This window comes from Haemorhous mexicanus, chromosome 3 (genome assembly GCF_027477595.1).
Source record: "Haemorhous mexicanus isolate bHaeMex1 chromosome 3, bHaeMex1.pri, whole genome shotgun sequence".
Taxonomy (NCBI): Eukaryota; Metazoa; Chordata; class Aves; order Passeriformes; family Fringillidae; genus Haemorhous; species Haemorhous mexicanus.
The window spans coordinates 61832941-61893888 of NC_082343.1; the positions used below are offsets into that span (position 1 = coordinate 61832941).

Consider the following 60948-nt stretch of genomic DNA (forward strand, 5'->3'; position numbering starts at 1 on the left):
TGAGCCTTTTCTTATAGATCGTTGTCCCTTCTGTCGCCAAGGATGTGACCTGTATTCCTCCTTGATTTACCAAGACTCATCATTAGATCTTCATGACTTACAAACATTTGCAAGTAGAGGGGAGAGTTGCAAACAAGAACAAAATAGACTACTGAGGGTAAAAAAGGGAGGGAGGAGAAGAGAGAGAGATGCTTTCTCTTCACCAGTCCTCACCTGCATGAACAAAAATGTACGCAAGATGGTGGAGGAACATTTAAACAGCTGAACCTCCTGTTGCCATCTGTTCCCTCTAAGTGTCTTGTGTATTGGCAGGAGCTAGCTAGTTGGTAAGAACTTGATAACAACTCATAAATTGAGTTCAAATTGACTTCAGTACACCCTTACCTCTTCTTCAGTGTCCTGGTATTCAACTGATATACAGCACCTACTCTAAATAAAGCACAAGATAAATAAAGCTTTTCTGGTGAAAAAAATGGGCTGCCCAGGCATATGTTCCTGAGCAAAGGTTCAGCAAGAAAGGGTACAGCCTCTGGCACTGGTAATTTCTGCGCTAGTTTTGTTGCTGTTTCTGCAGTGCCATGATGCCGCTGATGTTCATGCACAGCATCACTGCTTCCTGCAGCAAGAAATGGCTGCAGAAGGGAAAGGTGGCCCTGGCACGTTGCCCTCTTAAAAATGGCCCACAGTGCATTAGCACTGGCACCTGCAGCCTGTTGGGCTTGCAAATGGACTACTAGAAACAGTCAGATGCAATATTTCTGGGAAAATAGCGTGTGTCTACTGCAGTCAAATCCAGCATTTCTGAAAGGAACAGAGAACAGTCCATGAGAAGGCAATCATTTATTGACATACAAGACTTAATTAGCAATTTTAGCTCTCAGAGGCTTCCAGTAAAGTAGTCACACTTCCAGACCAGAATGTGACATTTCAAGACTTTCATTTCACCATCTGTTGTCCTTCTTGTTCAGCCTTACGTCCTTTGTGCCCCCTTGCCAGTACCATACTTCCCTAAGTCCCAAGCTTATTCCAAACCCAAATATCCAGGGGAGAAGTTGCAGCCTGAGCCCCACAGGTCCTGCTACAGGCACAGAGAATCCTCTGGGGAGCAGGAGCTGAAAGGCCTGGCTCTCCACCAATCCAGCCCACCAACTGACACACACAAACTGACCCAAAGTGGGTCTGTTCTTTTCTGTGGGGTTACTTTTTTTCCTGGAAGGATGCTCCTTCTTGGGTCCCACAGCAATACTAAAACTACTGTTTGAGGATGAGGGATGCTGTCACCGAGCTGCAGATATAGTACTCTGGTATGGTGAAGGTATATGAATAGGAAAGCAACAGCTCTTAAGTCTCTGCTACAAAGCATATCATATAAACACCTGAGCATCATAAATAAACAGCTAGCAAAATTTTTCATTAGAAGGAAACAATATCTTTTAATCAGTCTTGTTGTCAGACACTGTCAAAGTACTGTGCTTAGAGCTTTCAGGAAATATCCTCTCTGGGGTAGGCAAATCAAATTTTTAAAGACAACTGAAATTGTTGAAGGTTGTCAACATTACACAAAACTGAAAGGAGTAAGTGAAATATTGCACAATCTTAAAAACCATTCAGTGCTATTAGCTCCATCTGTTCCTTGACCACAATAAACATTTCCTTCACTTTGCATGTTTCTTTTCATGAAAGAAGCCTGGCTTTAGCTTACTTCAAAGTGATTCATCTTTGCATATGCTTGTGGCACAAGCCACTATTACATGCTTATCTTTTCTGGATATTTAAGATTTACGTCATCCTGTTGATGAGATTTTCCCAGCAGGCTGTGAACCAGTCAGACCAAGCATGCAGCCACTTAGTTGGGAGAATTGGCATGGGATGAGTCAGTTCCATGCTGTATCTGCCGCCCTCGCTGGTTGGTGATGAGGAAGCGACTCCTGTGCCATATCATCTCCGAGGAATGCAGTCCGGAATGCGGTGAGCTGCTGATTTGCTAGTCCGGGATGTAATTTTCTTTCAAAGATGAATCTCCTATGGTTAGCGCTGAAGATAATGGTTGTTATTCTGCACAGTTCTTTCTGTAGTCAACAGCAATAGCACCAACAGCAGAAAGCATTATTTAAGGTATGATTAAAAAAGCCGCTCATTCCAATGGCTGAAAGAAAAACATAGCTGGGGGCAAAGCTAATTTCACACACAGCTATGAATTCAGAGTAAGGCTCTTTCCTTTCTGTGAAGTTATTAGAGGGCCGTAAGAATGCAGAATGGGATTGTACCTTTTCACTGTTCAGTGCCTACCTCCTCTGTGTTTGCCTTGTTCTTGGAGGTGGTGTTCAAAGGCCAGCAAATACCAGCAAAGCAGTTACAGTCAGTAACTGCAGTTTGTTCCTGTTGGATTGATGGGTGCAGAGAAGCACTGGCAAGGCACAAGGGACCTGCCCCACTGGGCTTCTGCTCTGTGCAGCAGCTTCAAGGATTCATTTGCCCTGCTGGAGTGAGAGGCAAGGGGCTGCTCCTGCCCTCAGGAGCCCTGAGAGAAGCTTTTGCTGCAAAGTGAAGGCAATGGACTGCGTTATGGCATTACTTACTGAGACTACCAGATATGCAGAATCCCTCACCCTGTGCACAGATAGTTTCTTGGCTTTGGATGGATGTGTTTTGCTTTGCTATTAAAACATTATTTTCTTGGAATCTCTTACTCCTCTGTGCATTTCAGAGATTTGCATTTATGTTGGAGTTTGGATTTATAGTCCTTAGCCTAAGCACTATATTTGCAGAAAGAACACAAACATTGCATTGCTCTGTGTAAACAGCTGGCTTTACTTGGCAAGAAAAAATGATGTTTTCTACTGAAAACTAGGAATAGGAACCATGGGAAAATGTTTACACCTCAATCACCTCATTTATTGTCCAAATTCCTCTGGTACAAATCTGGGCTAATTTCAGACTGTCTTCAGTGGAACTGCACCAGGTTTTCAGAAGAAGCATGCAGATTAGTAGTTGCAAGATCTTCTTGTTTAACCCCTATAAAGAAATAATTATTTTGTACTGCTAGCTTATTGGGAATTTGAGAATTTCCCCTAGATTTCAAGCATATAAATGGAAACTTTGGAAGTTTTTTTTTTTTTTAAATATTATGCTCCTTTGGCTTTTTTTTTTTTATTCCCTCAGAAATGCGTACAAGATGAGTGGAGTCATACACTTTCAAAACTCCTCTTCAGACATAGGGTCATCTTACAGCCTCCATGGTTCCCCTAACAGAGAAACAGTTTTTAGAACAGAACTGTGTGAAAATGAGAAACTTTCTGTTGATTAACCTAACAGTACCTAGAGAAATGCAAGCTGAATGAATCACAGTAGAAACCAGTGCTTTCCTGACATTTTTTTCACAGTAGCAGTTCTCATTCTCAAGTCCTTTTCTGTTCTTTCTCACTTCCAGTGTCCCTTCCACAGTTTTGTGTAAGAAGGACAAGATAACTTTTCAACACATTTTTCAAATAGTTTTAGTGACTAAAAAAAGTGCTATTTCCATTCCCTTCTGTGCTGTTTTCCATTTTAATTACTTTATGTTTTAAAGACAAACAAACAGGGAGAGTAGATGACCCACAGTATTGTATATATTGTGACATCTCACTTTCTTGGTTTTCCAGAATTCTGAAAGCTACTTATTGTAGAAATATAACTTTTCTTAAGAAAAAAGAAGCCACAGCAACAATTTTGTAGAAAAAGTTTTACTTTGAATTTTTATGTATAAGTGCTTTACTATACTGCAGATTCAAAAGACTGCTAAACACTGGCAACTTGTAAGTGCTTTGAGTATTCACAAAAACAGAGTTTGGCATGTTTGTCTTTGATATTTTAAGGAACAAGCCTGAGAATATTTTCTTGACATAAATATTTTGAATGTTTTTTCCACATCAGCATTAAGGCACAAGAAAATGCCTGTTTGAAGTGTATGCACCAACAGAGTGAAAGCTTGTTACTACAGTGTTCCTCCTCACTCTAAATTAGTTGACAATTTGGCCTGTGTAGTTATTTAATTATCTTGATATATCAAAACCTCCTGCTTTTCATTCATTTCAACCAACACACCGTTAAATATCACCGTTCCCATGCTCACAGCTCCCCCTAGATCTGTGGCTCACTCCTTTCCGATGCGTGTAGGTCTCTCAGTGCAATTTTATTGCAAGCCAGGAGATGGAGGGAAGGGCTCCCTGACCAGACACACAGCCTGGGCACAGGAGGAGGCAAAGCAAAACCCACCCTCCATGGCTGGCTGCTGCCGACCCCTCTGCAGCAGGGCACGCCTGCTCAGGGCAGGGGAAGGCTCCCCAGCCCCAAGGGTCCCCCAAAGGTCCCTCTGGAACAAGCACTTGAAGCAGAGCTGCCATTCCAGAAAATGCCCTTGAGTTTTGGCCCTGTGTTACTCAAGGGACAGAGCGTGGAGCGTGGTGGGAGAGCCCTGTGTGCATGCATGAATGGCCTTGGACTGGGGGCCCGTAATGAGCTGGCTGCCAGAGTTCTTTATAACAGCCAGTTGTACAGAGACATGTAACATGGGTTTGTTCCCCTAAATTTTACCCTCCTATAAAATGCATATGTGTCAAGACAGTAGTTACCAGGGTCTAAACCTTCACTCCTCAAAGAGAAGTGCCTGGCTCCACACACAGCAGCACACAGCATCCCAGCAGGGTGAAAGCCTCTCTCACAGACCAGTATTTGGGACCTAATATGTCTTTTTTACTTTTCCCCCAGCTCTGAAGAATTGGACCTGACTCTTCTCCTCAACAAATCCTCTCAACACTCTCCAGTGATTTCTCTCTCTGCCTGATCATTGTTTCTGCACTTTTTTAGTTGTCAAACTCTCTTTTTATAGCAAAGAGAACCTTGTAGTGTAGTGCAAAACCTCAGTCTGTATATGAGATCAGCCTCAAAAAAAAAAAAAAAAAAAAAGAAAGAAAGAAACTGAGTTGTATGCACCCATTTTGATTTTTGTGCACATAACATAATAAAGCAGCTAAGCCAGGTCATCAAAAAGAATTTGCAAGGAGTAGTATCTTAACCCACTTTGTTGCATATGCCCTTGAGGCACCCAGCTTAGCTGGGCTTTGGCTGATGGTCATCACAATAACACTTTTTTACATTCAGCAGTATCACTGTTTTAAAAGGCTGCATGGTCCTTTGTGGAGCAAAAAATTTATGCTCCTCATCCGTGACTCTAGTACAGCCAGTAGAAGGTGTTTACTTAAAACACTTTTTCAATAGTTGTATCTTGCAAATAGCTGTTAGCTGGTGAGCTGACAGATTAAACCTGTTTGCTCAGTAATCATAACTAGGCTGGTAGATACACAATATGTCACTGTCTACATTATACCTTTTCAAGGAAATCTCTTACATGCTGCTGTAACAACCTATACTTATGTATTTTGCTATATTTTAAAAGCTTACAGGAGGTAGACTGCATGGTGTCTTTTGTTCTTTGCTAAGATAATACTGGGCCACTCAAAATATGACTGTAACATTTAATCAAACAAGTAAATGTACTTCAAATCAATTCAATTTACCTATAAATAAGGCCCATTAAATAAGTTACAGCCATGATTTTGTTCTCTATGTGGGTGATGAAATAAACAGTTTGAGCTACTATTCACATCAACAGCTGCTACTGAGTCAAACGGCCCAGAATGCTGCTCATCACACCAGCATGGCCCAGTAACACACAGGGGTTTCTGGAGGCTCCTCCAGGTATGGATTAAAAGCCTGTTCTCTCAAAATTTGTGTTACCCAGGACTGTAATGGTGCTGAAGAGGATCAGCTGCTGTCTGAGATGGTCTTTAAAAGGAAGAAGTGCCACTCAACCAGCAGAAAGCAAATGAGTGTCAAGAGCAGACTTCTACCCAGCACGAAGTGACAAAGGTAAGAGAAGAGGTTTTTAAGAGCATACTTCTTCATATTTCCATTTTATTCCATTTAAACCTTTGTGACTATATATGGAAGGAAAGCATTCTGCTTTCTTCTTGAAAACTTCCTCAGAGTTCAGCTCACTTGAACAGTTTGCCACATGTGTTTTAATTTATTTAGTTTCCATGTAATGCAAAGCCACACACTTGATTTCAGTTTTCTCCATCCTTTGGCTGGAGTTTCTACTTTCTTTTATTAAAAAAAGAAATTAAAAAAAATTCCTGTTTTTTTTTTGTTTTGTTTAAGAAAACCTGTTTTCAGGGCAGATCATATTTCTTTAGGCTAAAAAGTTTATCAGAAAACACAGAGAAGTTATCAATCTTGCAAATCTTAAAGGAAAACTAGAGAAAGCGTGGTAATTATTTTTGATTGGCTTCATAGAGTGTTTTACAGCAGTCATTTAATTTAATTTATTTATACTTTTATATAGAACAAACAAAGTTCAAAATCTATGTGACACATTTACAATCTTATTTGGCTTAAAACCTTTATAATGATGCCCAGTAGATACAGTTAAATTGGTGTTTAATTCTTTCTACTGTGAAAATGGAAAATTTGTGTTAATAAATATTCATCTGGCCTCAGCTGTAAATGTGCTGAAAGAAGGAAAACAGGCAGGAAAAGAAACATGACGAGACTGACAAAAATGGAAGGAAAAGGTATATGAAGTGATAATTAAAATGAGGTGAAAAAGAGCAGAGATGGTGTTAAATATTAGTAAGCAGAAAAAAGGGGAAGTGAAAAGCACCCCAAACAGTACATAAATATACGCACACTCCGTATGTTCCCCACTCCTGAGAGTGACTTTGGCTAAACCTTGTCCCTGGCACTTGGGTACCATTGCCAGGCCCTACTTGCAAAATCCCTCTATATAACACAGGCTGTTTTCTAGCTGTAGCTGTCAAGGTTTTGCTAGCTATAGTTTTTTGTCTATGTTCATTCATTTTCCAGTGCCATGTGCTTATAATATCATTTGGTTTAGTATGGGAAAGAAATTATTTTTTTAATTGTGTTCTATCCAGAATAAGCAGAGGCAACTAAATCCCAAAGCAAGTGGGTTAAATCCGTACTGGCTGAATTGCCATGTCAGTATTTTTCTGACAACCATTTTATACCATAATGATAGTGCTACTGAACAACACATGCTAATGATCTTTATCTTTTCACAATAACACTATCTTTCTGTTATTTAAAAGAAAGACAGATTTTTCAAAACTAAATATTGCTTGCCAGGTGCTGAAGTACTTTCATTAAAAGTTTTCATACAAAGAGCAATTTGCAATAGAGGCATGCTACTACCTACAGAAGAGGACAGCAATATTTGTGTCCTTAGATGCAAACTATGCCTGTGTTCTGAAAATGCTTCTCTCCATGTTTGTGCCTTAGCTAAAAAATAGAATAATATAATAAATATTCATAGCAGTGCTAAACTCCTAGCACTGAAAAAAACTAAAAAAAAACTAGAGCTCAACAGAAAAAACCATTTGCTTATACAGCAGATAATGTTTTAGATTAGTCAGATTCTTCCATTTTATTTTGTCAGCAAAAGGGCAGAAAAGTTTTTTCTTCTCTTAGATCTTTTCCTTGCATCTCTATTTACAGCTAGAGTCTGCAAGGATTTTCCAGTAAAACTTGATCTGTCCAGTCATCACTATCAGGGCAAGGCTGGAGGAGAGGTCATGCATGGTTTCCTCAGCTTTAGCCTTCTGTTTTAGACTTGTAGGTTTTAGACTTCTGTATCCAAAAATAAGTTGAGGGAGCTACAGAATTTAAAATTACTGATTTTCAAGAGCAAAGTGGAGATACAGTACTCCAGCTAATGCTGATGAAGAAGACTAGGACTGAAAACAGAAACAGGAAATATTGAAAAGGGCTTCTCATCTGCCCAGGGGACAAGGCATTGCCCAGTGCAGGCCTCTCAGAGTCACTGCTGTCTTGGTGTGAGGACAAGTCATTATGCAGTTCAGTTAATCAAGGGAGATTCCCATTTCCAGGGAAGTCAGATGATAAAAGTGTTGTTCTGCTAAATGTAATTACAAAATACTTTTATCCTTCGTAACTAATGAAATGTGAATTTCCTACACATCCAACCAAATGAAGGTGTTTACAATGCCCTTTTTTTTCCCCTCTCTGCAGCTCTTCCCCTCTAGAAAGTGGAAAATCAATTGTAAACGTACCATAGAATTGGGAAAAACAGTACCTGTGCTACATAGATACGTGGATTTGAGACCCCAGTAAGGATGCAATTGTGCTGTGAATCCGTAAATGGCTCTTGCATAAGGAGCAGCTGGTCAAACAGCATCCGTATTTCCATGTACATCTTCATGGTTTGCATTATTTTGGCCACAGTGGCTGGAAATCTGACAGTTATCATCTCAATATCACATTTCAAGCAGCTCCACATGCCTACAAATTTCCTGATACTTTCAATGGCTACGGTAGACTTCCTGCTGGGATTCTTTGTCATGCCTTGCAGCATGGTGCGCTCTGTTGAGCACTGCTGGTATTTTGGGGACATCTTCTGCAAGATCCACTCGAGCATGGACATTATGCTGAGCACAGCTTCTATCTTCCATCTTTCCTTCATATCCATCGACCGCTACTATGCTGTGTGTGACCCTTTAAGATACAAATCAAAGATAAATACTTTTGTCATCCTGGTCATGGTGTGTATAAGCTGGATGGTGCCTGCTGCTTTTGCTTTTGGGATGATCTTTCTAGACCTAAACTTGAGAGGGGCAGAAAAGATTTATAATCATGTCCACTGTGCAGGAGGGTGCTTTCTCATTTTTAGTGAAACTTCAGGTATCGTGGCCTCCATAGTGTCTTTTTACATCCCTGGATTTGTTATGCTATGCATCTATAGGAAAATATACTCTGTAGCCAAGAAGCAGGCAAGATCCATTGATGCAATTAGCAGAAAAAAAATTCAATTTGAAATGAAGCATCACATTTTATTCTGCAGAGAAAGGAAAGCTGCTAAGACTTTAGGCATCATAATGGGAGTGTTTCTCATCTGCTGGTCTCCATTCTTCTTCTTTACAGCTACCAATCCATTTATGAATTATGTGATACCTCCTGTTCTCATTGATGCTTTGGTTTGGTTTGGCTATTTAAATTCTACACTTAACCCAATTGTTTATGCATTTTTTTACATGTGGTTTCGCAGGGCATTGAAGATTATTCTGTTAGGGAAAGTTTTTCAACAGGACTCTTCCAGGACTCATTTGTTCTCAGACTAACATGCTTTAAATGGTTGGATTCATGGCTTTGAACTTTTGCCTGGAGGTTGAACTCCCAGATGTAAGAGCTGTGAAGGAAGGAAATTCCTTCCAAAATTTGTTTGCCTATTTACCAAACGTAATTCAAGCAGATAAGCAACCATTGTGCTTTACGTATTCTTTTATTACAGATTGGATTTTGTATGTGGTGTTTTGATTATATTTATTTATTTGCAATGCACAGAAGACCAAGAGCTCCATTTAAAAAAAACTTTTAGCAGTTTATATCCCTGATCTTCATAATTAAAAAAATATTCTGACACAACAAATTAATTTCTTGAACAAGGTATATTTATATTACAATATTTGTGGTATTCTCTTGAAAGAGCAGAGAAACCATTTCCTCTGGATTTCTTGGCATCTTTGGCTAATAACCCAAAGCTACCCAAGTTTTATCCTTCCCCTTCCATATGTGTGTAGAGCTCAAAACAGACCAATACCAGCTTTACCCGCACACTCCGTGGAGGGAAGGTGAGACAGAGAAAGGTTGTGCTGCTCTTTCTGTTTTCATTTCAACTGGTACTTGTCACTTATGAGTTTGCCACTTAAAGGCTTTGCTGCTTAATGAGATCAAAGCATGTTTAACATGATCAAAGACAAGAAAAAATATGAAGTTTGAAGTGAAAAACAATTGCAAAAAAATTGCCTTTTTTTTTTTTTTTTGCGCACAAGAATGCCAGAAAATGATGTCTATCTAATGAATGTTTAGATGTAAAACATTATTTGCTAAGTTGCATCTTACAGAACTTTTTTTTATCTTGGACATGTTGTTATTTTGTCTCATGACAATGCTGTTAGAGCTTTCCAGGAAAGCATATAGAGAATTGTGAAGAAATCCTGTGGTTGAACTCAGCTGAATCATGAAGGAACAGCACTGGGAGTGGGAAGGAAATGATCAGTAGCTGAGAAAAGACTATGGAGAGAAATTGATGACTGTACTAAAGTAAGAGCTGTAATCAGCAGTATGTCCTCCTTTCGTGTTCCTTGTAAAAGTGCATCATATCTGTATCTTGTCCTTGTTTTGTGTACTTTATGGAGTGCTGAAGCACTCTATGCTGAAAAGATTAAAAGTTGAATGATGATATATTTCAGCAGGGCAAAGTAAAAGGATCTGAAATTGTGTATATTACTGTTTCATTGCCATCTTGTAAAGTTTGTCCTCTTAAAAATGACATAAAAAAAACAATGAAATATACACCACATCAGCACTTCTACTATGGATCCTTGTTAATGACAATATGACTACTTGAATACTTAATCTCACAAAAATAAAGCAAGATAAAATTTTTGAAAATCTCTTTCTGATAAATAATGGGTAATTATTTTCTTCCTTCATCTCCAGTGAGTCTGGCCCTGCTGCAGTTAACATTCTCACGTCACAGTGTTACTTTCTGAAATAAAATGTGTGATCACTTGGACACTTTGATCTCCCTTGAAGTAACAATTTCAGAAGGCTGCCAGGTGATACCTCCTTTTGTCTGGTCATAATTTAGATTGAAAGAAAGATAGATCCTCTATGGCAAATGCAATCTAAGGCATTTTAAAGTATATTTAGTAAGATCAGCACAAGTTAATGTAGTCCCTTCAGGAAGTTAACAAAGCCGTTTCTTTCCCTTTCTTCCTTATAACCCTATCTCCCTGAAAATCTGGAAATATTACTGCATTTCCAGACAATTCCAGCTATACCAGAGCTTACAGTTGGTAATTTTCTTCTCATAACTTGTTGTGGTATCTCTCAGACATTGTTTTCTGGTTGCAGGAGGAGTTTATGAATGAGCAGGATCCCAACTTGCTTGCAGGACAGACTGTAGTTCAAATAGAGCATGTCCCTGCAGACAGTGCCTGGACCCTACTGCAAAACTAATTCTTGTAAACCCATAGAAACCAGAGCCACATTCCTGAAGTGAGAAAAACTGCTGATAAAGACAGTCTAATAGGTAGAGCAAAAGCCATGCATGCAAGTAAAGCAAATGAAGGAATTTATCACTACTTCCCATGCACAAAGCATACCTTCAGCTATTTCAAGGAAAGCAGGGCTCCACCTCATGTAATGGTTATTTGGGAAAAAAACCACTGTAACTCCCAACACCCCAGTTCCTCCTTCTTTCCCCAAGGTTTTTATTGCTGAGCACATCATATGGTTTGGAATATCTCTCTGGTCAGCTGGGTTCAGATGTCCCCTCCCAAACTGTTGTGCACCCCCAGGCTACTCAAAGAGAAAGCCTTAATATTGTGTAAGCACTGCTCAGTCTTAGCTTAAATGGGGATTATGTGTGTGTTATCAACACTGCCTTCATCACAAATCCAAACCACAACACCACACAAACTACTAAGAAGAAAATTAATCCTTTTCCAGTCAAAACCAGTAGAGAGGGCGTCCAACTATTGTGGCTGCATAAGACCACCATAATCTGTTTAGTGTAAGGGGGAATAGTAAAAGAAATTTTCAGTGTACAGATGAAAAACTCTCTGGGCAAGCCAGTCTACCCAAGGTGTCACCAATATTTATTCTCTGCAGAAGAAGGTGTTTCCACATACAAATTGCTGATGTGCTTCACCTACCCCTAGAAGGCTGTCTTCTTTGTTCTTAATAAACTAAAATATAAGCCATGGTTTTTCTTAAATCATTAACTCATCTAGGCAGTGCACACTGTGCACTCTGTCCTCTACAATGCATTAATATCCATTCAACGAGGGAGAAAATACTGGATGCAGTCAAACATTAGGCACAATATTCTATAAAATTCTATTTCTGCAGATTTTCTGATCATCTTCATTATCTATTATGCTACTGCCACACATTGCACTTGAAAACTTAATTCAGAAAAAGACTATGTCTACTTGTAAGCACTTTTTGACTACTCTGTTTTCATTAGACAAAGACTGAAGTTTATTAACTTCCATGATGAAATGACTGGCCTGGTCAAAGGAAGAGCTGTTGTTATTATCTACCTAGTCTTCAGGAGGGCTTTCAACACTGTCTCTCACAAGATTTTCGCAAAGAAAATAACGAAGTATGGGCTGGATGAGAAGCCAGTGAAGCAGATTGGAAAGTGGCCAGGCCCAGAGGGTGCTGATCATTGGCATGAAGTCTAGTTGAAGGCCAGCAACTAGTGATCTACCCTAAGGGTTAGGCTAGGTCCAATCCTGTTCAACTTCTTCATTAATGATCTGGATGATGGGGCAGAATGTACTCTTTCAACACCAACAATTCTGTGATACTGTGAAATTCAATTCCCATAATATTTACTGAGTCTTGCACAATGTTACATGGTTTTGCATAACCAGGTACATTTAATTTCCTACTTTGTAGGTTTTTTAATATGGTCTTTCCACCTTCATGCTGCCACTTCAAATCCAACTAGCTGCATGGGTAATTGAAAATGTTTCTGTGAAATGATTACACAGCAGCCTTTGTAAAACAAATTAATTTCTCAGGAGACTGAATCCACAGGCAGTTTAGACAGTGGGAAATTCTACAGTCTGCTCCTAGATGTCTTGACTTCTTATTTCCCATAGGTATAAGAAAAGTCTATTTCCTTAAACACTGGGTGACCTAGCATACAGACTAAAAGCTATCTGTCAGTTAGAGAAGGAACACTGAAAAGAGAGTGCATCCCATATCCTTTGGACTTCCTCAGTTACCAACAGGAGAAAACACTTCTTTGAGAGAGCTTGAGCTTGTCTTTTGCTCTTGTTGCTTTAGTGAAGTTAGCACAGAGGAATAAAAGCAGTTGGTAACAAATAATCAAATAGTTCTCTTCCATCAGTATTTAAGCCCAACATGGAAATAATGAGGCACAACATGACTTGTGTCTACCTTAAGTCACCAAAAGAGCTCCCCTAAACACGAGGGTAAAGGAATTAATACAGCAAACAAAAATAATGGTGTTGGGAGTACAGACACTTGGCTTTCTTTATCTCCTGTTGGTGTAAACTCCTAAATTGAGTACATATGTTTAGCACAAAGTCTATTGGGAATGAGTGTCATAAAAGAAAAACAAATCCCCATCTTTCATTAATCTGAGTCAGGTTACAAAAGGGATCTGTCTGTTACTCACATTGCAGTTTTGCAGGACAATAGCAAAACAGAAAAATGCCTAATTAGAGAATTTATTTATGGTATTATTAAGAGATGCACACAGGATTAGCCTATAAAAGTGGTTGCCCATACCTGTTTTTAATATTTTTATACAAAATTTCTGTATTTTCTTAATTCCCGGATGATACCTATTGGAAAAAAGATCAATGGTCTGAGCTGCTTTCCATGTTCATTTTAAGTGGGTTAAACTGCTGTGGAGAAGAGTATCCCTTTCTGTTTCTGTTTCTAAATTTCCTCTTTGCCCAAAACGAGTTATCAGGAAAAGTGGCAGAAGAAATGGGTCCGGTTCTCCCCAGAAAATTGAAAGAAATTTTTTCCCCTTGAAGCCATTCACTAGTGTATTTATTTATAACTACTGCAGCTGGACCACAGGCTATTACAGGAGATAAACCTCAACCTGTCTTCACACTCTTTTAGTTAGTGGGATTATAATGATAGAAAACAGGTGCATATGTAGGGAAAGGAAAGAATATTGCTTATCATACCAATTTTATGACCGATTTCTGTCAGATGCGTTCATTGCTGGTACTTTGTGATGCACAGGAGGTGAGTTTAGTAGCATAAATAATTTGGTAAATGGGTGTTTGGCAACTAATTTGTTACTCTTAAGATGAGCATCTGAGTGAGTAGCTCATTAACTGAAACCTTTAAGAAAGCTGAGGTACACCAGCTTGCATAATTTTTCTCCCATAGAAAAAATATCGATATTCTAAGAGACATTTAAATCCTATATAATATTTATGGACTGAAGTGACTTGAGAGGTTTCTTTGTCTTTGTTTTTTCTTTTTCTTTGTTTTTTCTTCTATCACTTTAAATTTACTATAATTATGATATATAAAAAATAAAAGAACCATATTTTACAAATTGCTCCTGTAGTGCATTCCTGGGGGCCAGCTCTCTGGAGAAGCAGAGAGCAACCTTTTCATACAACACCTTTAACACAACACCTTAGAGGCCAGGATGACTTCTGAGATGTCACCAGGAACTTTCTAGTTCTCGTGTTGGGGCTGAGCCACGTGAGATACACAGCGTTTGGGGGTGATACATAGGGCCTGTAGTGTGTCAGCAATGGCAGGGAGAGGTGAACTCTCTGCAACAGAGATGGCATTGCAGCCAGCTGTTCCAGAATTGTCTGCATGCAGCTCAGGCTGGCTTCTTCAGAGAAATTTGCATGCCTGAGATTTGTCTTTGTGTTAAAACTAGTCCGTGATGGGTTTTTATTGAAAGTAACAAATTATACATGGTCTCTGATATTCTCCCAGCAGTGAGACCATGAGTCAAATGATGGAGCAAAAAAAATTATAACCCCATATCAGAGACACCTACAAATCTTTTTAAAGTGTCTTCAAAATGTTTGCTGACAGCAGTATTTTTCACAGTACTCAACTATTTTGCAGAGTTTAAATCCCTTCTGTTAGTTGCATGTGCTACATAAATGTTCTGTTAGTTGAATGTGCTACATAAATGTTAGGTGTCTAAGTCTCTAAAGAAACATTTAGGTATTTCTGAAAGCTCTTGTAAGTATTAAATGTCAAGCTGGTGACACACAATGCAATTGGAGAAATTTAAGTAATGATAAAATTACTTCTTTAACAAACAGCATAAATAATTTAGGGTAAACCCTGTACATTACATTTCCTACAGTGACAGCTTTTGTCCTAGACAGTACATCTTCAGGGAACAATATTGACCTGTCTGTGAGGTTTCAGTGGGTCATGTCCTTCTGTGTGTTCAATGTATGCCCTTGGATGTTAAATAAGTATCTTCTTAGCTAGTTTTGCTAAACAACTTGCAACCTGTCAGTAGGTCTTTAGTACTTCTTCTGGCCAAGGGCTCTTACAGATCTGTCAGATGGTGTAATTTGGCTCTTGAGTGACTTTTGTGGCATGCCATGTTGTTCTTCCTGCTGTTAAGCTTAATGTTTAGCTGGTGCTAAACTAGCTGCTAAAAAATACCCCACTGCTTGCCACAAAACCTAGTGCATCAGAATAAAAGTTTGTTTTGGTTTTTTTTTCCCTGCAGACCACACATGCTGGTACACAGGGGAGCAAAAGTGTCTATGTCAATTTGTTTTTGCTTTGTTTTGGTGGGTTTTTTGGGGGGATTGGTTTTTTTTTTTTTTCCCTGAGAAACATTATCATACATTAATCTATTTTTTCTACACTACACCACGGTGGACTGTTTTAGCATGAATTCTGGTCTATATCAAATACAGAGAGTGTTCTTATTCCTCAGGGAATCAGCCAGAATGGTTAGGATGTCTTGATTCCATCAAGAGTTGATGTTGTCCTCAGAGGAAGGACAATTCTGGTTTCAGGAGGAGGTTCAAGCTTCCGCATCCCGGCGAAGGCCTCAGTCTAGGAGCACTTCCATGGTCTTTTTGGTACATCCAAGTTTGATCATACAGGACAGCTAGATGTGGTTGAAAGTATCCTGCCCAGGAAATCTGCACTCAGCCTCCCTGTTGCAATGCCTTAACAGCAACATTCCAAGTTCTCTTCAAAGACAGTGATTTTTATTCAGAAAAGTGCTATATTTTTACCCTCAAATGATTTGCAGATCAGGAACTTGCAGGTGTTTCTGCAGTGCCTGCTTGTGGTTAGAATAGTTAGACTCTATTTTTTTCTTTTAATCTTTTCTGTCATAGCCTAAACATTGAGGAAGGATTTCCTACCCTCTTGTGGAGTCCTCAGGCAAAAACAGCTTTAACAAAAAGTGTCAGCAACACATTATATGAAGGCAGGGGTAAAAAAAAAAAAAGAAAGCTAAATCCTTAAGTTGCAAAAACACCATCTAAAAACTTCGAAAAATAGATTGGTTTCATTTTTGCAAGCTCTGTGTTGATATTTTAGCATTAAGTTTCAGAATTAATTCTTCAGGATTTAAATGAAAAATTTTGGTTTACAGGCATTAATTTTTCTACTCAAAACTAAAACATGCCAAAGAAGTCAGATAAGTTCAGGTAAATAGCATCCATTTTTCAGCTACAATGTTTTTTAACAAAAAAACCCTTACAACATTTTAATCAGCTTTAGTGAAAATTAGGTAAGTGAAAGTATCTGTTCCAAGAAATTCCTGACAAAAGGCCATATACAGCTCTAACAGTAATATATTATAATAATTTATTTGTTGTTCTGTTTACAGAACCTAATCAAATTTTCTTCCTTCCAGATCATTTGTGTGTCTGCCTTAATGGCTGCAGCAGCAACAGAGCTGAAGCATTACAACAAACACTGACATTAGAAAGGATGTGCAGTTTCTCAAAAGACAGCAATGAATCTTTTTAGCTGTATATAAACCAAGAACTTTCCAGTTTTTCCTGTAAGAAAGGAGGAATGTTTTCACTTTTATTTTTAATTACCCATTTTATTTTTAATTACTTATTTCCACCAAAATGCAGGATGGAGAAAAAAGACTCAAAGAAAGGATTGTGTACTAAAGGACATCTTTTTCCCTAGAACACATTCCCCAACAGATATTTTTCTTCAATGTGTTAAGTATTTTTTTTATCTGTTTTTCTTCTTCAGGACTAACTGTGTTGCAATACTTTGTTGAATACCTCAAGTTGCCAAATCATGACTTCATCCAGGCTCTGGAGCTCACAGCTGGTGTAGTATTGGTCTGACTTTATTAAGATTTAAGGCCTAGAAATGCAAAGTGTGGGCTTTGCCCTGTGCTACATGCATGTACAGGTGTGGAACCATCCTGTCCAAAATGGTGGGAAATATATCTGTGAGTGCTTCCATCCATCATCTCTAGAAATTCACTCTCCCAGCAAGAGAGTGGATTCTGGTCTGCTCCATGGTCAAAACTGACATTTCCCCAGTGTCATGCCGGGGCCCACAGTACAGCCAGCTCCCTGAAATCATGCCAGTACCTTGGGGCTTCCTCCTACAAACTCTGCACATCTTGTGATGCAGCTGTGTGTAGCACCTCACTTTCCTCTTGGATTTCTCTCTCTTGACTCTAATTATACCATCTTCCACCCATTTCCTTAGATCACCAGAATCACCATCCCTGTGAAAGAAGCGATTTTCTTAGATAGCTTTTCAATTTTATTCTTGTTCACCTTTATCTTGGTTTTCTCAGGATTTAATACTAGCTGGCTTGTACAATTTTGGTTTGGTTTTTTTTTGCTGTTGTTGTTGGTTCATTGGTTGTTTTTTTTTTGTTGTTGTTCTTGACTACTTTTCTCCAATAGCTGATATTTTTGCTAGCTTCTCAGCACCTAAGGACTTGTGCAATGACACCTTCTGGATGGATTATTTCAGCTCTGCCCGCAGGTCTGTAATTTATGGTTTATCATTTGATTTAAAAAAACACTTTGAAAATAGTCACTGCAGTTGCAATACTCAGACTATTATTTTCAGTGTACTCTACTGCCTTCCTGTCCTATTCTTTATAAATTATTAGCAACTCCTGGAATTCCTTTCAGAAAACTTTGCAGATATTTATCTAGGTTCCTTTATCTTTTCAGTATTTGCATTTACTGTCACATATAGTAACAGGTAACCTATGAGTGGAGTTAGATCCAGCAAGACAATACAATAACCTAAGAAAAGTTGTGCCAGATTCTGGGAAATGACCCAGCACACTGAAACATTACAGGATACAGTAACCAGATTCTCTACACTGTCACAAGTTACATGGCCAAGACACTGGAGAGCCATTGTATCCATGAGCCAGTGGAAGCACTCATGCTTAAGTCACAGGAGGTAGTTATTTAGATATCATTGTCTGAAAATTAGCACCCTAGTTATACCAATCTTTCCAAATGAGCTAGGGGATGAGAACAGAGCTAAAACTTTTTCCAACTGAAAACACTCCCATCATTTTTACCTACTCACAGGTCTGCAGACATGGTAAACCAATCTCAGCCTGATTCTATAAAATTTTTCATTCTGTAGATGAAAAATATTTCAAATGTGGGTTGATTTACAGTATGATGGCCTACTTTTGGAAAAACTGCCTACCTTTCCATGTGCTACACTGCATTCCTTATGAAAATAAGTTATCATTTAGGAAGGTGGGTACATTCCCTCAGGGAAATTAAAGGTTAGATTTTTCAGCAATGGAATAAATGAAATATAAATAAAACCCCTATAATATTTGTCAAAGATTGCATGGGCAAAGCTTCAGCTATGTCTCCCCAGTGGTTACTGCACTTCACTCCTTTCCCACAGATAGGACACCACAGTGATGGCTGGGTGCTGCTATGCAGCTGTTTTAGTGTGTGAGTACAGATGGAAGATGACACTATTTGGTGATGCAAAACACTCTGGTGCATCTGGCTTTTCTAGTTTTATGGGCTGGTAATTTTTTTTTATCAGCCCATAGTAATAGTGATAGTGATTTTTATTTCTCACTGTGACAATTTAGCAGAAAGCAATATCTCATTCAAGCAACTTGAGTTGCAACAGTGCAACATGGTCCACTCAGAAAGGAAGAAAATGTGTTTCTACAGAGTTTGAAAATTATGTTTAAAATCTATAGAGCAGTCCTGGATCAGAATATCACCTCTAATCCTGCAGATTCATCACTGGACAAGCAAGGAAGGAATTGCAGGCAATTATATTGGCCATTTCTGCTTCCTTTGGTGGAAATTGCAGGTAGTGAGTGGTATCTGCACAGCCTGGGACCAGCAGTCTGGGTGCAGGTCAGGGCTGTGCTGTGCCTGGAACCGGCAGAATATGGGGGTTGTGGGGGTCTGCTTCGACCTGCCTTGCTCTCTCCTACCCCTTGTCCAGGCCAGTTCAGTCACCTCAGCCATTTTTCTACCACTAAAATATTGCTCATTGTGAAAAGGCAGCTTTGGATGGGTCATATCCAGGTGGCTGAAGGCCATTTGTGGTGGTCCACAGGCTGGACTAATTGGTGGCTTGTATTTCAGTGTATTAATTCTTCATTTATTTTGTTCAGCCTGTGCTGTGAAGCACACCACCTTACCTTCCCCTCTCCCTTCCTTTTCTATCAGCTTAAAATACCCTAAGTTTCTAATTTTTCTTCTGAAATGTGAATTTACAAGTCCTGGTAACACCTTGCTTGTTTTGGTTAGATTATTCCCCGATGACTTGTGTTTTGCTCACTGCAAACAACAGCAAAGGGAATTGGAAACTCTGGAGAAGGGCTTTATTGGTTGTACCTGCAGAACTCTTGTGCAGTTTAGGGATTACTTTTAACACTTGTTAATAATTAATTCTTCTGCAGGGAACTGCAGAAGGTCTTCTGCGTTGACCCAAAGACTGTCACATTCAAGTATTCATCTCCTTTCTATGTGTATTTTGACATTTACTGTCAATATTTTGCAATTCCTCTACTTCATCAATAATCACTAAAAACTGTACTTTGGGATCAAAATCAAAAAAAAAATTGTTTGGACAGAAAAAAAACCCTTATGAAATAAAATTTTTTGAATATGATGAGCTATTGGTATTTTTCACTTTATTGTGAGATTAATATCTGCAAATTTGTCATAAGTGAAAAAAAGAGACAAAGGATAACAAGATCAATAAATTGAAAGAAATAACATTTTCTTTTGTATTAAGACAATCTTAGGGTGAAGTAAATATATGAGTTAATATCAAAGATAAGAGAAAAAATATCTTCTTTTTATTGACTTTCTGAACTAAATTATCTTATTTTTAAATCCTTCTCTACAACTGACTGATTTGGACAAAGATGCTACAGTTGGAGAAGACAGTGTCTTCTTTTCTCTCCATATTCACTTTTAACATGGTTTAAGTTGCTTATAGAGGTATTGCTTCTAAAGCTGGTCGTAAAGGTGTGTCCTACATGAGCAGTTTAATAGATAGAAAACAGATCAATATAACTAAAAGCAGTGAAACATAAAAGCAAAAGTTACATAGAAATAGGATGCAGCAGGTGGAGGAATTTATTGCAAGTCCTTTAGACTAGAATTTTCCAGCTACAAAGCTTAAGGTCAAACCTTTACATTTGTACAAGAAATATTAAATTACACACCATATCCTATGGAGACCCTCCTGTCTGGGAGATGGGGTGTGCTACACCTAGCAGGATCTTAAAAGGAACTGAGGGAGTATTTACTCTACACACATTCCCACCACTCTGCACTAATGATAAAACACTCAACCAACTACTTCACAGGTGGTCACTACTCACTACTAAAGGAGAGCAAAAGCCAGCACTATGGGCTGTAATACACGTGATGGAAGATTTGAGATTTGAGTGTTCTAGCTCTGTGTAGGTCATTTTAGTAAGCCCATAGCTTTCTCAAACTGTTACATTCTATTTAAAGATCCCAGATTGGCTCTTTTGGTAGCTGTTAGGAAAAACTTTCACAGTACAGGGGCATCCATGATGGCCCTTTTAGAAAATCAATAATCCTCTGAAATTGTCTTCTATTTTAAGGAACTGAGATTCAGATTACTTGGAGGTATTTAGATCTTAGAAGTTATGTGCAGCAGTTTCAATAAAGAAAAAGACATTGCCTTGCATGACTGCAGATTGAACCATATCAGACAGCTCACTCATCTTATTTTTTTTGGGTTTTCGTGTGGATTGCTGGGCTGCATAGCACATTCAACAAAAGTTCAGTCTGAAACTGTACCCAGCAATTTTGTCTGAAGAATGAAGAGAAAGAACAGTATGATGGGCATTTAAATTTTTTTTAATTTTAAATTTTGTGATAGCATTCCTAACATTGTAAGTTAATATGTGATAAAAAAATCTCTACTTGTTCCAAATTAGAAAGATGTGAATTGTCATTATTTGACCCTTCTCTTAATTGTGAACTGGTCTCTTTTTCCATAATCAGATGAGAAGAGAGGGGGAAAAGTACAAACACTAGAAGAAAAAAACAGCTGTAGGAAGCTTGCAGCTAACAGCAAGAGACCAGCAGATGCCTGACAGCCTGTTGAAAAGTGAGTTTCACAACAGTAAGTTTTTCACAACATGTGGCAGGCAATTGAATCAGGCCCTACATCTATAAGAACTAGAAAAAGGAATGGCACAGTAGATATTCCGTAGGACATCAGTGCAATACAGTGATTGTTGTAGCTGCTACATTTTTTAATATGTTCAATAAAATAAATGGTAAAGCTATTTTCCCTCTGTTTTATCTAATCATTACTATTTTTTTATTTGTCAAGAACAGTTTCCTTTCTTACTAGAAGTTAGTTACAACTTTGAGATGATGTAATCTGTTCTGACATCTGTTTATTTCAAATACTTCTTTGTTTTGTCCATACGGTTAAGACTCTGGCCAGATAAAAAATATTGGTATTCAAAACATCTGAAATTAGAGCAAATACCTGGAGGAAGGAGATGAGAAAGAGGGCCTATGTGATATTTTTGGGATTTCCTGAATGGAGAGTAATCATAAAATTTTCATGGTTTTAAACTGCAACTTACAGGAGGCCTTGTGCTTGGAGATGGAGTGTAATTCAATATTACTTCATTCTCCCAGTGTCTGATGTCCCCCCATTTTGCCAGATTAATATTCATTGTTTCTTGGAACAGAAGCCAAAGCGGCTTCTACTATTCCTCTGTCTATTCGTGCTGTAGCAGAAGGTAAAAACCTCTCCCATGCTGCCTGTTGTTGCAGATTTTATATAGTAAGGTTACCAAACCCACAGGATCAGGCTGAAGAGTGAAGGGCACAATAGAATTCTTATAAAAGTTCTGGTGCCAAATTGCCACAGAAATACACAGGAAAGCTGTGGTGCACACTGGAAGACCTAGACTGTGGGATGAGTTTTGAGACTCTTAAATTTATAAGTAGGTGTTTATAATTATGGTAAGTGTTTAAAGTCCTGATTATAGCTACAGTTGGAATGGCTGTTTAAGTTCCAGTTCTAGTGGTCAGTGGCTATTCAGAAAATATTAATAATTTGCCAAATGTCATATAAGGAGTAATAGGGAACCTGAGAAGCCTACACAGTAGCTGACAGCTAGGTGAGACACATCTGGGCATCTGAAATGGCACAAGATGCTTCTCTGTGGGGTATTAGGCTTAAGCAAAGCACATAACAGAAGTTTTGACATTCAGCTGTGCAGAAATCTGCAAGCCTCAAACTGAGTCATGTCCTATGGGCAACTTAACAACATTGACACCTTTAATAACTTACATGGACATCTTTTGTTCTGAACTCACTGCTGCCAAGGCTAAAGAGAAAGAGAATGTTAACAAAGTTGCTAAGCAGTTTTTGAGATATTTTCTACCAGTCCTCAACAGATTACAGAGTGTATATGCCATAAATGCAGTCAAGTAGTCACTCGTTTTTTTGGGGTTTGTTTTGAGTCGCTTTGCATAATTTGCTTTTATAATTTTCTTCTGTGGAAGTGGACGAGATTTAGTCCCTTGGTGGGTGACCACCATCTATGCTGCTATGTGAGAATTGTGCCATAATATCTTGTGATTGTTGCTAGATCTACTTTTTGGCTAAACTGCAGGCTGGAATGATGGAGAAAGGGAAAAGCAGAACCCAGAGTACTGATGCATATAGTAGCAATGGCAGAGCAGGTAAGTGAGGAGAAAATACTGCTAAAATTCTGGGAGTAGCCAAGATTTCTTAGTTTTCTGACACTACATTTTGGAAATATCAAGAAACAACATTTTCCTTACCTTTATAGCTCTGCCTTGTGTACCCTTATCTTTGATATCTGTTTGGTTTACCTAGACAAATTCTGTCAGGATTCCTTTGTGTATGTTTCTTTTATTTTGCGTGGTTCCTGAAAGCAATTAAGGTAATTATGAATTGAAAATTAAGAGGAGGACAAAGATGATGATGAGCTGTAAAATAATGAATGTTTCTTGCTTAACAATGACTTCATTTTCCAAATGAAGACCTATCAGATGCTATCAGAGGTAGTTGCTGAACTTGCAGTCCATAGATTCTTTCATTTTTAATATTTTTTTTCTTCTGTAGGGTTGTATTTCTATATCTGAACAAAGCAATGCTGTTTCATTTTACACCTTTTATAAATGTTAATTGTTTCAAAATAGTCTGTCTGAAGTTAGAGAAATTATGTATTTTCAGGTACTAAATTAAACATTGGGCTTTGAAATATTAATGCAGCTCATTTCACTACTGCAGATGAAAGTATAACGTCTTTGAAAATTAAACTGTTAGGCAAAGAAATATTTGAAAATAAGTTGATAGTGATTTTTCTTCTTTTTTAAAGGAAACGTTATCAATATTGGGAATAGAATTCTCTGTTTATTCAAAACATAAGCTACTATGTTAATTACTGTTGCTGGAGAGAAAGTGCCAGCCTAAATAACATGCAAATAGTCAATGCTTTTCTTTTCTTTTCTTTTCTTTTCTTTTCCTTTCCTTTCCTTTCCTTTTCTTTTCTTTTCTTTTCTTTTCTTTTCTTTTCTTTTCTTTTCTTTTCTTTTCTTTTCTTTTCTTTTCTTTTCTTTTCTTTTCTTTTCTTTTCTTTTCTTTTCTTTTCTTTTCTTTTCTTTTCTTTTCTTTTCTTTTCTTTTCTTGTTTTACAGGTCATTCTGCAGTAAAATTAGCCCATAAATCTGCTCAAGCTGGAAATTTTCATCCATCATAATTATGTACAGGCCTGGGTATAATAGGAACTTAATCTCATTTCAGGTTCTGGAGTGGATATTTTGATTAAATTAGCAAACAGAGATGACAACGATAATAACAGGAATTCTTGCTGATGGTGGAATGCATCAGTAATAACTGTCTGGGAAGCTCTGCCAGACTCTTTGCCAAATACTGAAAACATTACTCTTTTTATGCAAAGCCAGAGGTGCGCAAGTGAGATGTGATAGCAGAGAGTGAAACTGGCCTGTACAGTAAATTACGCACTCCTCAGGCACTGCTCAGGCACTGCTCATGCCTTGGAAAGAGGACACTTATCAGGAACATGAGGCCAGGGCTGGGCTGCTCCCCTTCATTTCATCATGCATTGTGCCGGCCCCGGGAGCTGCATGGAAATGAGTGCCTCATTTCTGCGTCACTGGTGGCCCTGGAGCTTGTGCCACCCACGGTGCCAGGCCTGTGCATCTGCTCATAAGGGCCAGGGCAGGAGCAGGAGGTAGGAGGCGGAAATACAGTCAGGAAGACGGGTTCTGATTTGGATACTGGGCTAGAAAGAAGGTGTGATTTTTCCAAATCATACCATGCTGGTGTGGCTTAACTTTCATCTCTTTCAGACATTATATACCATAGTGGGCATGGATCCCCAAACAGGACATCCTTTCATTTTCATTTTACACACATGACAAGAATATAAATGGCAAACGCTCTGACCTTCAGTCAATAAATATCCAAAGCATCTTCCATGGTATGCAGTGACTGTGCATAGCAGGGGCTCAGCATTTCCCCTTTACTTTGCCCAGAGTTTTCCCCATTTAATTCAGTCATTTGAAATCTGATTATGTTCCACAAGAAACAGGAAAGGTAGGTGAATGATGATTCTTAATTCAATCCCCAGGTAATGCTGATGTGAGAGCTCTAGAGATGAGCCAGTGAAATGCATTTAGAGGCACAAATGCATCAGCATCTCTGATAACACTTAGGAATGTCTTCTTTACAACCCCTGTCCGTGCATGATTGCTAGAATAGGAAACAGGGAATCTTCTGGTTTTATTTAAAAGGGTGAAACAGGACATGTTCTCCCAGTCAGTGGCTTTTCTGTAGGAGTTAACAAAAATATTCTGAGGGCATACCATGCTCTTAGCAGTTCTGATCAATAAATATGATCAATAGTCTAGTAACTGTACATTCATAATTATTTTATGATTCTATTACAAAGGCTATTTGTACAGATATTTCATTGAAAAGCTTATTTTATAATCCATTTCTCTCTCAGGATTTTATATTATTCTTTGACTAGTTACTTTAAATAATCATGACTTTGAGATATATAGCAGTAAAATGTGGATGCTTATGATGTGAGCTAACAGCAGATGAGGAGCAGGATTTTCTTCCTAAAGCACACAGCTTCACTAGGAAAGCATTTGGATACCTTGTTTCCGTAGGATGAGAATGAACATTGATCAGCAATGGCTAGGTCTTACCTCTAAGCCTAAAAAAAAGTACCTGAGTGGTGACCTGCAGGAAAAGTATTTTCACTGGTGAAGGGTCACTTTTTTAAGGGGAAATACATTTCTGAAATCATAAAGTAAAAGATGTACTGTTTTCTGGAGGAAAACTGACAGTGATCTCTGCTGAAGTTTTATAAAGCAGAAGTGACTAGGTCAATCAATCAGAAATAATAATCGAGGCAGACCCTTAATTTGGAAGGAATTTGCATTAAACTCTCATTAGTGCACCATCTAGTGGAGTCGTGGGGGAAACACCCGCACATGTAGCAAAGCTAAAATCATCACTAATAAAATAGCCTGGTAAAAATAGATTGGCTATATATACTGCATTCCTGCAGCAAAAATAAATATCAGAATGGTTTTTTTCCTTAGTAACTACAATTCATGAAAGGGATAAAATTACATTTCCAACCATCAATTAATGTCAGAACTCTATGTAGGCATGCAAGTCTCGGAGACTATGTTGTCTCTCCTTTCAGCATGCTTTGAGACCCAGCAAGAACCATCCATGTAAGGTAAAGGGCAGTCTTGCCTATTTCAGGCCTTTAACTTAACACTCCATTGTGTTTGCAGTTTATTAGACTTCTCTGTTATTATTGGGTTACGATGCCCAGTATGTTTTTCACTGCTTCAGCTATTTCTAAATCTTAGCAATGACCAAGATCTACGATGAAGCAGAATTAAGCTTGCACTTCCCAGTTTCTGCAGCTCTTTCTCAGGCGAGGCTGGGCTGTGTGGAGGAGGCGGCATTCCCAGCAATCGGGTCTGCGGGCTGTTTGCTCTGTGCTATTTAATGCGCACGGGGGTTTCCTGCAGACGAAGCGGCTCAGCCCCGGGGCTCTGGGGAGCGTTCGGCCCTGTCATTGTCCCTTTGAAGAAGAGGGAGGGTGCAGAAGTGCCTCAAATGCTGAGCAGGCAGCCTGGAGGCTCACCTGTCACTTCTCAGTTAGCTGGGCCAGGAGGAGCCCTGGTGCTGAGCCTATCGCATCCTCCTTGTCCTCCCGAGCCCGGTACCGGCAGTCGTGTGAATGCATCCTTCATTTTTCGTGCTCCTGGCATCGCTTGGCCCCCCTCCCAGCTGTATATTGTGTATCTCTGCATTCAAAGGCACCTTTAAAGAGAGCTACAATTTACCACGCGCTCTCTTTGGATTGTCCATTCCCCTTTAGAGAAGAAATAACCCAAGGGGAAGGCAGGGCGGGCAAAGCAGGCTATTAACAAAGTAACGTCGTATTTTTCACTGTAATATTGTATCCTCGCCCATGTTTTCGCCTTGCTTCCTTACGCAACAGCACCTTTTCCCTGAATGACACTCTCTCCTCCCTTCACCCTCACTTTTTCCAATGGCATAGGGCTGCGGCTGCCGGGATGGTCCAGTTCCCCTCGGCAGCCCCCGGGGCCCGTCAGCAGCAGGGTCCCCCCGCAGGCCCGGGCGGAGCCGCCCCTCAGGGACGGCCCGGCCCCGCTCCCGCAGCCGCCCGGGCGGGGCCGCGCCTCCCCCCGCCTTCCCCGTCACGGCGGGGCGGGCCGGGCCGGGGCCTGCCCGCCCCTCCACGCCCTGCACCGCCACCGCCCCCAGCCGCACCCCTGGGAGCGGGTTCGCCGGGGCCGGGTAAGAGCCGCAGGAGCTCCGCTGGGGCGTCGGGGGTGCTGCCCGCCGCAAGCAGGCGGAATCCGGGCGGTGTCCGGCCAGCTGGGAAGGGGCTGTCAGGCGCGGGGAGCTGTCGGAGGGCAGCGGGAAGGGCCCCGCTGGAGCCGGGGCCGCGCCCCCGTGCCCGGCCGTGGGGCGAGCGGGGCGGCTGTGGGCGAGGCGAGGGTGGCGGGGCCGGGGCCGGGCCGTGCGGGGGGCGCGGTGTTGGAGCGCGGTCGGTCGTGTCAGCAGGAGCTTCTTTCTCCGCACCCTTCCCTGTGACACCCGCGGTACCAGGGCTTTGGGCTTGGCGATGCTCCGGGGGAGGGTCGGGGCCTACAGCGGGTGTTTTATAGCAGCTGGCGTGGAACTGTAGGGTGGGACGGGCACCCTCGCCTTGTGGAAATGCTCCCCTTGCTGTTCCAGGTCGAGGTGAGCATGTCAGCGAGAGGAGGGAACATTATAAAAGTGGCCGATGTAAATAGTGAGCCCGGGCCTGGCGCGCCGGCCCCCGGCCCGACGTTATCGCTGTTTTCCTGGTCAATCACTCGGCGCTGCAACAGAAACTCAGGCTTCTTCAAACTCAGCAAGTCAGTGGAAGGTTTCACTCCGCTTTGCATGCAGTGCAGGGCACTACACCTTAATTGAAGACGCCCGGTGTTAAAATCTCAGGATACTTGGTCAGAATCAATGTGCTCCTGTGCTGTGATCCCCTCCACGAGCCATTCAAAGGCATAGGGCTGTGCCGGTAGGGCGAGTGGAGCCCTCCTGAGGGGTCATTATACAGGCTTGTGCTTTGCCGGCAGTGCAGCCCTTCTGCTTGGAGCCTGGGAATTGTGCAATTGCTCTTAATGGAAAAGAAGGAAAAGGGGACCCAAAAAAAGAGATAAAATATGTCAAAATTAGAAGAAAGTGGTGCTCAATGGTGGCATTGTTATAACCTGTGTCTGTGTTTGCTTCATGATGGCGCCTTTTGTAGTCTTCGGAAGAATATGAGGTAGCGCTCTTCTTGGTAGCTTACACTGAAGTGAAACTCTTGAGAGAGGAGAAGAAAAGAGACCATGAGCTATATGTAGTCATTAGCACCCGGGTAGGCCTCAGAGAGACTTGGCACGCATTGCAGTCAGATTTTGTGCAAAGGTAACTTATCCCTTGGTGTGCTTGATCTGTTCGCTTGGTAGCGAACAAGGTACCATGATGGAGAATTGGGTGAGAACAAACAGCACACCAGATATGTCAGGCTTCTCATCCAACCTCTTTTTCCCATGAGATATTGTTTGCCAACCCGCTGCACGAGAAACTGGACACTTTAAAATGGTCATCAGGTCCATTTTCAGACTTGTCATTCCGTCTCTTTCCCCATAGTTCCAGTCCCCAGTGTTCCTTTTCCTTGCTTCGTCGTAAGGCTTTTAAATGCCTTGTGTGCTCCTAGGAAACATAATTCTCTTACTTAAGGCATTTTGCCAAGCACTAATATGTTCTCTTAGGCTTGTGAAAGCTATGCACTTCCTTCACCTAGTTCATCATAAATATCAGTGTGGATGAATCAGACAATTGTAAGGGTGGTAATTTTTATCCATATATGCTAAGCGTTGGTGATGCGTTAGGCCTAATAGAATTTCAGACTTCTGTAATTTAGTTTTTCATGCTGAGCAGTTTAAATGTCACTGCTTTAAATTGCATTTGTGTTCAACAGAATAATTTTTAGTAAAAATAACTAAAACACTGACCAGTTGCACAATCTAATAATTATTTCAAAAAAACTCAAACATAGAGCTGTTAGATAATATGAGCTTGGTTTTGGTAGGTTTCACCATCAGTAACGTGGCAAGGCTAAGGGAATTGTGCAGAGTAGGTAGGCAGTTACCTTCTGACATCTCTTCTGTTACTGTTGATGCAGTTTTAAATAAGCTTTGCTTTTTCCTACCATATATGGATTTAAGCTTGACTTCTACCTAAAAGTAGGGGATAAAAAAATAATCTGGAAACTTTTCTTTTAAGAAGGCAAGAAGAATTTAATTTTACTGCTACTTTGTTTGCTTATTTGTTATGCTCCACGGTAGGTTTTGTATTTTGGGGGCCTACGGCCTGCCTGTGGACCAGGATTTCAGCACATTAGGAGCTGTAAAAGCAGAAAGCGGGAAATGTAATATCAGTCTCTAAATGTTTTAGCTGAAGTATAAAGGAAAATGAGACATAAGTCCAGGAAAAAAAATTAAACCTCCCTCATCCCTTAGCAAAATAATGACAGATTTAATGCTCACCTGTATCTTATTAAGTCAGTTGCTAAGAGTCTGCTATGAGAATCCCTCAGGTGCTGTAGCAGGAGGTCCTTATCTTTTCTCTCGCAAACATTGTGACTTGCTGAAATTTTTGCCCAAGTTTTTCAGCAGTTCATCACTTTTGGCTGTGTTTTGACCCTGCTGGAAGAATTTTGAATGTCTTTTTTTTGGGAGGGGTAGTTCATAAAGGAAGCCACATATTGTTTAGGAGAAGCTTTGTTACTGTGACCTTTATTTAGGAAAAAAATATCCTGTTAGGAAAGCCCCATGACTTGTTTCTGGATACTTAAAGGCATAAAATCAGATCAGATTAAATTTTCAAGTGTTCTATGGAGTGCAGTATGTACTGTTTGCTTTCTGAAAGTTAAGGGTCCATGTAAACATTCTAGGTCCTAATGCTATAATATTGCTCAAACAGTAAAACTATTGCTTAAGGGTTCTTATCCTAATGTTTTTGGGCTAGATTTCTGGGAGAAGGAGAATTCTTCGAATATCTAAATGAGAAAATACAAAATAGATTAGGTGCTCATTAACTGTAGCTTACTGGAGTCTGCAAAATATTCGTGTGACTGCTGTGAAATCTGACATGTACAGTGCTTGTCACATCACTTCCTTTTGTCCTGATGGAGCTTTCAGGAATGACACTGGGCAGCTGCTTAGATGTGGAGACTTTCTTGTCTCTACATTCATACTGATGGAAAAGTGGATTTTTTCTTATGCCTGATAAACACCTTTCTAGAAGATATGTTGGTACTAATTTCTTGTTTTGGTATGGAGTGACCATGTGATGTAGGAACTAGTTAATGCAGAAATTATGATGAATATATTCAGTCCTTTGAATTCTTTAAACCTCAATGTACAGTGAGGTCCTGCTTCAGTTAGTGTTAATAAAATGTTCTGATTTTTCATTTCATTTGTGCCTATAGACTCAGTTCCTTGGACTTTCTACAGTAGCTTGACAAGCTGAGTTGGCACTAGGTATACTCCCATTCAGAGACAATGATGTTGAGCAGAAGATAAAACGTACAATTAGAAACTCACACCTGACTGAAACTTTTAGAGGAACTGAAGACTACCACAAGTGCAGCTCGGTTCCAGTCTGAAGGCAAAGTGTACTTCCTGCAACTGCAACAGGCCTTTAACTTCCCTGTTTTGTAAGCAGCCAGTCATACCAAAATACATTGTGACAGAGTAGTTAAATGCTGTGAAAGTCAAAAGTGGTAATTTCTATGGAAATGCAGTGTCTTGATGAATGCTCCTACCGCCCTGCATGGAAAGAAGTGTTTGGTGCATGCCTGTTTTGTTTCCTGATGGTTGAAACCCTGACCTTGTCTAGGTCATTAGCAGTTGACTTTCCAAGGGCTGAGCTTATCTATGTTTTCAGAGGAGTTTGAGTAACTCAGCACTCATAAGTGAAGGGGTTGTGAGTGGAAGTAGGGTGTTCATCAGGCTCAGATGCCCATGTTACTGTGGGAACTAGAGGGAGAAAATGTGGCGAAGACTGGGAGGTGATGACAGCTGATGGCTGTCCTCTTACCTCTCTTTCTGTCTGTTCCCCAGACAGTCACCTTCCTGTATTACTGAAGTACTCAGGAATAGCTCCGTTAGCAGAAGAATGTGCATGGAGTAAACCAGCTGCGAATTTGCATGGCTATCCTACAATTTGCTATAAGTCTCAATTCTTAAGAATGTGAGTTGATAAAAAGAATTGTGTCAACAATTAGAGAGATCTATCTACATGTGCAGATGAAAAGCTGAACTATATCTTGTGGACTTTGTACTCTGTCATCTGAACGTCTTGAAATCTATTGTGTTTGGCTGTCATAGAAAGTTGAAAAATTCTTAAGTCTTATGTATTGAACAATCTGAACACTTGTCAGTGTAGTGGAGTGTAACTTCTTTAAAGATACAGTTAGCTGTAGAAATTTGCAAGACAAAAAAAAAAAAGCAGTAGCTGCTTTTGTCAAGACTTGGATGAAATATTCAGTGTATATCTCTTGATTGTAAAGGTATTCCTGAGAACGGTGTTACAGGCAGCTGATTGGTGAATACAAATATGAAGGAAGAAAAACCAATCATGAAATATTGTTTCAGTACACAAGGTAGCTTGGTCTTTGCCATCTCTTCTCCTTAGCAGTGGCATTTTAACATTACCATTAAACATAAAAGTTAAACAACTTTTAACATTAACTATAATATTTAACTAAAAAGTTTTCTAGTCAGTAGCATTGTAGTTAGCATGCTATTAAGGTATCTAGAAATAGGAATAACTTTTAAGAAAACCTCTCAGCAGTTCTGAGAAATCTTTTTCAAACTTAGGTTTTAGGTGATTTCTTTGGATTTTATGCCTATTATTGTATTTTTCACTGAATTGGTAGATTGCCTTACTTAGTCAATACACCAAGGTATAGAGCCGTTTATTTGCTGTAAATGTTGTGTGGGTTTGGTCTTGCAATACAAATTCAGTGCGGTGTTGCCTGGAATTTTAAAAAAAAATCAAAGGTTGTAATTCCAGCCTTGGCCCAGATAAGTGGGATTTAGGCTGGCTGGCTGGCTGACTGACTCCAGACTTTAGTCAAAATAACTTGAATCTGCATGTGGTACAGACAAAGGAAAAGACACTGCAGACAGTTATCGTGACTCTGGCAATGGTGCAGCAAGTAGAAGAGTGCAAATACACTCCCTGTGGCCTCATCTGCAGTCAAGTTGTTCATTACTGGGGCCTGAAGACTCCAAGCAGGGCTTGGGATCAAAGTGAAGCAGCCATTTTGAAATTAAGCAGAGTTTGTCTTCATGGTAGCAGCAGCTTTTTCATGGGGCACAGGTGATGTCACCTGAAGGGTGGCAGGGATGGGCCTAAGCTCTGTAGTTACATCCCTGGTGAAGTTTTGATGAGATGTACAATGTCAGGACCACTTCGTCTTGGCTGCACTTGAGATGATTTCATATGACAGAGATATGAAACCAGTCATGGTTTAAAACAGCCAGGGTATTGCTGTCTGTATTAATACAGGCCTTTCCAAAGGTGAAAGGAAATATTTGGCAACGAGGACTGTTAATTGTTTGTATTTAAAAAAAGTTTTTAGGGACTTGAGTTTGCAAATTGTAGCACAGCTGCTGTCATTCTTGACAAATCAGTTGGTCTTTTCATTTCCTTCTTTTCATACAGTAAATTTGCTTTCTTTTCTCTATACCTGAAACTGAGTTTAAGCAGTGTCTCTTAACCCATCTAGCTGATGGGCCAGGAGGAGAGGATGTTGTTTGGAAGGTGCATGGTTTGGGTTGAACAGTGGAAATGCAGGAAAGTGGTGAAGTTAAAATGTTCAACCTATGAAGGTGATGTGCAGGAGAGCGCAGCCTGCATGAAATTGTGTTATTTTGTTGGATGTGTTGTGCTTGATTATTCTGCATTCTCACTGCAGAACAGATAAGCCACCAGTTTTGATTTGCACAGGTATTGTAATGTATGTTTTGTTAATTTTGATTTAGGATTATGAGCACATGAGTTTGTGCTTAAATTTGATCTGTATGGATGGAGAAACACCCCTAAAAATATGTTTGAATACCCAAGTTGTTGAAAAATTAATTCATATCGATAAACACAGCAGCTGAAACAGGATACAGTGCAAATTCATACAGCTTAGGTGACACTGGGTTAAACTAAAACTGAAGTTGATCCATATGATTGGTGTTTGGAGGGAACTGGTTGCTGCCTTTTTTCTGATGTCTTGTGTGATATCTGCTGAGTTTTTTTTTTCCAGTGGTTACTTATACTGGATTTTATTGGTGGGATGGGTTATATATGGTACGTAAATAACAATATGATTGGTTTGGGATGTAATTCTTCAGAGGTTTTGGTAGTTTCAGATTAAACATATAGCTTTTTTTACTGGAATGGTAAATGCAATGAAAATTACACTCTTTGATTACAGTGGGGAAAATATATAAGAAGTTTGACAAAGGATGAATTCTAGCTTTGAAGAACAGTGCTTTCAGAGAGGATAAACATTAGTATATGGAGTTTTCTTTAATCTTCTCCCATGTATTCTTTAAGAAGATGAATACCTTTATAAACCAATGACCAAAACATAACTATTGTTTTCTGTATGTAGAGACTGTCTGTCATTTTCCTGTTGTGGATGACCGTGACAGCAGATCTACTCAGCCATGTCGTATGGACCAGGGTTTGGGGATCCTAATCAACTAGCCCAGCGCATAACTTCTAACATCCAGAAGATCACACAATGCTGTAAGTTGCATTTGTGCATGTTTTGTGTAAAATTTTAGTAGTGGTGGTGGCCCCACTCGAGGTGAGTGTCTCAGATTCATTCATGGGAATTAACTCCGACTCTGCCTACTCATTTGGTAGGTTTGTGGCACCCTACACAGCGTGACCATTCCTTCCTTCATGGGCATTTTTAGCAGTGATCTGCCATGGCAAGTTCAAATAGTATCACTCTGTATTCAGTTTTGTCCTGGCAGTTAAAGGACACTTTAAGATGGTAGGTTGAGGTGTTTGCTGAGCAAGGATTGAATCAAGTATTCACTGAAGCTTGAATTTTTCAGCAGTGACAGCAGCTGTGGCCTTGCAGCTTCCCCTTGTCCCTTGTATGTCTTAGATATGTAAATAAGATTCTGCAAGTTTTAAAATACCAGTGCTTAATTTCATGCTACTTAGTATTTTTTAGCCACCTAACTGGGGTATTCAAGCTAGAAGTTAATTAGGTGGCTGGGATTGTCAATCCTTTTTCCCTTTTCCACTGTTTTCCTTTTTTTTTTTTAACGTGTGTGTATACAAAGCAAATACAACTTGATTCACAAACTATGTAAAGTATATGGCTCATCAGAAGGGAGGTAGTCATGAACAACATGTGGCTAGTTTTGGTACATGTGTTTCATGTTGTGCAGGATGCAGAGTGCATGCAGAAATGAGTATTTTAATGTTAAAACTTCAGATGCATTCTAGACAGTAAAGTATGTCAGTTGTTATTAAAATTTTGGTCTTTGTTTTGACTACAAATTCTAGAAATTGGTGTTTGTAGCATGGGTTAGTGGCACAGATTGGGTTTTTTCCTATTCTTTCAGTTACATTTTCTGTTTTTTTCCAGAAATAATTCCTTAAGATCTCAACACACAGGAACAAAAATTGCAATTTTGCCTTATTGAAAAGTTTCTATACTTCAGGGTGGTATTTCCACAACCTAAAGTTAACAAACCAACTCTGTAAAAGTCCTCATGCTTTATTTTCTAAAATCTACTCAGTGAATTCATTTAGTCTGATTGCTACTAACTTGGTCTTCCAGAGGCAGCTGCCCACCTGTGACAGACACTGAGGCTTCAAGATGTAAAAAAAGGGTTTTCTGTCAGATGAAAACATAAAGTCAGTGATTGAAACCGGAGTATTGTGAAAGTTGCTGAGCATAATTAACTGTCTTGTGCTGGACTCAGTGATTCCTTCATCTCATCCTTCCCCTTCCGTCCCTTCTCTTCCTTCTTCTGTGTCTCCTCCCCAAGGCACACAAACAGCAAGCTGCCCATGCATAGATAGGAGATGTGCCAGAAGAGTTATCTTCAGTCCTGCTGTCTTTTGTTTCTTGAAATTTAGATGGCTAAAGTCTGAGCAATAGATAGGTGGTACTGCCATGCCAAGACCCAAGTCCAAATGTCTCTTAGCCCCACTGCTCCATGGCTTCAGAAACTGGAACTTGGCTCTGAAAAGCTCCAGCCAAAGACATTTCTAGTCCCGCTAGGGACACAGCTGGATTCCATCCCTTGCTCTTGTGTAGGTCTGACTGAGCTGTAACCACTCAGTTACTCTTGCAGTCCATAGATTTTTATGAGGGTCTGGATCCTATATGTTTTCTGAACTGAGGTCTCTAAGGACTTATGGACTTTTCCCTGTGTCTAATACCTGTGCAGCTTTCTATTGGAGTGTGTGAGTTGCAGGAACTTCCAGGTCAGACGGGAAGAAACCAGCAAGCTTAGCAAGCTAGTGAGATGGTGAACATGTCTCTTAAACTGCAGTTTATCATCTTGGTTAGGAAGGAAGGGGGAGAGACAGGAATCTTGACCCTAAATGCATGGGTTTCCATCTAAGCAGTTGATTTGGTTTTGCACTTCTTGGAGTACAAAAGGTTTTGCACACTTGAAGGTGTGTACTCTGATTTTCAGAATGAGATTAATAGAGGAAGTGAATTTCATTTCAGATCACCAGGCTACTTTAGGAAGTACCTCAAAACTAGTTCACACTTCTGCTAACATGCAAGCAAAGTGGGAATACTACTACAGAGATGGAGATGAGATACAGATTAATTGAAAAGAAACTGGCCCTTCAAGCTACAAGCTGGCCCTTTAACTTGTTGGGGAAATACAGAACTTCCTATATTAGATAAATTGTGCAGCCAAGATTTCGTAATGCACCAGAGTTTATAGGAAGTAGCATGGGTGAGAACAACAATCCTTAACATTTCTTCAAAGTTGAATTATTACATCCTTACCTTCCAAGTAATAAAACTGATCTCTTTCAAGATAAAATACATATATTAAGTACCTCACTCATAATGCATGGGCAGGATGCTGCTGTTGTATTAATACTCTTAATTTATTTCCTAGTTCATCTAGTCCACTGTTATTGATTGGCAAGGAAAGCTCCTCTCTCTGCTGGTTTAACACACTGCTTCAATAATTGTATCAGTTGCAAGATAGGATTCCTAAGATAGGATTCTTTTTGGTTTGTGTTAATGGAAGGACCTACACTTGTGTTTGGTAACATCTTGGTTAGCCTTTTAACTGTAAAGAACAGATTTTTTTTTTATCTGTTGATAAAATCATGCCGTTGATTGTTTCATTGAGGGTGTGTTGAGAGCTCTAAATTGCTTCTGCCTTGTACAAACCTTTGTTCAACTACTGCAATAAATGCTATCTGTACTGGACTGTTGGAGTTTCTTTGGAGGAGAGGGTGTTGGTGAGTCCTTTTTAGGACCCTGAAGATGGAAATTGAGCTAGCTAATGGGAAGCAGCATATGCTGCTGTCTGTACTGTGAATTCTCTTACACCTGCCTGTGTTTGAGATCCCCAACTGTACAGCATTCTGTGTATAGAAGCTTCCCTCAGCTGTTCTTTAGAGAAAGATATGCTTTGTTTCACTTTTCCAGCATTTCTGCAGAAATAAGTGTGTATAACATCACTTAACAACATCTAGGGAACAGTCTGCTTTGCTCAGCCTGAAACTCACGTTTTATCAGTGACATCTCTGAGCTGAGATGTAGGGAGCTAGTCCATGGGGTATTTCTCTATGACTTCTGTCACAACTGTTTCACTGAGAAGCTGGAGTTGCAAAACTTAAGGCGGCTCTTGACATCCAGAGAAAGTGGCGGGCCTCAGGCAGGAGGGGAGAATTAGGCTCTCAGACCCACTCTTGGAGTTTTAGAATATCCATGTGACTCTGAGCAGTGCTCTGAAGTCTGGGGAGTCTGAATCACATGTGCTCAAATGAGCTGCAGTGTTGTGTGATGAACCTCGGTGAGGTCAGCAATGCCTGCAAGCCATGTCTCGCTGGTTTGGTTTCGGGTCTGTATTAACAGTGATGAGAAGCAGATCTGCAAACAGCTAAGGGAACTTCAGATTCAAAAAATAAAGCCAAAGAAGTGTATAATAAGTTAGACTTCGAGAGCTGCTAAATTTCTATCTTATTGGAACACAACTGGTAGTTAAGGTTTGATGGTCTGTTTGGATCCTAGTCTAAAGTAACTGTAATTCTCATTTCAGGCCTATATTATATCTGTTTATAAAATCTAGGTGACCTACATTTCATGCTTTAAAAGTCCAGTGCATTTAAAGGTGGTTGAGGTTTGTCCCTAGCTTTCTAAATGTGAAGAATAAGAATATGGAGAGAGAATATGTGGAAGAATATATGTAGGAAGTAAAGCTCCAACTTGTCTGGCCTTTGCAGACAGAGGACCTATTATCAAGGTGCTTTAATCAGTTTACTGAAGGAGCAGTTGTTCTAGAACTGGATTTCACAGGTAGCACTCTCACCTAAATGTCAGCTTAATGGCAGTGCTATTAACTTGGGACAAATCTAAATGCTTCCCTTCAATATTTCCTTGAAATATTTCCTCTTGTCTACAGCAACTGGGTAGACAAGGAATGAGTGTGATGCATAGATACAAGATGATCTGTCAAAACCTACATCTCTGTGACAAAACATATGTACAAAACTGTATTTCTACCAAGCATGTTCATTTACCCTACTGGGATATGCCTGGGAGCATGAGCAGATGTGATTCTTTTTTTCCTTTTTAAAATTTTTTTTTCCCTTCCCTCTCTTTGGGAAGGGCATACAATTGTATAAATCTGATCTTCCATCTGGACAGATGGAAGTAGATTAAGTGAAACAAACAAAAAGCCTAATTTAAAGACTTTAAAATAGGGGGAGCAGTTCTTTGAAATCTGACCATTTTCTGCATTTTAAATAACTGATTCTCTTTGTGTGGCTAAAAGAGGGAAAGCATTTTATTTAAAAAGATGTTCCCAAGAGGGAGAAAAATGGGAGTTGCATTCCTCGACAGGAACAACTTCACAGTTATAAATGTAGGAAGGATACAGTTAGTGGAGTAGGTGCCTCTTCTGCTCAGCTGGAAATATTTGACTCATGTCTCTGACAGGAATGGTGCAAGAAGTAGCCAGCCATGCTTTTTTCCTCCCAGCTCTGCCATGTGTGGGACACTGAGGAAGCAGGCTAGTATGCCTTTGTTTTGCTTTGTAGTTAATATTTTATTTGTAGCTACCAAATATGTTACTTGGAGCAGTCCCTGAAGAAAAGCAAGAATGGTGCAGGCTAGATTTCTAACTATCAAGTCTCCACTGGCATCTTGAGCTGGGCTTTGGAACCGCCCATTTAGAAGCAGTTTAGAATGCTGCCTTTTGCTTGGGGACACAGAACAAAGACTGATATTGGTAAAATATACCCAGTCCTTAAATTTTAAAACACTTATTTTAAAGCACTTTTTTTTTTTTTTTTTTTTTTTTTACAAACAGTAATCAAGCTAGAGAACCTACATTAACTGCAGCAATGGATTCATATTCCTTCCCTGCCAAACCCTTTCTTCACTTCCCAACTCCTCCAGGTAGTGTCAGCATTTTGCACAGAGTTGGTTGAGAAGCCAATAAGAATGGCATAATCTAGCCTTGCTCAGTATTGGCACAGTAGGTCACCGATAAAGTATTTGACTTGTTCATTCACACTGCAGATCAGCCCAGCTAAACAAGCACATTCTCTGCATGCCACAAGGTAATTGAAATAAAAGAAAAGAAATTTCAGTAGCCACAATCCACATATGGTTGGAGGGGGTCTGGCTGACTTTGAGAGATACTTTCTTATAAGGGACTTCTGCTTTCTGCTGATGTCCTTTGCTGTTTGTTAATGCAGCACAAGTATCAATTCATATAGAGTACATTCCTGGAAGGTCAGCTTAAGCCAGCAGAGATCCCTCTGTCATGTGATACCTGTCCTGTGACAATTTTGTTCAATTTCTTTTGCATCTCAAGTGTTGTATAAACTACTATTCTCCCTGAATGTAGTTAAGATGGGAGTTAAATTAGATCAATCATATGACTTTGCCTGTAACTTTATCTGACTGTAGAAAATAATAAATGTAGATTAAACCCTGAAAAATATTAACACTTTCAATGGATGCCGTTATGTTGTGGTTTAAGCCCAGGAGGTAGTTAAAATGTTCTGCTAAAAAGGCTGAAACATTCACGAAAATCTGTATCTATCACTATATTTGAAACACCAGCAGGTTCACATGATTACTCTTGGCTAAAGAAGAACACAGATGGGCACATGAAAAGTAAATGAGATCACTGAGGTGTTGAAATCACAGCCTGTATGAAAAGAAAATTCTGTTTTTTCTATATATAAAAAGTGTGGTTTTGTACAGGTGTGGTTCTAAAGAAAACAGCCTCCCAGTAGAGCTTGTTGAGGCTTCTAAAAGTGGTATTGTCAGAAATTTCCAATTAGCTGCAGTTAACCAGATTAAACTTTGTGGGAACATACCAGCTGAAACAATTTTTGTACTATTATTGTTGCTGTTGTCCAGAAGGTTTCTTGGATATAGAGTGAAGTTTCTATAAAACCTGGAAAAGGCTGGTTATTTAGGGATTCTAAGAACCAATATATCCTTCCACGTTTCATTTTGTGGACTTCTTCAAAGGCTGAGGAATTGAGGAGAAAGTTAGCTAATTTGAGTCTTTCTAAATGCTTGTCTTTGCAATGAGGTGAAGTTATGAAGCTCACAGTTCTTGTAGAAATAAATTATTTCTCAAAATAGAAATAGAATACCTCAAGCCTGAATCATTTCCATGCAGTTCTTAAAGATTTTTTTCTATGTAAAATAGCATATACATTTAAGAAAGCATGCCTCACAGATTTGTCTATGAATCTGAGAAGTTTTTTAATATTTTTCTGTGTTTTCTTTTGTCTTTGTCTTATTTAGATGACATTGCACAAGAGGGGCAGGGATTTATTTATGCTATCAGCAGAATAGACTGACAAATGAGTCTTCCATGTATGCTCCAGTAGAGTTTGTGTCAATATATGCAAAAAAGGGAGTTTTTCCTTGACTGACACTGTATTGCATTACAATTATTATAAGTAGCAAGGTGGCCAGTGAAGACATCCACAATTTGACTGCAACTATTGCTTTTGTTGATGGACCAAGTATAAATGGACTCACCTTGACAAGATAACTTTTGCAAAACAGCCTGCACTTGCAGCAGAGGAGAAGGGATGTGGCCAGTCCTCATGCTTCTTCCTGGCTCTAGAGAGTTGTATTTCAGATCCTCTTTAAGGTATTTAAAATACCTGTTGCAGCTGAGTTTTGTTGGATTTTCCTCCTTGTGGACAGGAGATTGCATAGCAGCTTGATTGTACAGGGAGCCCTCTATCAAATCTGCTATAAAACTGCCATGCTGGGGGCTGGACACCTGTCAGGGCTTAGAATAAACGCGGGTCAGTGATTCATTGTGAGTGACCCTGCAGTAGCAGCTACTTGGTGTGTTGTGTCTCCTTTCATGTCAGCTCCTGAGGTGGCTGCAGTAATGACCTGGCCTCTTAAAAAACAGATTTCCTTCATGGAAATGGGTTGGGTTATGGTGATTGTGCAGTTACTGTTTACTGCGGAACTATGCTTCATTTTCATAATTTAATAAGCTACTGGTATTCTTTAGAGAAATGCTGAAACTTCTGGGTTTCAGGAAGTTACCAGGGACACTTTAGGATAAGAATATAAAGGGATTGATTTAATGACTTCACCTTGGCTGAGCTGTAAGAATTGATTGCATGATCAGTTATTGTGCACTTTAACAATGTGTTTTTAGTGTGTTCTACGCCCACATTAGAAGAACAGCCAATACTTCAATCCCCCCGCTTCACTCTGTCCTTGAAAGACCATTATAGATGGGAGTACACTAGAATGAAATAATTACAACAGCACTGCAAAAAATGAGGGCAGATCCTGAACTTGAGGCATTGTTGCTGGTGCTCCTGGTCACTCTGGGGCATGATTCTATTTAGAAATGCCAGAAGTTGTGACAAAATATAAAGAAAAGTTTACAAGACTGGATGTTTTCCTCCTAATCCAAGCATACTGAGTCTTTTGTCCCCTTAGCTCTAAGGACTATCTTCAGGCCCATCCTCATTTTATTTTCTCCTTCCCACACATGCATCAGTTACTGTTTTTCTGTGCTGATGCATTCTCCTGTTTTAGAATAATCAGTATTACACACTGAGTTAAGACAGAATAAAGCAAATTACTTAAAACCAAATTACTGAAGTTTTTGGATATTTGATTTCAATTAGGTGAGTTCCTGGGGAGGCTTTTTAGTGTAAGCTGGTCTCTTTTGACTGGTGTCCTGGATTTGATTCCTTTGAGAAACTCACTCTTGTTTAAAGTAGGCCTAGCAAGACAGAACTGTGACATTGTGATTTATGTAAAATTTGAGGGAGTGAACTAGATTAATAGCTTTAAAGACGGTCTTTCACAGAAAACTTATATCTGATGAAGATATTGCAACTAAGAATCATTGTGTCATATAAAGGCTTGTGTTGGAAGTGACCTTAGAGATCATCTGGTTTCAACTCCCAGCCATGTGCAGGGATGCTACCCACTTTGCTCAAAGCCCCTCAAAGCCTTGTGCAGATTTCCAGAGATGGTTCATCCATAGCTTCTCTGGCCAACCTCTTCCAGTGCCTCATCACCCTCACAGTAGAGAATTTTTTTCCTAAATCTATTCTCTTCAGATTGAAGCCATTCCTCCTTGTCCAGTCACTAGGTGCCCTTGTAAGATGTGTCTCTTAATTTTCCTTGATCTAGGAATGTTTTCTGCAGCATCTCTTCATCTTTACTAAAGTACCCTCAGCTAAAGCACAGAAGGAAAACACATCAAATTGGATTTGAATAAATTGAGGAATTTTGTTGTCCCCGGGCAAAAGGAGTTTGAACTGGTGTAATTTTAACAAATAATTCTTTTGTTCCAATAACCTGCTCTGAAGGGACTCTGAAGTTTATTGGATTCCACACAAATTAATCTGTAACTGGATGTGCTGTTTGTTGACTCACTTGTTCAGCTGGAAAGTAGGAGATTTCTTCATAGTTACCCAGCCAGTCGCAGTGCATGTGAGGTATTTGACAAAGCATTTCTGCAAGGTGACTGTGCTGGTGCTGTAGTCACTGCTTATTTGCCTTATGAAGCTTTAGTTGGAGCATAAGCCCACATGGAGCAAATCAAATGTTGCATTAGGTGTACACAAAGGAACACTTTGCTGATTCTTTTTATTCTCCTTGGGCTCAGAAATAAGGAAAATGACTGAAAAGCAATGTCTTTAAATACCTGTTGTTGTTTTAGCCCTGTGAACTTCAGACAGTTACTAAAACCCTGTCTGTCACTTTTTAAGTACAGGATGGTGACAAACGTTGGACAATTACAATTAACATTCAGGAGGAGCTGTTCTGCTCCTTCTTCCTGTGAGGTCTCAGTCCTTGCTGTTTTGTAAGGCAGGTTTCATTGTTCTTGCTCTTCCTGTTTGTCTGGTTCTTGTCCTCTGCAGTGCCTTGGTGTTTGTTGCTCATGTTGCTGTTGGTGTTTCTTCCATGCACACCCAGTGAGTGCCACATTTTCCTGTGGAAGCGTTAGACCATAGCTTAATGAAACTGGGCAATGTGGTGGATCTGGCTGAAGGAAACTGAAGGAAACAGCTGCTGGATGGCTATAAAGCAGTTTGGTGTGATCTAAGTAAGAAGAGAAGTTACTGCAGGGGGGTAATAAGCAGCACTCATTAAACATATTTGCCCTCAGTTTCATGCTTTTATATTGAGGTATATTTTTTAGAACTCTCAGGATTATGTTGTTGATACATGTCATTGTCCAACTCATAAAGCTGCAACAAGCTTGGTCATGGCCACTTGGGGTTTTAAAGTTTGGTTTTCCAAATGTGAAATAGAACAGAGTAAGGTAGGAAGACAGCTGATTGTGGGTAGCTTGAGAAAGCTTCTCTCCTGTAGCTGGAGTTGCTGGTAAACATTGCAAAGTAAGACCATCCTCAGTTTCCTTTGTCTAATGCTGTAGTTGAACATCAGTAACAGTGTTTGGACACTTCTCAGTTCTGCCAGAGAAGGTAGGTGACCTCTACTCTGTTCTTCATTTCCATTCTCTTAGTTGATGCATTGCTTTTCAAACTTTAGGATTTTACTGAAGGATTTGGGTGGGGATTTTTTTTTGCCTCTTCTACTGCAGCAATGCTATGGTGTTACACTTTGTACAGTGATTACTAATTCACAGTTTGGGATTAAGATTATTTTCACCCATTATATTGGAAGAAAGAAGTTTGCATTTTAATCTTCATTGCTTTAATTTATTTGTGCCTGTATTTTAATTTTAAAATTTCCTATGCCACCTTTTAAATGTTCTGATTTCAAGGACCAGAACCATCAGTTATGTCAACATGGATTTACCTGTAGTAATGAAACAGCTTTGCAAATTTGGCTGAAAAACAAGACAAGATGAGGAGGAAGGAGAGGAAGCCTTCTTCTTTGCTTGCCAGCCTAAAGCAAGGGTAGTTGTGTGATCCAATATGTGAAACATGGTTTTATTTATGAAAAAAACTGTATGTATTACAGATCAGTCAGGAACATATTTCTCAAGTACTCCTACCTGTTAAACATTGTAAATATTTCCACTCCGACTATATCTACTTCCATGACTCTTGTAGAGAAAAGGAGGTCTTTTATATCAGACTACTTTATTTTTTTATGTTCTCCTTAACTAGTGGAAGAGCCTTTCACTGACTAGAAATGGAACCACTGTTTGGCTTAGTAAAAAAAAAAACATGAGCTGACTCTTGAATAATTTTCTCTGTAGGAATTCAGGTTAGGTCTTAATTGTTTCTCTGGCTCATCATTAACCATGTCTGACCTGTTTCTGAGCATGTGACCAGCCTTAGAGAAGCTGAGTAGCTTTTATCAGCTAATAGTTGTGTATTGTGACATCTAGATCAGGAATGCTGCAAAGACAAATGAAAAGTCTTCTTAATGTTATGGTATTGCTTCTTTCTAAGACAAGACTAATTTTCACGTGAAAAAAATGGGATTCCTTTGCATGCAAGACAGCAGTTTCTTGGGAAAAAATGTATTTTGCTTGCATGCTGTCATGTATCCTGCTTCCTGCTCTGCTCAGTTTCCAAAGTGGACTTGCTTTCTTATATTGCCAGCCCACAGCTGGCAAGGTGCTGTTCCTGCCAGTGCATTGTGAGCCCTGACAGAGCTGTTGATTTCCATTCTATGCAAACATCTACCCTGATGTGCAGTGTGAAGTGGCTGCAGGACTTTGCAGGCTGTTGCCATACACTGGTGACTTTGGTAAGGAACGCCTGCACGCACACGTGGTGTGTGCCCTTGTGCAGCTCCTGAGCAAAGTCCAGCAGCCACCTGTGTATGCCAAGGAGCCTAAGTGCTCATGTGACCCACTGTCTGACTTTGCACTGAAATGAATTAAAATCATGCACAAGATCCAGTCAGTCTCTGTGGCACGATTGGTAATGTCCAGGACAGGAGGGACCTTAGATTATTCCGGTCTTTTGGAACTCCTTGGGATGCTTGAAGACTTGGGAAATTGGGGAAGGGAAAACCATAAAGTAGCCTAGGAACCTGTCAAAGCTGGGCTGTGATCTTGGGTCCCTGACTGTTACCAGTATGTTTGCAGTTCAGTGCTAGGGCTTTGTGAGCTAGGCCTAAGCCTTTGGCTCTCTGGGACACTTGAGCGTTACTGATGGACTGAGGGGACCAGAGCAGATGCTGTGTGCTGTGATCTGCCAGCCTGAGCTCCTTACACAGGGCTGAAAAGCTGGCTAAATGAAAGAAGGAGACAGTACCCTTAGAAATACAACCATCAGCAGTGAAATTAGGAATTTAGGACCTTCTGTTTTCCAAAGAGTAATCCCAGTTTTTCAGCAGTTTTGCTCTCAATTGCCTGCTTGGTTCTTCTCCCTGCTTGTTTCACAAATGGAAGTGGAAGGAGCAAGCAGAGGTATTTTGCAGCCTAGGAGATGCTAAGGGTACCCTTCTTTTCCCTTGAGGAAAGGAAGGGGTATTGTCCTGTGATCTAAGGAGTTGCAGAGCTAGTTCTTGCTTTTAATCAGATTCTATGAGACCCTTTCCCTCTGTGATCCCCATAGTAATATCTTTAATCCTGTTAAAAAATTTTGTTCAACTATCACTATAAACTGAATGCCTATATTTTAGGTGGCTCTGTGATTACATCTATAATATTAGATGAAATATTTGAATGAGAAGTAGCTACAGTGAGAAATCAGTAAAAACAAGCCAAACCAAAAGTGTTAGAAGACTATAAAGAATGTATTTTTTAGTCTGTATGCATGCCAGGTTATTTATATTAATACAAAGGAGTACAAAGACTTGATTTCTGTAACTCATCAATCTGTATGTAAATACTGTACATCAAGTTTCAGGAAAGTCAGATTCTCCACTTCCTTTGTTATGCTGGCCCTACCAACTTGTTTTTGGCTTTTTTATGAAGCATCTTCCAGAGTGCTGCTGAAGGCTATTGGCCAAAATTTACTTTTTCTGCTCTTTTTTTCTATTTATTTACTCTAATAAGAATTTTCATTTTCCTATGAAAATATTTTTGCTATACTTCATATATACAATAATTTATTTTTTTCAATAATACCCATTATTGTGAAAGGTTAAGGTGGAAAATACTGAATATAGGAAGCACAGAAAATGCTATTATTTCAGTCCTTAGGATTTTATTTCTAATTTTTCTCCTTGTGATTTGAAGTCCTATTAGAAATTTGCTATTTTTACGCATACTTACAGACTTCATGGTAAATTGTGTTTTAATTTTATGCTAAATTTTTGAACCACAAGACCTAAACTGCCAAGAACTCTGCCTTTGGAATTGTATATCTGACCAACTTTGCAGTACTGGCTTTTAATTTTCTCTCAATTATCTACTGTTTTCAGCTTTAGAAGTAGGATAAATGTGAAGTTAGCTTGGATTGCAAATATTTTAAGTATAGGCCATGTTTCGGGGAATTTTTATTTAAAACGCAAACCTGCATTATCTTCACTTGCAGTTAAATAATGCACCTCTAGGTGGCGGTAGGACACACCGATTTCTGTCTGTCTGGGTTTCCCTTTTACTCTCCCTTTTCAAACTACATAGGAGTAACCGAGCTCCTCGGTCTGGAGTCAGAAGGCAGAGCGCCTTGGAACAAATACAGGATAATTAGTGTTCAGTTTTATGGATATTAAAACTCTATATTCTTGAAGAAAACACCAGCCAGTTATCTTTTTGCTTATTTTAAAACAATGCATTACACTGGCGTTAAAAAAGAAGCTTAATTACCCCGAGCTCCTGTTAATCCGTGTTTGTGAGCAGCTGCAGCTGCCCAGAAGTGCAGGCAGATGGGCACTGTCTTGCCCAGCAGGCAGGAGGCAGGAAGGGCTGGTCCTTAGTAGCCAGTGGTGACTGTAGCCAAAATCAAAAATCTTCACTCATATTTTGCTGTTTTTCATCTTGCTTAAAATACAAGCTGCATGAAACCCATCTTACAGTGTTATTCCACACAGAAATTCTGTTAGTAGTTTATGCCATTTAGTTATCTCAAAAACAATTGCCTGAAGTATTTGATTTTTTTACCTCATGTATATCTAACTTTCCCGTTTTGATGTATTCATTACCTGGGTGTGCACACCAAGTATTGGCTATAGCAGTTGTCAGCAATTGCTATGGCTATAGCAATTGTCAGCAATTGTCAGGGATGTTTTGTAAAGTAGTGTAGATAATCCAGTATCAGCTATACAACATTCACTGGAGATTTGTTATGAAGCAAAGATCAGAATTAATATTATTAATAAAAATGCTTTAAGGAATTGCAGTTTAATCTAACTGGTTAACATAACTCTTAGCTTATTTTCTTATCTTACCTGAAGTTCTGTTTCCTACAGATCACTTCTATAGTGAATAGAAAAGTACTCTCTTTTTTAAATATGTTTTTCTTCCTTATGTAGGGTTGCCACTTACTGCATTTTTAACTGTGTTTAGGGAAAAAAAATAGTGAACTAAGGAAGTGAGGATCCCACATAATATCGTACCATATCTATCTGTGTGGTACACCAGTCTGCCTGGGAATAGCCACAGAAATACAGAGAAACTATAAGTTTTGCAGTGTGAAAAATTACCTATCCTTTAAGTTTCTGTCCATTTTTCTCCTTGCTTTCTCACATGTCAGTAAAATATATTAGGCTGAAAATAAGGCTCAGACAACATGTCACTTCTTGCAGTTCAAAACTAATATGTTTAATGAAATACACTTTAAAATCACTGGCGGTTTGTATCCTAGACTTAAAAACATAGGATTCTTAAAATTGCAATTTAAACCTGGATACATGAGTTTTATTTCCTTTTTAATGTACTGTTAACCCATGAATGCTTTATTGCAGTCTCTTCATTGATGCATGGATTCTGAAATGTTCGTGTAAGATAATGTTATACAAGTCTTCCATATGGTTTTCCAAAATGTTATATATAAAATAAACCAGAATAAGAATGGTGATGTTTATTTTAAAAAATATAATAAAACCCCTGATTTAGACTTACTGTAATTAAATCATTGACTAATCTTTAAATTGCCTGTTTCTACATAAAGATTTTAATACATTCCTATCCTTCATAAGAAACCTCAGGTTTTGTCTTTGACATGGCAAAAATAATTCAATAGTTGTTTTGGGACTTACAAAGGGAATCTTTGTAGTATGTTTAAAAAGTCCTGCATATCCATTTCTATCAATTTATTTATATGGCTTTAGAATTGTCAAGCAAAATGCATTGAACTGAATAGCAGTTGTCTCTGCCCCATTCAAATTTTTCTTCCTCTTCACAAACAGCTGCTGAAATACAAAGAATACTCCATCAGCTTGGAACACCGCAGGACACGCCTGAGTTGAGGCAACAGCTGTGAGTACTTCGCATCATAACACTTAATTTCATTACATTGTAAACAATCTCCTCTTAGGTGATGAGTTGGATTTCTGTTAGGCAGAGTGCTTGATTTCCCTGAGAAAGGTGAGTATAGAGAAAAACTTGAAACTTAGATGTTGATATGTGCTTTATAAAGTAGGGTAGACTGTAAACCCAAATCAGCTGATTTGCCTGTGCACATTGCCTGCAGTATCAGTGCATCTATAAAACCTGTGCTGTTTGTTAGCAAAGTGGCACTAATAGAAAGCAGTATCACTGCTCAAAAACATACCCCCACACCCCTCCACTCCAGTCAGTGCTTCCAATCTGCTTGTAGAAGTGTCACAAGGTAATGAATATATTGGGATGGGTTTTTTGTGAGGTGAAATACTGGGAGAGGAAGGGGAATATAATTTTTAGCGATGAAAGCTACAGTAAGGGGTGACATTATAGAATAAATACCTACCAGAAATAGTAACATAACAGAAGTGAAATCAGACTCCAAGGCCGATGCTCTGCTGGAGTTCAGTCACCTAAAGGTGGACTTTCTCTAATATGCCTCTAGGAGAGACTGCAGCTGCTCTCTACTTTTCTGCATGGTGTAATAAACCAGTATGATTTTTTCAATAAATTCCTTTACCACATTAATCTCAGCATCACAAATGCATGTAAGCAACATGTGCTCATCCTGGCATTTTTTGTGTGTTTCATGCTTTGATGTGGCCATTGACTAGTAGGAGGAAGTGTGTGTTGGACCAAAGTTGTGATGTTCATTTTGGTGAACAGCTAAATTTCTTCAAACTGCCTGAGTTTAGGGCCCATAACATTAGCCAGGTACAATCCATAGGGGATATTCTACTGGAGACTGAGAATAGGTGAAGAGCAACATACACACACAGTTGATGCAATAACCCAACAAGAGCTAGGCATAAATTCACACCCAAACAGCGCAGAAACTGTTGTTAAGGACATGCTTCAGACGCTTATTGGGGTAATTTATGTATATATAGTAAACTTGCTTGAGTTTGTATTGATCTTTCACTTGTCTGAATATTTGGCCTTTGCAAATTATTTGATTATTTTAAATAATGATGCTGATGGCTTGATAATAGCTTTCCAGATAAAACCCTTTTTGTATAGACCGGGTGGGGAAGATGCCAAAGCAGGTAAAGAATTTGAGTTGCTTCAGAAAAAAATAAAAGTGAATATTGGTAAAGGATTGTGTGATAATATCAGAAGTATATTTATGTATTCATAATGACTACAAATGTATTACTGCACATGAATAAAATAGAGGAAACTTAATGGCAAAAAAAAAAGTGAGTAATTATTAATTACACTGTCACACTGCATAATACACCTTCTTCAACACCTGTCTTGCCTGGAATCCATGATTTCATGCCTTTACAGCAAAGAACAGAAGAAAGATGGCTTTGTATGCTTCAGAGAAGCTTTTAGTACTGATGTTTATTTGAGAATCAGTGAAATTCAGCAAAGTAACCTGATGGTCTCTAATGAAAATTTGCATTTGGTTTTAGGCAACAGAAGCAGCAATACACCAACCAACTTGCCAAAGAAACTGACAAATACATTAAAGAGTTTGGATCTTTGCCTGCAACAAGTGAACAGGTATAAAACCAAAAAGCATGGCTTGTTTGACTAGTATGTTGGCTCATGTAAAGTATTTGAGCCACTTCAGTTCTTTATTCCTGTTTTCAAAGCACTGTTTAGTTAGTTAGTCAACACATTTGCACAATGCAGGAATACACTAAAATGTAAGAATATTTTGTTGCTGTCCAGACTTGTCCCAAACTTGTTTTAATGTATCAGGAATGAAGTATGACTGAAGTTGCAGGAATCAAGGCAATGTGCTGTGCCTTTCTGCTTTTTCAGGTAGCTGGACACTTTGTAATCCATTGCAGTGATGCTGTATCTGACTCTGCCAGCACTCTGACTGCTTCCAGGGTCAAGGAATTGTGTGCCAAAACACTGTTCACCCACTGTTTGAATAATTTGATTATCACAGTATGTCTGTTCTGCATCACTCAGATCAGCATATGCTATGTCTTGTCACAGGCTTTTCCTTTTTCAAGAGGACTAGACAGGAGCTGTTACTAAATCAGCCTTCTTTCTGAGGTGTGTGTAAAATCTTTCAGTCAGAAAAATGTGAAGTGGCTGTTGTGGTTAGCACACTCTGGTCTGCCCTCCTGTGGTTTCTTATCCAAGCAAAATCTGACACTTAAATAAGGGAAGAACAACAAGATCCTAGTAAACATGGATTCAGGTTATTGTCACTGAAACAACTAGCCTGGTCTGTGGGTAGTTAGTAAGGAGCCTTTGGAAAAGTGAATGGCCTTGAAACACAGAGTTCAAATGGCAGGCCATGATCCGTGTGTGCTCCTCCTGTCAAGCTGTAAACTTCTAACAGCAGCGGTAGAACTTGATCTTGGTATAGAACCTCTGCTTCAGCCAAAGTATCTTTAGTTTGTTGGGTTTTTTTCTGTTTGCTTATCATGGAGTTGAAAAGTTCACAGTGGAATGTTTTACAGTTTAATTTTACCCTTTTATCAAAGCTATTTCTTAATGAAATGCATAAATAACAGATTCATGAATGGCAAATAACAACCTTTCAGAAAATTGTAAGGGTTGATGAATGCATATATTTAGGAAAATATGGTGGAGGCTCTCCTGAGTGCCCAACATTCCCCTTCTCCTCACTACACTGTTTTTAAAAAAAAAAAAACAAAGCTGAAAGCTGAAGGGTTAGAACAAGTATTTCTGGATCTGTTCTAAAGCATTTAAGGGAGTATGTGAACCCACTGCTGGATTCAGTTCAATATGTATTTCCAGCATTTATGTAAAATACGTATTAAGTGCTCTGTTATTTCTTTTCTGCACCCTTCCTCCCCTCTATATTCAGTTACCTCTGCATATTTTAGCATTCCTGGTGTCCAAATATTTCACAACAAAGCAGAAGATTTTACAATCAGTAAAGGAAGGTAGAAGCTTTCTTATTACTGCTCATTTCCAGTTGTTAAATGAAAATAAATACATTGATTTCTTCTTTAAATGCCTTAATTTGTGTGGTTATGTTATCCCAGAAGGAAAGAAGGCTTGTCCATGGAATTGCAAATGGTTTTGTTGTTGACAGCCTTCCCTTACACCAATTTAGAAGAAAGAATATATATGCTTGGTATTTAGCAGACTGGAAATAGTAAAGCCTTGAAAAGCTTGAGCTCATTTGACTTGGTAAAACTTTTTCTCCTACAGCGTCAACGAAAAATACAGAAAGACCGTCTTGTGGGAGAGTTCACCACAGCACTAACAAATTTCCAAAGACTCCAAAGGCAAGCTGCTGAGAAGGAAAAAGACTTTGTAGCCAGAGTAAGAGCCAGCTCAAGGGTGTCTGTAAGTATCAGAAAATGTGCCACTGTATTCTTTACATTGGTGTTAGAGGTGTTCTGTGTCAGATTTGCCTCCACAGTGCTACTTAGCTTATAGCTAAGTCTAAATGCTGCAGAACATGTGCTATATGATTTTTATAGTAAAGGCTGCATTAAGTTGTAGTAACTTGCCTGGACAACTGTTACTTTTTCCTTTCCTTTGTCACAAAAAGGAATGAACTCCCCTGTGTTCATGTTGTGATCTTGCAAAAAGCAACTTCTAGTAGATTTTGAAATGCTTTTGCTCTACCTTTACATATCAACAGATTTTTTCCTTTGGGGAAGAATAACTTGCCAGATTTCCGTGGGGTATTAAGGTGGAGAAGTGCTGAGTAGCTTCAGATTTTCCTTGTCAGTATATCAATTTTGCCTTTTCACTCTGTGCCAATACACATTCTATACTTGTAAGTTGTAGCAGACAGTTACTGAGCTTGAATGTTTTTGCTTGTATTTCAGCCTTATGCATGCATAAAGCAAAATCAGAGAGAACATGTTGAATCATGTTTCAGTTTGACTTACCAGAAACCTCCCAGTATTGACTCCTTACAGAAATGCTGTCAGTGCTCTTTTCAGGGCTATAATGTTTTATTTATATTTTTAAACACTGATCATGTAGGGTGGGGCTCCAGAAGATAACTACAAAGAAGGAGCACTTGTCTCTTGGGACAGGTAGGTTGAATCACTTAATATGCCTTATTCTAGCTCAGAATAATGAACGGCCTGCAGGGAAGGAAGCTGACCATGATTTTTTTTGGTGTTTAGCATAAAGAAAATACTTTGGCATACATGGGGAGAAAAAGAAGTAGTTCACATAATGTCCCTCCTTTTTTCCTGATGCTTCAGCTGCAGACACTTCCTTAAGGTCCCCTAAGCTGCATTTGGGTTTTCTGGGACCCAGACATAGGGAAGAAGACTCCAACTTGATAAAGTAAAGCTTTTGTGATAAGGGCCCAGTGTTTACTGGGAACTCCCATTAGTTCCATATTCTTCAAGAACTGTTTCTTAGTCTCAGATTCTTTTTTGTTGCTCAGGTAGATGTAAACTCTGCAATTGATAATTCAGAAGGAACTTTGACCTTGTATTCATACTTAGAATTTCCAGTCAGTCCCCTGCTCTGTACAGCACTGCTCGAGCAGCTCGGCTACACCACAGCTGTGATGGTTATACCATTTCTGTTAGCCAGGCACAGACAAGGGTAAAACCACACATTTTATTGACTGAGAATGTAAAATGTGCTATGTACTTAACTGTAGTTATATCCTTCTGAATAATTTCTCATTGTGTTTGTTCAATTCTGAATGGGCTTTGGGGTTTTTTTGCGTGATAGTCAACCACAAGCACAAGTGCAAGATGAAGAAATTACAGAAGATGACCTCCGTCTTATCGAGGAGAGGGAATCTTCCATTAGGCAGCTTGAAGTAAGTACAAGTGGTTTTACAGCAGAACATGTTTTTGATGTTCCAAAGAAATAGCATTTTTAAAGGACCATGACCATTAGTTGGTGGCATGAACCTTGAGTAGTTTGGATTTGTCTGTGGGTGTGGTTTTTCCCTTCAAAACTGCAAATATTACCTTTAGGTGTGAAATGTACATTTGAAATCTACTGTATGAAGGCCATGTTTTGATCTACTCTGTTTAACTTCAGTGGTTCTGCTGTGGAATAAGAGTGCTCATGTGATTGCAAGAAAAGATGCATACAATTTTTTCCCAATATGGTCATATTATAGAACGATTTTAAACAGTGAATATAAATGTAGCAAAATTATACCTCTCTTGTCACACGTCTTTCCAATGTATTGTTCATGATGTTCATTTTTAAGTGGATTGGATTTTTTTTGAACATTTCTTGAAATACAGAGATTTTTCTATTGCATTGAAACTCTTGTAAGTAAGGCCTTCATAAACTCGATCTCAAAGTACAAGAAAAACTTTCAAAATAAACACATTAAGGATTTTTTTTTTTCATCCTGTAGTATAAGGAGTCATGGATGCACATCCTGGAGGAAAAAGAACAGTATTTCTATCTAAATAATGCACACAGATGCTAAAATGTGTGATGTACATTAATGATTTCATTTTGCAGGCTGATATTATGGACATCAATGAGATTTTCAAAGATCTAGGAATGATGATTCATGAACAAGGTGATGTGATAGGTAAGTCCAATTCAAATACTACCTGAATTTTTTTTATTCACTTTCTCTGGCGAGCTGCAGTGTAGAACTTCCTTTTGCTTGAAAAATTCCTCTAATGTCACTATCAATGCTAAAGCAAATTGGATACAACATAATAATGGGTAGACTGGCTGAGATGACTGGGAACACAGTAAGAAAGAGTGCTTAAAATCTAGTTTAAAACATGTAATTTTTCATGTGCATAAAATGTCTTCAAAGTAGTTTTTAGAACTGTTTGTACATAAAATTGGAGTTATGTGGGACATTTTACTGTATTTGTTAAAAATCTGGATCTAAGTGTGCAGATTCAGCAGAGAGTCATGCTTTGCCTTTCATGCAAAAAGGTTTATTGTTTTAATAAAATGTGATTGGAGAATCCATTTTCCGTGTCAACTGCTAAGCCATGCTCTTGTCTATGTCCAGAATATATTTTCAGGGCTTTTTTTATCACCTTGTCCCACAATTGCTTTGTGTTTTTCTACTGAAAAAATACAATCTGTGTCAATATGATAGAACACCAAACTAGAATCATGCCTCTTGGGTATTGTTTGGTTCATTGCCTCTGTTTCATAAACCTTAGGACTATTTTTAATCTGAACAGAGAGTAGTCAGTAGCAAGTAAAAGGCAATTCAAAAATGAGGAAAAAAAAACTGTAGAACTACTGAAAACTTCTGCCTTGGTTGGTATCGAAGTTTTAGCTCTGCATGCAGAACAGGAGAGCTGTTACCTGACATGAATTCAGCCAATTATTGCCTGGGCAGTTCTGGAATGAGCTCAGGCATAAGTGTAGGATGGATCAAGCTTTCATAATACAAGGTACACTGATGAATACTTATGAAGACACCAGCATTTTGGGGTAGCTATTCATATGCTCTCAAGTATATTTCAGCATTCCAAACCTGTCTGGGTTATGACTTAACAAAATTTGAAATCTCTCTTTTCAAAACAAAGACAGCATAGAAGCCAATGTGGAAAATGCAGATGTACATGTGCAGCAAGCAAACCAGCAGCTGTCAAGAGCAGCGAACTACCAGGTAATGCCAGTTGTGTGAAACTGTCTTGCAGTAGTCCTGACTTACACTTTCTTATGCACTTCAGATTTTGCCTAGCAAGTTCCTCAAGGCTTAAAGACTTAAAGGTTTATGTTAGACTACAATGGTATTTCTAGATCAACATAAAATAAGTCAGTGACTTCTGAAAGCTTTGTGTTTCCTGTGAGGCTGTTTCCAGCCAGACTGTTTCAGTATCTTCGGAGATTCTGAGAGCACCTGGAGTTACATCTTTACTTAAAACAAACAAACAAAAGTCCCAAAACCAACAAAAAACATTACACAAAGAGACTCCTACTTTTATAATTAAAAAATTAAAGGTTCCTGTATATGGGAGAGCAAGCCTTTGGGGATCACTGGAGGAGTAGGAAAGATAGGCAGGAAAATCTTCTGAAGATGTGGCCAGTTAGTACCAATTTTTGCTGTCTAAAATCTTCCTGATGCTGTATATATCCAGCTTTTTAAACTTTATAAAAACATTTTTCAAACTGTCAAACTTTTTTGAAAAGACCTTTAAATGCCATTTCTTTATAACATTTTTGGACCTTATTAGAAATAATCGTATTAGTAATTAATCTTCCCCTTTAAGTTAGAGTTAGTCCTTAGACTTTTTTTTTTAAATCCTCTTATGTGTGTTAGTAGTAGCTAGGGCAGTAAATGGGTGACAGAATGTCTGAAAGACTGCCTGGTGATTTCAGAAGTAGGAGAGGGTGCATCCTTGAACTGTATTCTCAGTGGGACTAATTGTCACATTAAGTATGTTTGATGACTCTATTTTGATAATTAAAAAAATTCAGGAAAAAAATAATAGCAGCCAAAAATTTCAGTGTAAGGTATAAGTTTTCTAGTTGAAATTTAAAATGAATAGCTTCATGATTTATTTTGAGGAGGAAAGGGTCTTCCAATCTCAAAGGAAGGTTATCAAGACTTGCAGGACACACCAAACACTGCAGAGTTGCTTTGTGTTTGGATGAAAGGACCGTGTTGTTTCTTTGGATTTGCTTTCCTTTGCTTGAAAACTTATCCTTGTTCCAAGGTGTTGAAAAATTTCAGCAACTATTGTATCTGGCCTAACCCTCTCAAGGAAGTGTTAGAGGCCCAGGTGTGCTGGGAGGGACAAGGCTGTTGATACCCCTACAGCTCCTGTTTGTGGTTGGATGAGCTCTGTGTCACTCATCTGCAGAAAGGATGATCAATTGTATATTGAAATAAGTTTCCCATGCCTTGCTTAAGTAGTGTTACAGGGGAAATGTTTGACTTCAATGCATTTCTGGTAAGAGGGGGGGTCAGCAGGATGCAGAAGGAAGAGATTGTAAGTGTAAGGAGATAATGGACAGAGGAGGAAGGTACTCCAGCAAGCTGATAGAGTTCTAGCAAATAAAACAATGAAATGAAGCAATCTTAGCCTGATGGTGGGAGAAGTGGCAATGAGACAATAAAGCTAGAAGAAGAGAATTGTTATGAAATGTGGTGGTCTGGCTATTACTGGTCAGAGAACTGACAGCTTCTATGAAGAACTGACACAGATTATGTTCTTCAGAGAGAAAAATTAAAAAAAACCCCAAAACATCAGAACCACCCAGGCAGAAGAACTTTTGCCAAGTACAGCGCAGACTGGCTTTACTTCTGGGACTATGGCCCAGAATCCCAAGATCCGAGTTGTTATTCCTTGGCTATTAGCAAGAGCCTGAGAAACCCATTTGGTAATTTTCTTCCATCCTCTGAAGAAAACCTTAAGATTCTATATCCTTCAGGTAAAGGATGAAAGACTGCTGCTGCTCTTGAGTGCTTTGGTATTTCAAGTTATAGACCTGTATGGGAAATGTGAAAGTTCTCAACATGCTCATAATTTGGACTTGATTGTAATGACATCTATTTAAGTGGTTCTCTAGTCATGTCTCTTTGGTTTTTTTGTGGTTTTTTGTTTGTTTGTTTGTTTGTTTGTTTGTTTGTTTGTTTTCTTTAAGAGCAAGTTCTACCTAGGAAACTTGGCAAAAACACCTTTAAAATAACTGTGAATGGTTAAACAGCAGCCCAAAATTGTAGTCCATTGTTCCCTTCTGTATATACACTGTCTTTTTTTTTTTCCTAGCAGACCATTTCTTCTTTCTCTGTTGTGCAACTGATTGTCCATTTTCCTCTCTATGCTGTCACCTGTGCTCATGTTACTTTCCCCAGAGTTCCAATTACATCCATTCATTACATTACTGTGTTTTCTTTAATTAATTTATTATGTGTACCAGAAAATACCACTGAAATAATTCTGTTGAATAATATAGCCATAAAGTAATGTAGATAGGTTTTTTCTTCCTTAAACATCTTTAGATGTCTGACCATCTTTATATGTAAGGACACAATTTAGTTAGAATGCACAAGCAGTAGGACTATAAAAGCATCTGAATAGTTTTCTGCTATTCTGATGTGGTACAGTTTTCAATCAACTTTGTTTTTTCTCTTTTGCCAGCAAAGATCTCGAAAGAAGATGTGCATACTCATTATTATACTTGCTGTTGGAGCATTGCTTCTTGGAGTCATCATATGGTTAATTGCAAGATAAGTCTCTGGAGAAAGCTTTGTAATTTGTATTTAAATTAGGAAATTCATAGTCATGGTTTGCTCATTGTGAAGCTGAGTAAAATAGTGGTTCTGTACTTCATCACACTTACTTTTTTTATAAGACTTTTCGTTTCAACCTGAGAAATAATGTTCTCAGTACTGCCATCAGTGTAGCTGCCTGGCCTCTCAGATGTGGGTGCTGTCTTACCAGGAAAATAACAGTCAGGATCATAAACTGTTCTGTTAACTTAAACATGAAACATCTTAAGGTTTAGGGGGCTAATCAAGTAATGATAACTTGTGATGACAGGGTGGGTAATTATCTTTTGGGGTATTGCTAAATGTTGCTGCCAAAACAAACTCATGAATTGTTGCTTGAGGCAACGAATTCACATCTCAGAATTTATTTTTAAGTTAGAAATATATTTCTTCTCTCTTTTCCTTCCATCACATTCACTTACCCATTTGATATGGGTGGTTCAAACATAAAACATAGGTTGCTGAAGTTGATGTGATCTCTCTTTTATACCTCAAGTCTGTGAATTAAGCCTTCAGTTTGCTTGAAATCTTTTAAATGTTCCATTTATCTCTATATCTAGCATCAAGTATGGTTATGTCTGGAAGCCTCCTGGAAAGGTAGGGAGGTTGAATGATGTAGTTATGTGAATTTTCTGTTCCAGTCCTTGCATTAAGAAATACTGTGTTTTATTGCACACATCTGGTATCTTTGCATCTGAAGTGTGCATGAGTGAATTTTGTTAGATGAAAATATGCTCTAGTCTTTGACTTCATAGACTTACTGGGAAGAATAGAAATTCCCAACTTCCTAGCTGCACTTGAATGTCACTGTTCTGAAACTGCTGTGATTTTAGTTTCCATGAACAGGTGCAAAGTTATATGTGATGTCTTTCACACAGCTTAAGAAAAGAAGATTACAAGTTCAATTCCAAGTTCAACACTGGTATTTAAAATTAAGTTAAAATCAGTTGAACTGACTGAAGGCATTTAAAAAGTTTGATGCTAATAGCCTTTAAAATGACCTTTTTTCCTTTTGTGCCATTTTGTACTAATATATTAAAAATGTAAAATCACTTTTTTGCCAATTAATCTATTTGCCTTTTTACTTAATCTTGATGAACTAATCTGAAAAGTGTACAGATAAAAAAGCCACTTAATCTGTATTTTATAAAGTTCTTCCATACCAGAATGATAGAGAATACACTGTGTACATGGTGAGCTATGAAATATTATTTGGGAAGAATATAACTGTAAGCATAAATGAATTGTAACCATGCAACCAAAATAAAGGTCTTTTAAAGAGTGCACTTTTCTAGTAGTTGCTTTTTTTTTCAGAATCCATCTTTAAAAGCACAGCTGTTGTCTTTGCCTTTTTATGAATCATTGTCATTGAAACTTCTCTGAACAACTCCAGAGAATTCCAGCTCAGCTGGTGAGGTGGCCCCAGGGAATCTCTCTTCCTGTACTGTACTTCACAGTACAGTAGATCTCCTGGATCTTGCATTCCCAGCTAGTGATGCTAGTGCCCTGGGATTTTTGGTTTCAGACTACACTAGTCTAAACTAGAACAGCAGTCAACATTTAGCCGGGTAGCTTTCTTACCAATGAACTGTCTAAAACTGACTTTGGAAATTTCCTGGCTTTACTGTTTAACAAACTCTTTGCACTACTGCAAACAGGCACAGAAGATGACCCAATCATATTTGCCCAGGAGAATCTTTTCCCTGTTGCAATAACTCATATCTGTCTCTGTCAGTGATTGATTCCATTGACATGCTGAGGAATGAGAACAGCTCCTTGGCAGCAGAACTTCACCTCTGACTCATGACAGATCAGAAATTCTGTCTATGCTTACTCATTACATTGCATTTGTTCTTCTTGTTTGGTTTTCTATTAGGAGGATTCTCTACTAAAATGCATACCACCTTGAAGAATATTGTTCTTAGGAAGAGATAATATATTTACCATCTTGTTTGATTGTTTACCTTATAAAGGGGTAAATACCCTCTTTACTGAGTTTGCCCAGTAGTGACTGCAAGGTGGGATAGCCAGTACATAAACATTTCCACTATGAGGAGCTGGTGAGAATCCAGCTGAGGCAACAGCACCAAATAACTTAGAAATTCTGCAAGTTTCACAGCATTGCATTTCCCAAACCCCTGCTGCAACCTGCGATCTCTGCTCTTCTGTGTCTGATTTGTATGCATGTCTTTATTTTCCACATGGAATTGTCTCCATTTTCAGAGTCATGTGCCTGTTCAGCTGCTCTCTGGTGTTAGCGGTTGGGGCACTCTGAGGGAGAAGAGTGCTGCTGAGAGTGCCTGTGGGTGCCTTGCTTTCTTTCATTCATGATTTATTGAAATAAAACCCTGCTTGTGGTGTGGGGGTGCCTCCTCCACATGCTCTCAGATGAAAGAATTCTTCCTTGAATCCTATGGAGGTGGGATACTGGAGCTGTTTATCTCTGGATGAGACAATGGGCCAGTTCTCAGAAGTCACAGGGATGTTCTGGCAGGTATGGTGGCTGCTGCTGCCACCCCAAGGGCTGGTGGGGAGGTCAGTGCTGGAACGTTTACACACAAGCTCCTGTATCTGTTGGAGAGACCAGCCTGCAAGGCCCTAATTGCACATTAAGGATCTTGGTGCTGTTCTTTTCAAAGTTGATTAGGCAGAAACAAAGTGTTGGGAGGGGTTGTATTTAGAGTGTCCATGTTGGGGGGCATAAATACTCCTTTCTAAGCTGCTCTTAATGGAGCTTCTCTCTATCATTTCCCTCCCCTACATGCATACACTCTTAAATATATGAAATGCAACTTCCGAGTTTTTAAAGGAAGCTTTGATATCTCTTAAGAACCCAATAAAACATCTGGGTGTAACATGTATGAGTCAATGTTTTTAGAACAAAGATTTTGGCTGTTCTGAATTATCCGTCAATATCTGTCAGATTAGGAAGGCCAAAAAATGCAATCAAAGCACCCTTCATTTTACTGAAGGAACCTGCTAAGAATAGTTCCTTTGTAGTTATCTTAACCACACACCAGGGTTCTTCTGTTCTTTCTTAGTTTTTCAAAGGGCTGAAAATCACAGGGGCACACAGCTTTTTAAAGGTTTTTCTTTTCTTTTTCCCTGCACCCTTTTAAATTGTTCTGGTAATCAGCAGGATATGCAATACTAATACCAAGCTCACTTCGTACCTAGGAGCTTTCTTAAGTCACCCACCCGCACATTGTGTGTGTATTGTCAGCAAATATGTTTGGTGTCAGAGGGGTGGGCTAGATTTTGGATATCAGTAGCTTGAAGCCATGAAAAAAAGGAGTAAGGGGGCTAAAGGTGGGGGGAGGGAGGGAGAGAATGACCTGATCTGTTAGTGAAGTTGAACCTCATAGTTCATTACTGGCTTAGGATGTTTCAAGCACTGTATTCTTGAGTATCGCATGTGAAAGAAATTACTTGCTTGGCTTTTGTTTAATTCTGATTGAACCTTGTTGATGATTTCAAGAGCACCAGTGAGAGAGGAAAGTGCAGAGATCTTCTTGCTGCTGGGTATTAACAGTTGATGACTTTCTGTTTCTTAGGGTACCTGTGGTGCAAAGTGGTGCTTAAGTGGGTACCACACAGCTTTCCCTTTCAGTGTGCAATTAAGTCCAGAGCTCTCACCCAAAGCTGTTGTGGAGTGAGGACTAATTATCTCTGATGAGGTGCCCACCTGCAGAGCCATTCTAGATGCTATTGCAATAGAAGGGCTGCAAGAATAAATATCTGAAAGCAATCAGCTTCCAGGCATCTTTGTCCTTGTAGGGGTCTCTGAGTGGGTCCCTGATGCTACAGAGGTTTCTGTAGCTCAAGAATGCAGATAACAAAGCA

At 39.1% G+C, this 60948-nt stretch overlaps 2 protein-coding genes across 3 annotated transcripts; both read left to right on the forward strand.

Moving 5' to 3' along the window:
* The first annotated feature begins 1838 nt into the window (after positions 1-1838).
* TAAR1 (trace amine associated receptor 1) lies at positions 1839-10527 on the forward strand. Its single transcript, XM_059843374.1, has 3 exons — positions 1839-1968; positions 5780-5907; positions 8089-10527. Exon 3 carries the CDS (start codon positions 8193-8195, stop codon positions 9192-9194), a length of 1002 nt encoding a protein of 333 aa, XP_059699357.1. The 5' UTR covers positions 1839-1968; positions 5780-5907; positions 8089-8192; the 3' UTR covers positions 9195-10527.
* Positions 10528-26879: 16352 nt separating this feature from the next.
* On the forward strand, positions 26880-58391 carry STX7 (syntaxin 7). Of its 2 annotated transcripts, none has more exons than XM_059842076.1 (10): positions 26880-27000; positions 33413-33549; positions 47771-47840; positions 49382-49472; positions 51114-51251; positions 51903-51955; positions 52614-52704; positions 53370-53442; positions 54413-54495; positions 56975-58391. In XM_059842076.1, the coding sequence occupies exons 2-10, from the start codon at positions 33468-33470 to the stop codon at positions 57065-57067; spliced, it is 774 nt and encodes a 257-aa protein (XP_059698059.1). In that variant the 5' UTR covers positions 26880-27000; positions 33413-33467; the 3' UTR covers positions 57068-58391. The 2 variants fall into 2 exon arrangements, with proteins under 2 accessions (XP_059698059.1, XP_059698060.1); XM_059842077.1 differs by lacking the exon at positions 26880-27000 and adding an exon at positions 30854-30990.
* Positions 58392-60948: the final 2557 nt, after the last annotated feature.

Coding starts and splice junctions, on each gene's coding strand:
- TAAR1 (XM_059843374.1), top strand. CDS start 8,193: ATGCAATTGTGCTGTGAATCCGTAAATGGCTCTTGCATAAGGAGCAGC.
- STX7 (XM_059842076.1), top strand. CDS start 33,468: ATGTCGTATGGACCAGGGTTTGGGGATCCTAATCAACTAGCCCAGCGC. Junction 47,841..49,381: donor CCTGAGTTGAGGCAACAGCT/GTGAGTACTTCG, acceptor ATTTGGTTTTAG/GCAACAGAAGCAGCAATACA. Junction 51,252..51,902: donor GAGCCAGCTCAAGGGTGTCT/GTAAGTATCAGA, acceptor CTGATCATGTAG/GGTGGGGCTCCAGAAGATAA.